This window comes from Humulus lupulus, chromosome 3 (assembly GCF_963169125.1).
Source record: "Humulus lupulus chromosome 3, drHumLupu1.1, whole genome shotgun sequence".
NCBI classification, from domain to species: domain Eukaryota; kingdom Viridiplantae; phylum Streptophyta; class Magnoliopsida; order Rosales; family Cannabaceae; genus Humulus; species Humulus lupulus.
In genome coordinates, this window is record NC_084795.1 from 205723409 (window position 1) to 205795497 (window position 72089).

Sequence of the window (72089 nt, forward strand, 5' to 3'; positions counted from 1 at the left end):
CTGTAGCTGAAAAAATATTTTAATATGAATATATATTTACACAAATTTGATTAAGTAATAAAAAAATAGTAATGATTTTTTAAAAAAAATAAAGATTATGTACTAAATATTATTATAATAATGATATTTTATAATATTAAAATTTATATATTAAGATAATTATTAAATATTTAGTTTTGTATTTTGTAAAAAAATATTATTCTTTGTATTAAATATTATCATAATAATAAAATTTTATAATATTAAAATTTATATTAATATAATTATTAAATATCTAATTTATTGTATTTTTTTAATTAATTTTTTGTTAAATATTTATAAATTAAATATATATAGGTCAGTGATATTTATTATCAAATTTCGACTTGCTAAAATTATTTCAATTTTATAAACATAATAAATTGTTTTCATAAATATATCATCAATTGTAATACAGAAAATTAATTAATCTCTGCGTACCGATAGATAAAATAAATAAAACAACAAATTATTTTAAATTAACTTTTAAATATATGTATGCAGTCGAATTCTCTTACAGGGTTTCACTTTAACCCCTACCGGTAGGGCTCTCAGTGTTTACAACCCGTGAACAGTTTTCAGTGCGATTTTTTTTATGACCGTGTATATTGTAGCTATTTAGATTATCTACAAATTTTCAGAAAATTCCGAATAGTTTACAGTAATGAAAACTAGGTTAAAACATGTTGTTCCACGCGTGACTAATTTTTTTTATGCGCGTGGAAAACAACATGTTTGAACCTAGTTTTCGGTACTGTAAACTATTTGGAATTTTCTGAAAATTTGTAGGATACTCTAAATAGCTACAATATACACAGTCATAAAAAAAAGTCGCGCCGAAAATTATTCACGGGTCAAGAAATACTGAGAGCCCTACCGATAGAGCTTAAAGTGAAGCCCGTATAGAAAAATTGTTCCATGTACACAGATTTCTATGTGCAATATAATACTGAACGTACATACATGCTTTAAAATATCTTCTGGTTACACTTTTGATCACGTGACATCATCATCCAATTATATGAGTCGACTTTCGACTTTCTTACATCATTGTTTGACTTCGCAATAAAAATCTTAGTAATAGTTTAGTACGTTCGTATTGATACATGCTGTGTTTTTTTTTTTTTTTTGAAAAACGATACATGCTCTGTTTTAACCTGAACATATATAGATTTTAATAAGGGAATATCTACCTTGGTCTCACGACTTTATACAAATACTAAATATATGTCTTTTTGGTCTTTGTAAATACCGAAATACTACCTCAGTTTAATATTCCCTAAACTTATTTTTGGTTAAAATTAAATTTTCAAATAACATTTCACCTATACTTATATATTTTGTCTATAACTAAAATTATTTTTAAAAACATATTAACTTTCAGAAATAATAATAAAATAAAAAGATGAAAATAAAATAAATAAATAATGAAAAATAATTTATTATTATTTAATATTTGATTTTAACGTAAATAAACTTATTGAGTTATTATTTATTTAAGTACATACATACTTAAAATTAAATATTAAATAATAATAAATTATTTCTTATTATTTATTTATTTATTTTATTCTCATTTTTTATTTTATTATGATTTCCTTAAGTTTATAGGTTTTTAAAAATAAAGTTTAAGTATTATTAATTTATTAAAAGAATTAAAAATAATTTTAATTATAGACAAAATATATAAGTAGCGGTAAAATTATATTTGAAAAAAATAATTTTGACAAAAATAGATTCAGGGTACCGTTTTGGTAGGAACAACAAAATAAGGGTAACATTTCGGTATTTATGAAGATTGTAAAGCATATATGATATTTTGTATAAACTCTGGGGCCCAAAATTATATGTTCCCTTTTAATAATAATAATAATAATTGTTTACTCCGTTTGTCGTCAACTTAAATCGTAGAGCAATTAAACAATGAAGAGAATGAATGATGAAGAAAAACAAGAGAATTTTTATGTGGTTCAGCAGTTAATTCTGACTAGTTCACGAGTCTATGTTATTAAGACTTGGAGCTTTCTGTAAATTTTTCAGAGATGAATTACCCAGAGCTTTTTCTCAAGAAATCAGAAATCGGTCATTTATAAGTGGTGATTCCTTCTCTATTTACAGAGAATGTTGCAGAATTCATTCCCACATATTTCGGGAAGATATTCTGTATATCAATTGAAATAATGATATTAAATGCATTATATCTCCTATATACACAGAAACGTCCTATGAAGATTGGGAACGGATAACAGATTAAATGACATCCCTTAAATATTGGGATTACACAACAATAAATATGTTTACACGTAATGGGCTATCCCAGGTGATTCATCAGGTCTTCGAGATCAACAATCGGCATTGAGTCTGTCAAGACTTATGGGTCAATCACGAACTTGTCACCCAACTTAACGCTACGCTCGAGATAGGTAGGTACTGTCGAGGCTGTCACACCCGAACTTGAACTTCCTGAGCTCGAACTACCTCTCCTAAGGACAATCGATAAAAGATATATTCAAGTGTCGTGCCATTGCCCATAGCGAGCTTAGAGAATATTCGAGGTTACACATCCTCGAGGTCGTTGTTTTACTTTAGAGGTTTAACGGCTGGACCATATGATGTTTTCATACATTTCGAGCTCACACATGACGAGCCCATTTTTCGGGATCATAACCTCTTATCTCGAAATCTGGGTGTAACATTTTGCCCCCTCAAAAGTATCAGTTCAAATCCTATGAGAAGGAAATTTTTGAACTGCCCCTCTTGGAAACTGTACCATCAATTGTACTCGAGTGTGGACACACGTCAGCCAGGTATTGACTAATAAGAGTACTTGAGTGCCTTTGAACCATGCCCACGTTCGTTCGCTTGCCAACTTTATTGAACCATCATCTCATTTGCCCTTGACCGTCGGATCGGATACCAAATCTGGCCAATGGCTCAGATCAGCTCGGCCTTTGAGATTCCCAGGGGCCTATAAATACATCCCCATTGTCTTCCCCATTTCACTTTCGCCTTGTGTTTTTAGAGGAAAAAAAGAAAACTAGAAATTGTATTTGCCAAGTTCTTGCATGTTCTCCATGCCAAGAAAACAGAGCAACGTTGGCTTCTTCAACTCCGTGAGATCATCTTTGCAACCACTCCTTCGGTCATCAATTTCTCTGTACCCGCCAGCTACATTGTGTAAGTTTCTGTTCTTAGCTTCGTATGCCCGCGTACATACTTTATTTTTCCATGCACGTTTATGCTTCTGTTGCATCTTGGCACTAGTTTAGCACTAGGATACTTTAGCCAATATCGTGTAGTTCATAAGCTTATTTGACGTTATGGACTTTTAAGCCCAGATTTTGCATAAAAGATGCAAATATGACTCTTGTGTTGTGTTTTTTTTTAAATTTCGGATGACATATCGTGTACACTAAGAAACTGGGTACAAGATTAGGGTTTTCAAATTTCACGTTTCCCAAAAATATCACTTTTTGAGTAACTGCCAACTTTTTTCCCTGAAAATCCGGGATCTTCGAAAATAAAACCACCTTCCTCCCTTTCCGTGGAATACACGCTCCGTGCTTGGCCTCGTTCTTTGGATCGAGCTTGCTCCATAGTCTCGATCATTCGAGCTTAGGCCGTCCTGATTTTTATTCTTAATTTCTTGTTCGTCTGGCCCTCACCTTTTTGCACTCTTGCTAGATGCTGCAGAACTCAGAAAAGCGGTGGGGGTCAAAGCTTGCAATTCCTTACTCATCGAAAACTCCGAGCCCGGAGTCACCTTTTACCCAGAATCAGCGTTTGATTTGGGAACACCAAATAAGGCATGAGCAAGAAGATACTCGAGCTCACTTTCGACGTCAAATCGACGAGGTTGAGGAGAGGAAAATGAAGAGACTTAGGGTCGCCATCTACCCAGATCCAGACCCTGAGCCTAGACCAATCCCCATCGATACCACTCTTAAAGTGACAATCGCCTTCAAGCCAGGCGATCTCCAATTTTCACTGATGGGAGAACCATCAAATCCCCCTTTTACCTAACAACCAACCTCCATTCCCACCTTGAAGGGAGAATTTTTCGAGGCCGAGCACTACTGGAGCTCGATTTCTTCATTGGGGAAGATCTCTGACATCTTGGCCCTCCACGGAATTGGACTATCGGGCTCGCTGAGGTGTCGAGCTCCAACCTCCCACGAGCGAAGCTAACACACCCCGGGAGATGCTAATCCTAACAACAAGTTAAAATATGCGGCTTGGAGCCAGGAGCACATGAAGGCAGGGGCCTTATTACCCTTAAACTCCTTTTTCAAGGACTTCTTGGATTTTTTTCAGGCTCGCTCCTTTCCAGCTCAACACCAACTCATATAGGGTTTTTTTAGCCTTGAGGTCGCTTTACCACGAGCTAATATGGGAAGGACCTTCACCAAAGGAGATTGTGTATCTCTTTTGCTTGAAAAGAAATCCCTCCCGAGCTCGGGGAGGGGATGAATTCTATTACCTTTCGAGCTATCCCAAGGAGAAGAAAATATTTGAGGATTTACCCAACCATCCCCCCAATTTCAAGACGACTTTCTTTTGGACAGATGGCCGGGCTCCTTCCAGATACTATTTGTTCAGACGAATCCGTAAGTATAAAAAATATCTTCTTTTTGTGCTCGAATTTTTTGCTTAGGCTCGAATCACTCATGATATGTTTATTTCTTCAGCTAATTATCATTGACCTACTCCCATCGATAAGATGAAGGAGCACAAGGAGACCTTGCTCCAATCCCCTTACGGTAGGCGTTCCCTTTCCTATCTTCTTCATGAAGATAGGCTTCGATCTTGTGGTCTCCTGGAAAAGGATCAGTCCACAAACGACTGGTCCAAAAAGAAATACGCCAAGTGGGAGTTTGTGCCTCTCCCAACCGGCAGCCTTCCTCTGAGGTGCAGTTCTAAGCCACAATCCCCAGCTCGACATCGCAGGAGTCCACAATCAGGGAACGAGGCTAATGATGAGGCCACGAGCTCAAGCGACAGAGGTACGATCATCTTTAGCTCGGACTTATGGTCTCCCTCTCTACTTAAGCATAAGTCTGATAGATTAGTCTTGTATGAAGATGATAGGGACCACTTTTATGTATGGTCCTGGGTAGATGAGAGGGTTCATAGGTTTGATAGTTGGCTAGGGAAATACGATACTATGTAAAGTCTAAACGAGGTATGGGACGGAATAGCCGTTCAATACGGGAGAAATGATTATAAGGACCTTTCGAGGTTGGCTTCCACATATAGGGAAGGGACTCCCCCTGCCTCTTCTGAAGATGGGGGAATTACGTGGTCACTGAGCACGAGCTCGGGGGAGAGTTCTAGTTAGGTTCCTCTTTACTTGTCCTTTATTCCTTGCTTGTCTGCGTTGTGCTAACTTTTTGTGTCTTGGAATTTCTTATAATGTGGTGTAATTGTGTTGGTGCTATGGACTCTGATCTCGACATCGTGCTCGCCAGTGGCGAGAGGGCTCAGAGGAGTAAGCGCCCTAGAGGCTCGCGAAGTCAGATCGGCCCGCTAAGGTCCTTAAGAGGACTGAGAAGACTCCTCCTCCTCCAGCTCCCACTGTTACGAGCCTGGCCGTAAGTCCTGTTTCCCAGGTCGAAGCTTCCACCACAGATGTGCCCCCTGTGCCTCCTACTATCATGGTCTGCCTAACGCTCGACCCTCCTCCGAAGAAACCAGTGTCCAAAGGGCGCCTGTTGTCGATTTCTACTCATGTTGATGAGTATGCCGTCGACAACGCTCCCGGGACTCATGGAGCTACACTTGGCTCGGACATCCTGTCTCGGGTAGGCCAGAGCATCAGCAGCTTCGAGGCTCCCCAGTGGAAGTTTTTGAACAATGCTTGGGACTACAACACCCTTTATGACAAGAGTGTCGAGCTCGCTGCTGCGGTAACTTCTCTCACTTTACCATTTGTTTTAATTATGCTTAGCATGTTTTCTAACTGGATTTGTTTGTGTTTTAGTCTCTTGCTGCCGTTGCTTAGCTTAACTATAAGTTGAACAACGAGGTCACTCGAGCATGTCCTATGCCCAAGAGTCGAAGAATCTTCAACTTAAGCTCACTGACGAGTTTGAGGCCGCAAAGGCAAAGATGGAGGCTGAAGCTGAGCAGATGAAGGCCAGGATGGCCGAGCTTGAGAAGGTGAACGCCAGGCTTGAGGAGCTTGAGAAGATCAATGCCAAGCTTGAGGAGGAGAAAAAGGCCACCTTCGAGATAATGGAGGGCAAAAAGGCTTGTCTTTTTGCAGTGTTCAAGGAGAAGAAGGATCGGGCGGTCGACCTGGCCATGTATAGGATCTGGGCTAGTAATTCCGAGATTGATACCAGCTTCCTAGGCTCTTTTGAGGAAGAGCTCATGGCCAAATGGCAGGCTCGGCTCGATGCGGAGGAGGCTGCACGGGAGGAGGCAGAGAGGGCCAAGGAGGATGCTGAGAAGGCTAAGGAGGGCGCTCCTTCCTCCTAAATCTCGACCCGGGGTTACATCTCTTTGAACCTCTTGTAATAGTTTTTTATGCCCCTCGGGCTAAGACAATTTATAGCTCGTGAAAGAGTTATTTTCTTATGATATCTATAATACCGTATTTGACTTTACTTTAATATTTTTGCTTTACATTTCTTAAGTCGAAATATTTCAAGCAATTTATATTAAAGTGTCCTTATGTCTGTTTATTCATACAAACACGTGGAAGATTTTAAGCTCGAGCTTCAATGCATTCATGCACAGTTTACTTGATGTATCTGTGTCTAATCCCGTTACTTGTCAAGGTCGGAACTTACTTTTACCATGCACTCGAAATTACTTATATGGCGTGTAATATAGGTGGTTTAGTTATATCCTACTTTTCTATTTACTTTTCCTTGTCCTCGGGTAGCTCCCCAATGTTATGAGGTCGAAACTATGTTTTTGCAAGATACTCCAGCCTCGATCTCGTCTTAACTTGAAGTAGGTTTATTTATATTCCAACTTTCTGTCGATTAGTTTTAGCTCATTTGTTCCAAACCTATTTAGGTCGTGTTTTTGGTTTGTAATCCACACACAAATATTTTTGATCTAGTTATGTCTAGATCGCGCATTTGGTTTTATCCAAATTACTTTGCCTCGCGCATTTGGTTATATCCAAACATTCTTAGCTCGCGTATTTAGTTATATACAAACACTTTTATTCTTAATAACTTGGTTATGTCCAAACTATCTTAGCTCACGTATTGGGTTATATCCAAACACTTTATTGACGCCGCTTTTCGTCAACTTAAAATGTAGAGCACGTAAACAGTAAAGAATTATGGCCAGAATAACACAGTAAAATAATGAGAGTATTTTACGTGGTTTGGCAGTTAACTCTGCCTAGTCCACGAGTCTTTGTTATTAGAACTTAGGAAATTTCTGGAAATCCTTCAGGGATGAATTCTCTAGAGTTTCTCTCAAGATCACAAAATTTCGGTCCTTTACAAAGGTACATGACTCCTCTATTTATAGAGAAGATCTCAGAATACTATCCCACATGTTTTGGGAAGTTATTCTGTATATTAATAATTTAATGGCTTTAAAGCCTGTAACTCCTATATACAAGGAAACATCTCCTGAAGACCAGGGGGCGTGTAACCGACTAGTAAATATCCCTTTATTGTAGGGAAGTTACAACAGTAATATCTCTTGAATGCATGGACTGTCTCTTCAAGTGACCTATTAAGCCGTTCGAGACCAGCGATTAGTATCATGCCTGTCTAAGTCTCTGAGAAGTATAAGTGGCCTTATTTTCCCGAGATCAACTTGGAAAGGGTAAATACCACCGAGGCAACCTTACCCCGAGCTCACACTCATGCCAAGCTCGGGTCACTTGATTCGAGGTCACCCGACAATGGACGAACTCCGATGTTCTGTCTTTCAAGCTTGTAAGGACTTCAAGGCTGCCCATCTTTGAGGTTGCCACCTGCTTTGAAGGTTCGGTGTCTAGATTACGAGCATGTATTTTAATTATCGCAAACTCACCCTTGACGGATCCAGCTTTCGAGGTTACAACCTCAAATCTCAAAATCTGGGTGTAACATTTTGCCCCCTCAAAAGTATTTGTTCGAATCCTATTAGAAGGAAACTTTTGAACTACTTTCTTTGGGAACCGCACCGTCACTCATACTCGAGTATGGACACGCGTCAGTTGAGTATTGCTTATTTAAGGTACTCGAGTGCCTTGGAAACCTGCCCACGATCGTTCGCCTGCCACCTTTACGGTACCTTCTTGTCTCCTATCCCTGACCGTTGGATTTGATAGGGAATTTGGCCAATGGCCCAGATTACTCCCTCTATTATGATTTCTGATAGCCTGTATATAGGACTCCAGTCATCCTCTTCCTTTCATTTTCACGTTTATCGGAAGAAAAAAGAGAAGAGAAACCCAGAGGCAAGGCCAGAAAGCGTTTGTTGTTACATGTTCTCTCAGCCAAAGAAACAGAAGACCATCGGCTTGTTCGAGACCGTGAGATTATACCTACAGCCTCTTCTTCAATCATCTGTTTCTCTGCAACCACCATCTTCAGTGTGTAAGTATCTGATCTTGGCTTTATGTATTTTTTCTTCTTTTTTACGCCAGTTTCTGCCTTTGTTGCTTTTACATTTCTAGGAATGTGCTGGTTTATTCTTTAGTTTGATGTACTAGGATACTTTGATCGATAGATATTAGTTTAGGTTCCCCATTACTGGTTTTAAATCCAATTCAAATGTAGGAAGACCCAAATATCGTCTTTTTTTTTTTTTTTTGGGTTTTCAAATTTCGGAAGACATATCTTGCACACCAAGATATCGGGTACAAAATCTTGATTTTAAAGAATGCACGATACTCAAAAATACCATTTTTGAATAACCGCCACCTTTTTTCCCTGATATTTCGGGATTCTAAAAAATTAAATCCGCTTCCCTCCCTTTTTCGTGAAGTACACGTCGTGACACTTAACCGGGTCTCCAGGATCGAACTCATCTTGTATCCAAGCATTTTCGAGCTTGACCCACCAAGATCGTTATTCTTGATTCCTTGCATGCATGACCCTCACCATTTTTTCTTTCTTGCTAGATGTCACAGAATCTGGAAAGATGGTGGGGGTCGTTACTTGCCATCCCATATTCACAAAAAACTCCAAGCTCGGAGTCGTTGTTTACCCGGAATCAGCGTCTGATTCGTGAGCACGAGCTAGCTCATGAACAAGAAGAAACCCGAGCTCATTATCGTCGTCAAATCGTTGAGGTTATAGAGAAGAAGAGAAAAATTCTTCGAGAGGCTCTTTATTCGGAATCTGACTCAGGGCCCAGACCGATCCCCCTTGATCCCAGGCTGAAAGTGACAGTCGCGTACAACCCGGGAGATCTTCGATTCTCACTGATGGGGGAACCCTCTACCTCACAGCCGAGGAGGGAATTTTTCGAGGCCGAGCATTATTGGAGCTCGGTTACATCGCTAGGCCAGATAACCGATATCCTGGCCTTTCATGGTATAGGACTATCATGCTCGCTAAGGTGTCGAGCCCCTACCTCTCACGAGCGAAGTTGCCGCGCTCCAGGAGATGGAAATCCTGACAACAAGCTGAGATACGCGGCTTGGAGCCAGGAGCACATGAAGGCAGGAGCGATACTGCCTTTGAAGTATTTCTTCAAGGACTTCACATACTTCATTGAGTTGGCTCCATTCCAGCTCAACACCAATTCTTACAGGGTTCTGTCTGCCTTGAGGTCGCTATACCATGAGCTGAAGTGGGAAGGACCACCGCCAGAGGAGATCCTGTGTCTTTTCTGCTTTCGAGAGGCTCTTTATCCAGAATCTGACTCAGGGCCCAGATCGATCCCCCTTGATCCCAGGTTGAAAGTGACAGTCGCGTACAACCCGGGAGATCTTCGATTCTCACTGATGGGGGAACCCTCTACCTCACAGCCGAGGAGGGAATTTTTTGAGGCCGAGCATTATTGGAGCTCGGTTACATCGCTAGGCCAGATAACCGATATCCTGGCCTTTCATGGTATAGGACTATCAGGATCGCTAAGGTTTCGAGCCCCTACCTCTCACGAGCGAAGTTGCCGCGCTCCAGGAGATGGAAATCCTGACAACAAGCTGAGATACGCGGCTTGGAGCCAGGAGCACATGAAGACAGGAGCGATACTGCCTTTGAAGTCTTTCTTCAAGGACTTCACATACTTCATTGAGTTGGCTCCATTCCAGCTCAACACCAATTCTTACAGGGTTCTGTCTGCCTTGAGGTCGCTATACCATGAGCTGAAGTGGGAAGGACCACCGCCAGAGGAGATCCTGTATCTTTTCTGTTTGAAAAGTAATCCCTCCCGAGCTCGGGGAGGAGATGGCTTCTATTATCTCTTAAGCTACCCCAAGGAGAAAAAGATGTTTAAGGATCTTTCCAACCATCCTCCTGACTTCAAGAAGGCCTTCTTCTGGACAGATGGCCTAGCTCCGTCTCAATACTACTCGTTCAGACAGATTCGTAAGTATCCCAACCTCCTTCTTTTTTGTGCTCGGACTTTTGTCTATAGGCCCGTACTTAGTTGAAATGTATTTTATTTTCCAGCCAACTACCATCGTCCTACTCCTACTGACGAGATGAAGGAGCATAGAGAGACTCTGCTCTAACTCCCTTATGGCAGGAGATCCCTCTCATACCTTTTGCATGAAGGTAAGCTCCAAGCTTGCGGGCTCTTGGGAAATGGCCAGTCCTCCTCGGATTGCTCCAATAAAAAATATGACCGATGGGAGCTCGTGCCTTTGCCAACAGGCATCCTCCCCCCAAGGAGAGAGGTGAGGCCCCCGCCTCCAATTCGCTGAAGGAGCCCGCAATTAGGGAACGAGGCCAACGATGAAGCCTCGAGCTCGGGCTCAGATGATCAAGGTACAATCATCCTAAGCTCGAAAATGTGGTCCCCCTCCCTATTAAAACACAAACCCGATAGGTTAGTATTGTGCGAGGACGATAGAGACCATTTTTATGTATGGACTTGGGTAGATGAACGGGTTCATAGGTTCGATAGCTGGCTCGGGAAATACGACACCATGTATAGCCTGAACGAGGTATGGAACAGAATAACCGTCCAATATGGGACCAACGACTATAGGGACCTTTCGAGGTTGATGTCCACCTATAGGGAAGGTACTCCCCCCGCCTTTTCTGAAGATGGGGGAATTTCATGGTCTCCGAGCTCAAGCTCGGAGGAGTGTTCCAGTTAGGTTTTTCTCCACTTGTTTTTTTTTATATCTTCTACGCTTGTTAGCACCATGCTAAATCTTGATTGCAACTGTGTAGGTGTCATGGATTCTGACCTTGATGTCGTGCTCGCCAGTGGCGAGGGGGCTCAAAAGAGTAAGCACCCAAGAGGCTTGCGGAGGTCGGACCGACCCTCCAAAATCCTCAAGCGCACTGAGAATACTCCACCAGCTCCAACTACTGCGAGCACAGTCGAGGACCCGACTGCCCAGGTCGATGCATCCGTCTCGGCCGCATCTGCCGTGCTTCCTCCAGCTAAAATTCCTCCAGCACTCGGCCCACCCCCGAAAAAACCCTCAACCTCCAAGTCCTGCCATCGGCCCGACCTCATGTTGATGAGTTCGTGCTTGATAGTGCCGCTGGGGCCCACAAAGCTGTAATTGGCTCGGATATCCTCTCTCGGGTGGGTCAGAGTCTTATGGGATTCGACGCTGAGCACTGGGAGTTTGTGAATAAGGCTCGAGACTGCAATACTCTTTATGATAAGAGTATTGAACTTACTGCCGCGGTAATTTTCGCAACTTACTTTTAATTGCTTATGTACCTTGGCTTATGTTCTAATTCAATCTCTTTGTGTTTCAGGCTCTTGTTGTCTCGGCTCAGCTTAATTATAAGCTGACCAATGAGGTGCACTCGAGCATGTCTTTGGCCCAAGAGTCGAGGAATCTTCAGCTTAAGATGGCTGATGAGCTCAAGGACTCGAAGACAGAGCTTGAAAAGGCGAATACTCGGCTTGTGGAGCTGGAGAAGGCTAATGCTAAGCTTGAGGAGGAGAAGGCTGCCACTTTCGAGATAATCGAGAGTGAAAAGGCTCGCCTCCTTGCCGAGTACAAAGAGAAGAAGGACAAGGCGGTTGATCAATCCATGTACAGGATCTGGGCTAGCAACGCTGGCCTTGATACCAGCTTCCTGGGCTCTTTCAAGGAAGGATTTGTGGCCAAATGGCAAGCTCGGCTTGACACGGAGGAGGCTGCTCAGAAGGATAGTCATGCTATTCATCCTGGAGAGTCTAGTGCTGCTGGTGCTGAGAAGGCCAAGGAGACTGGTCCTTCATAAATTTCACTTCGGGGCTGCGTCCCTTTATTTTTGTAATTGTTTTAATTTATGCCCGTAGGGCTAATACAATTTATTTTTCTTTTTGGCTTTCTTTTAATATATATGCTTTACATTTCTTGGTTTGAGATATTTTGCACATTTTATATTAAAGAATCGTGTATGCTTGTTTATTCGCACAAACATAGTTTGGATTTAGGCTCGAGGTTCAATGCATTCATGCACAGTTTGCTCGAATTATCCGCTTTTGATCTCGTTATTTGTCAAGGTCAGATATTACTTTAACCATGAACTCGAAAGTACTTGTATGGTTTGTAATGCAAACGGTTTAGTTATATCTTATTTTTTAGTTACTTTTTCTCATCCTCGGTTATCTCTCCGAGGTTATGAGTTCGAAACTATTGTTTTATAAGATACTCCAGCCTCGATCTCGACTTAACTCGAAGTGGGTTTATGTTCCAACTTACTGTCGATTAGTTTTAGCTGGTTTGCTCCAAACCTATTAAGGTCGTGTTTGGTTTGTAATCCATACACTTATATTTTTAATCTAGTTCGCATATTTGGTTACATCCAAACATTTTTATCTTTTGATAATTTGGTTACGTCCAAACTATCTAAGCTCGCGCATCTGGTTACATCCAAACACTTGTATGTTTTTGATAATTCGGTTATATCCAAACTATCTTAGCTCGCGCATTTGGTTATATCCAAACACTTGTATGTTTTTGATAATTCGGTTATATCCAAACTATCTTAGCTCGCGCATTTGGTTATCTCCAAACACTTGCATGTATTTCATATATGTTACTTTGTTTTTCAAGCTGGAGGTATTTATATATACCAATGATGCCCCCTTAATATCCTATGAATGTGACCATAGGTTATTAGATTAATAGATATTGCAAAAATAAACCATATTAGACGAAATAAATCTTTATTTGACAAAATCCAAAAGTAGACAAAATAGTACAAATAAACAAGCATGGTTACAGGCAACATCCTTCCTACACTATTGATAGTAAGGTCGTAGGTGTTTTCCATTCCATGCTCGCGGTACTAGGCTCCCATCCAATCTTGCCAACTTGTAAACACCGGGTCGGATGAATGACTCAATCTGGTAGGGTCCTTCCCAATTTGGCCCGAGCACGCCGGCTGCTGGATCTCGCGTTGCCAAAAATACACGCCTTAGCACCAAATCTCCCACACCGAATTTTCGATCTCGAACCCTCTTGTTGAAGTACCTGGTAGCTCGTTGTTGGTATGCAGCATTTCTTAGCTGAGCTTCGTTCCTTCTTTCTTCGATCAGGTCTAGGGTTTCTTCGAGCTTAGTGTGGTTCGAGGCTTGATCATAAGCGTGGGCTCGAATTGTAGGAATTTCGACCTCAACTGGCAGCATAGCCTCGCAACCGTACGCCAGAGAGAACGGGGTATGTCTTGTCGATGTTCGGGCCGTAGTCCTATATCCCCATAGGACTTGGGGCAATTCTTCGGCCCATCGTCCTTTTGCTTCTTCCAACTTTTTCTTTAGCAAACTTTTGAGATTTTTGTTTACAGCTTCGACCTGGCCATTTTCCTGGGGATGAGCTACTGACGAAAAACTCTTTATTATTCCATTTTTTTCGCAAAAGTTGGTGAACAGGTCGCTATTGAACTGGGTTCCGTTGTCAGATACAATTTTCCTCGGCATCCTATATCGACATATAATGTTCTTCACTACAAAGTCAAGGACTTTTTTGGAAGTTATAGTTGCTAACGATTATGCTTCTGTCCACTTCGTGAAGTAGTCTACGGCAACCACCGCATACTTCACTCCGCCCTTGCCAGTTGGGAGAGAGTCTATGAGGTCGATTCCCAATACCGAAAATGGCCATGGGGAGGTCATCATGGTCAGCTCGGATGGTGGAGCTCGAGGAATCGTGGTGAATCGTTGGCACTTATCACACTTCTTTACGTACTCGAAAGAATCTGACTTGATGGTAGGCTAGAAATAACCTTGGCGTATGATTTTCTTGGACAGGCTATGCCCCCCGGTATGGTCTCCACAGAACCCTTCGTGAATTTCTTCAATGATTTTCTTGGCTTCGGGTGGAGTCACACACTGAAGTAATGGTATGGAATATCCCCTTCTATACAGCCTTCCATCCAAAATGGTATAACGGGGGACTTGATACATCAATTTTCGATCCTGGTTCCGATCTTTCGAAAGGACGCCGGTCTCGAGATATTCGACTATCGGAGTCATCCAGGTAGAGTCGGAATCAATCATACATACGTCTTCCTGCTCTGGCTCGTTAATACTAGGTGCCGAGAGATGTTCAATTGGCACAACATTCAGCTCATCATTCTCGGTGGAAGTAGCGAGCTGAGCTAAGGCATCTGCATTCTAGTTTTGTTCTCGGGGGACCTGTTTGATTGCGTAAAACTCGAAATGTTCCAACGTTGACCTTGCCTTTTATAAGTAAGCTGCCATTTTCATGCCATGAGCCTGGTATTCTCCCAAACTTTGGTTAACTACTAGCTGGGAGTCGCTGTAACAATGTATTATTTTAGCATTGAGCTCCTTAGCTATACGAAGTCCCGCCAGTAAAGCCTCGTATTCGGCCCCATTATTTGATGCGTTGAAGTCGAATCTTAAGGCAGAATGAAATCTGCTTCCTGCGGGAGTGATCAAAATGACTCCTGCCCCCAATCCATTTTCATTAGATGACCCATCAACGTAAAGTTTCCATAGCTCATGGGCCGGGGTTATAACTTCATCGTTGGTCATGACAGTACATTCCACTATAAAGTCTGCCAAGGCTTGTGCCCTAATGGTCGTCCTTGGATGGTAGGTGATCTCGAATTGCCCAAATTCAACCGCCCATTTAAGAAGTCGACCTGAAGCTTCTGGCTTAGACAAGACTTGTCTTAGTGGTTGATCAGTTAATACATGGATGGGGTGCGCCTGAAAGTAGGGTCGAAGTTTTCGAGATGAATGAATTAAGGTTAGAGCTAGCTTTTCGATCAAGGGGTATTTTGACTCTGCCCCCAGTAATCTTTTACTGACGTAATATACGAGTCTTTGCACCTTTTCTTCCTCTCGTACGAGCACTGCACTTATGGCGTGCTTAGTAGTGGCTAGATATAAATATAACACTTCTCCCGTAATAAGTTTTGATAAGATAGGGGGTTCTGCGAGGTGTTTTTTGAGCTCCTGGAAGGCCAACTCACATTCTTCCGTCCATTCAAATTTCTTGCCTCCCCTCTGCAGGTTAAAAAACGGAAGACAACGGTCTGTAGATTTCGAGATAAACCTACTTAGTGCCGCCATTCTACCGGTCAAACTCTGGACATCTTTGTGTTTTCGAGGTGAGGGGATATCGATCAGGGCCTAGATCTTGTCTAGGTTAGCCTCTATTCCTCGAGCGTTTACAATGAAACGCAGGAATTTTCTTGAAGATACCCCAAAGGAGCATTTCTGAGGGTTAAGCTTCATGTTATACTTCCGGAGCACGGCAAAGCATTCTTCGAGATCATCAACATGGTTATCATTAAGTTGGGACTTGACTAAATGTCATCAACATAAACTTCCATGTTGTTCCCTATTTTCTCTGAAAACATCATGTTCACGAGCCGCTGGTATGTGGCCCCAGCATTTTTGATCCCGAATGGCATGACGTTATAACAATATAACCCCTTGTCATTTATGAAGCTCGTGTGTTCCTGGTCAGGGCATCCATGAATGACATCAATCCATGCCCTGCCATGGCATCCACGAGCTGGTCAATCCGCGGTAAGGGAAAGCAGACCTTTGGACAAGCTTTGTTGAGGTCTGAATAGTCAATGCAGGTTTGCCATGTCCCATTAGGCTTCGGGACCAATACCGGATTGGCTACCCAATCGGGGTAAAAAGCATCCCTAATGAATTAGTATGCTTTTAACCTGTCGACTTCCTCTTTCAGTGCCTTCTTTTTATCGTCGTCCAACTGTCTTCACTTTTGTTTCTTCGGTGGGAAGCTTTTATCAATATTTAGCGCGTGGCTCACAATATTAGGACTTATTCCCACCATGTCTGAATGCGACCACGCGAAGACATCCTGGTTTCTCTTTAAAAAGCAAATTAATTGCTATTTAGTTTCTTCGCGTAGATGTTTCCCGACCTTTACCATTCTCGAGGGATCTGATTCTTCGAGCCTGACACTCTCGAGCTCTTCTAATGGCTCGAGGTCAGCTCTTTCCTCCACTCTTGGGTCGATCTCTTCATCTATCTCCAAGACCGTCCCATCGTTATTCTGGATAATGACGAGTGCTTGCTCGCGCCTGTTTCTTTCCTCTTATGGAAATGCTATAGCATTTCCTTCCGGCTAATTGATCTCCCTTTAGCATCCCGATGCCACTAGAAGTCGGGAACTTGATGGCCAGATGCCTTACAGACGAGACTGCCCCCAGCCCTACTAGGGCGGGTCTTCCGAGCAGCACGTTGTAGGCTGATGGCAGGTCGACTACTACAAACTCCATCATCTTGGTTACCGAGACTGGGTAGTCTCCCAAGGTTACTGGGATTTTGATGGATCCCATACAGGCAATCCCCTCTTCTGAAAAGCCGTACAAAGTTGTTGCACACGCTTTTAGGTCTCGAAGCGCGAGTCCTATCTTTTCTAGGGTGGCCTTATAAAGGATGTTCATGGAGCTCCCATTATCAATGAGAACTCGGTGAACTCTCTTATTCGCGAGCTGGAGAGTGATGACCAGTGGGTCATTGTGGGGGAACTGAACATGGGACACATCATCCTCAGTAAAGGTTATTGGTTGAGATTCAACCTTCTGGCATTTTGGAGCTCTAGGTTCGGGTTCATAAGGAGACCCATCCCCAGTTTTCAGCTCGTTCACATATCGTTTTTGGGCATTCCTGCGAGATGAGGCCGACCCGAGATGGTTATCACGTCTTCTCCATCAATTGAAGGGGGCCTATCTTCTTCCCTGGCTCAGGAATTGTTGTTTTGGGCAGGTTATGGCGCAGCTGCCCTTTGGCTTGTAGATGCCTGATTGTTATTTTGGTTTTTGACATACTGTCTAAAATAACCTCTCGAGATCAATCCTTCGATCTCGTCCTTCAACTGACGGCACTCATCAGTAGTGTGCCCGGTGTCTCGGTGAAAACGACAGTACTTGCTGGAGTCCCTCTTGGACTTATGATTTCTCATGGGGTCTGGACGCCTGAAAGGGGCCTGGTTTTCATTAGTCAGGTATATACTCTCCCGAGACTCGTTGAGCTCGGTTTACACTTTGTACACGGAGAAATATCTTTCCCCCTTCGGCCTCGGGGTTACTCCCTTCGTTCTTCTTTCTCTTGGAAGGGTTTTTTGCAATAGGCTTTGAGGCTAGTGGGTCCGCCGAGGTTGAGGCAGAGTTTATGTTTATCGTTGCAGTTATGGGCTGAGAGGTCATATTCAGTGTCGACCTCGCCTCCTCTACATTGACAAACCTCTGAGCTCGCTTATTAAACTTGGTTAAGGACCTCACCGGTTTTCTCTGCATATCGTCCCAAAGAGGACTTCCTGGCATTACTCCAGCTTGTACAGCCATTAGATGACCGCTGTCATCCACATTTTGAGCTCGGGCAACTTCCAAATTAAACCTCGTAAGGTAGCTCTTCAACGTTTCGCCTGGCTGCGGCTGAACGTTAGTCAGAGTTGATGCCTCAGGTCTCACCCCCATCATGGATTTGAACTGCTTCTTGAAATCCTTTGATAGCTGATCCCAAGAAGTGATCGAATGTCTTTTATATTTCTCGAACCAGCTTTTGGCTGGTCCCGTAAGCGATGCTGGAAATAACATGCATCTGAGCTCGTAACCCACGTTACTTGCTCTCATTATGGTATTGAATGTACTCAGATGGTTGTATGGGTTGGACTTCCCCTCAAAAGTTAGGACATGAGGGATCCGAAATCCTTGAGGAAACAGAGTGTTGGAAATATGGGGAGCGAACGGTTCGAGCTCCTCGTCAGAATCCTCATTCCGACTCCGACCTCGCTCATTTTGCAAAAGTCTGAAGGCCTTTTCCAACTGATCAATTCTTTCTTGAACCGGGTCCGCAAGGGGTCTTGCCTAAAATTGGCTATCATTGATCACAATTCCAGGCTCGTGCCTTCGTAAGGGATCTTTACGCCCATTTAGGCGATCTCTTAGGTTTGGGTTTGACGGGTTACCATTACCCCGATTTTGATTGAAGTGTTCCCGCAGGTCGGAGCAGTTCCTGTGGTTCCCAGTATCTTTTCGACCTCGATCATACATACTGACTGATCTGGTATCTCCTGAGTCGTCACTAGCAAGGCTTGTCGCATGATTATTCCGAGATGGGTTCCTTTCATGCTGCCTCGCCTCTACGGTGTGAGACCGGGACATTTGAATTCTTGTAGATTGTGCGCCTCTCTGCTCCCTGAAGGCTTCTCTGCTACTTTGACTCCTTCCCGCTCATCTTTCCTCATCATCTCGAACAGGTTGAGCATTCCTATGAGGTGGTGAAGGGTATCTTATAGGCGATGGAGGGAATCGTATGGGTGACGGTGGCTGCCACCCATTTCGAGGCCTAGACGGTCCTGAGTTTGCCCGGGTTAGGTCGGTAACATTTTGCATGTTACCAGGGATTTGAGTCCGAGCCTCTGTAGGGGCTCGATTATTCCCAGTTCCCACTGGTACCTCCACAGTTGAATTAACCGAAGCCTTGGCTCGGGTACTTCTTCGGGGTCTTGAGGGAGCGGATTGCTCTGTTGGTGCCGGAGGTTGCTCTGGCCTCCTTGTGGCAGCATTTTTTCGAGGACGTCCACAAGGCCTGCGGGGAGGAACATGCACGTCCCTCGGAGGAGGGGCTTGGTTCTCACGCGGAGGTGGGGGCTAAGCCGCCTGGGCCTTTGCGGCTAACCTAGCCAACTCCTCATTCCGCTTATTGGCTTCGGCCAATTGTTTTTTCAACTGTCGGTTTTCAAGTTCCACAATGGGGACGTACTGTTCAGGATTATAGTACATGTCCTCATCCCTTGGGGCTGGAGGTGCTGGAGGTCCCCGAGAATCGGAGGGCTTCTCTCCTCAGTATCTGGGTTTACCATTGGCTGTTTCCCAGGGCGTCTTGGATAGTTTTCTTCAAGAATGTTTTGATCGTTTGCGGCCATAACTGTTCAGGGATCGTACTGCTTAAGGCTCTCAATGAAAGCACCAAACTGTTGACGCCGCTTTTCGTCAACTTAAAATGTAGAGCACGTAAACAGTAAAGAATTATGGCCAGAATAACACAGTAAAACAAGGAGAGTATTTTACGTGGTTCGGCAGTTAACTCTGCCTAGTCTACGAGTTTTTGTTATTAGAACTTAGGAAATTTCTGGAAATCTTTCAAGGATGAATTCTCCAGAGTTTCTCTCAAGATCACAAAATTTCGGTCCTTTACAAAGGTACATGGCTCCTCTATTTATAGAGAAGATCTCAGAATACTATGCCACACGTTTTGGGAAGTTATTATGTATATTAATAAATTTAATGGCTTTAAAGTCTATAACTCCTATATACAAGGAAACGTCCCCTGAAGACCAGGGGTCGTGTAACTGACTAGTAAATATCCCTTTATTGTAGGGAAGTTACAACAATAATATCTCTTGAATGCATGGACTGTCTCTTCAAGTGACCTATTAAGCCGTTCGAGCCCATCGATTAGTATCATGCCTGTCTAAGTCTCTGAGAAGTATAAGTGGCCTTATTTTCCCAAGATCAACTCGGAAAGGGTAAATACCACCGAGGCCGCCTTACCCCGAGCTCACACTCATGCCAAGCTCGGGTCACTTGATTCGAGGTCACCCGACAATGGACGTACTCCGATGTTCTGTCTTTCGAGCTTGTAAGGACTTCGAGGCTGCCCATCTTCGAGGTTGCCACCTGCTTTGAAGGTTCAGTGTCTAGATTACGAGCATTTATTTTAATTATCGTGAACTCACCCCTGACGGATCCATATTTTGAGGTTACAACCTCAAATCTCGAAATCTGGGTGTAACACACTTTTATTCTTTAATAATTTGGTTATGTCAAAACTATCTTAGCTCGCGTATTTGGTTATATCCAAACAATTTTTTTCTTTAATAATTTGGTTATGTCCAAACTATCTTAGCTCGCGTATTTGGTTATATTCAAATGATTTTTATTCTTTTCGTATATGCTATTTTATTTTTTCAAGCTGACGCTATATATACCACTAATGCCCCCTTAATATCCTATGAGTGTGACCATAGGTTATTAAATTAAGAGTGTTTGAAAAAAATACAGCATATTGAAACGAAAAAAAACTTTATTCGGAATTGAACAATTTATTAACAGTAGCAAAGTAAAGATAAACAAGCATGGTTATAGGTGACTTCGTTCCTACACTATTGATAGTAAGGTCGTAGATGTTCGCCATTCCATGCTCGTGGTACCAAATCCCCATTCGATCTTGCCAATTTGTAGACGCCAGGTTAGATAACCGATTCGATCTGATAAGGTCCTTCCCAATTAGGCCCGAGCACCAAATCTCCTAAACCAAATTTTCTATCTCGAACCATTTCATTGAAATACCGGGTAGATCGCTATTGGTATGCAGTATTTTTTAGTTGAAACTCGTCCTGTCTTTCTTCAATCAGGTCCAGACTTACTTCGAGTTGGGATTGGTTCGAGGCTTGATCATATGCATGGGTACGAATGGTGGGTATTTCGACCTCGATTGGCAGCATAGCCTCGAATCCATATGCCAGAGAAAAAGAGGTATGTCCTGTTGAAGTACGAGTTGTGGTTCGATATGCCCACAAGACTTGGAGAAACTCTTCGGGCCATTTCCCCTTAGCTTCTTCCAATTTTTTCATCATAGAACTCTTCAGGGTTTTATTCACAGCCTCGACTTGGCCATTCTCTTGGGGATGGGCCACAGAGAAGAAGAATTTTATTATCCCATTTTTCTCACAAAAGTTGGTAAACAAGTCGCTATCGAATTGAGTACCGTTATCGGACACTATCTTCCTTGGCATCCCATATCGGCAGATGATGTTTTTTACCATGAAGTCCAAGACTTTCTTCGAGGTAATTTTTGCCAAAGGTTCGGCCTCGGTCCACTTCGTAAAGTAATCTACCACGACTACTGCATACTTAACTCCACCTTTTCCAGTTGGCAACGAGCCTATGAGGTTAATTCCCCAGATCGCAAATGGCCATGGGGAGGTCATCATAGTTAGCTCGGAAGGTGGAGCTCGAGGGACTGTGGCGAACCGTTGACACTTATCGCACCTCTTGATGTAATCAAATGAGTTTGCTTTGATGGTGGGCCAGAAGTACCCTTGGCATATAATTTTCTTAGATAGGCTATGCCCCTAGTGTCATCCCCACAGAATCCTTCATGAATCTCTTCTATGATCTTCTTATCCTCGAGTGGAGTCACACACCGGAGTAATGGCATAGAGTATCCTCTTCGATAAAGGCTTCCTTCCACAATAGTGTACCTAGGAATCTGATACATCAGTTTCTGTGCCTTGGTTCATTCTGCTAGGAGAATGTGGTTTCAAGGTATTCAACTATCGGGGTCATCCAGGTTAGCTCAGAGTTAATCATGCAGACATCCTCCTGTTCAGGCTCGCTTATACTGGGTGTCGATAGATGTTCGATTGGCAAAACATTCAGCTCATCAACCTCGGTGGATGCGGCGAGCCCTGCTAGGGCGTCTGCATTCGAATTTTGCTCTCGGGGAACCTGCTCAATCGTGTAAAATTCGAAATGTTCGAGTGCTGCTTTTTCTTTTTCTAGATATGCAGCCATTCTTGTCCCATGAGCCTGGTATTCCCCTAAGATTTGGTTGACCACCAACTGAGAGTCACTGTAGCAATGTATCTCCTTAGCCTTGAGTTCCTTGGCTATTCGAAGTCCTGCCAGTAAAGCTTTGTATTCAGCCTCGTTATTTGACGCTCCGAAGTCAAATCTCAAAGCGGAGTGAAATCGACTCCCAGTTGGGGTGATCAGTATTAAACCTGCCCTTGATCCATTTTCGTTGGAAGACCCATCGATATAAAGTTTCCACAGCTCATGGGCTGGGGTTATAACTTTGTCGTCAGTCACTCCAGCGCATTCCACTATGAAGTCTGCCAGGGCCTGTCCTCTTATGGTTGTCCTCGGATGATAAGTGATCTCGAATTGCCTAAGCTCAATAGCCCATTTTAGTGATCGGCCCGAGGCTTCTGGCTTGGATAGGACTTGTCGTAATGGTTGGTCGGTCAGCACGTGGATGGGGTGCGCTTGGAAGTAAGGTCAGAGCTTTCGAGATGAATGGATTAGGCTGAGAGCCAACTTCTCCATTAAAGGTTATCTCGATTCTGCCCCCAGTAACCTTTTGCTAACATATTATACTGGATTTTGCACCTTCTATTCTTCTCAGACTAGCACGACGCTAATGGCGTGCTCGATTGTAGTGAGATATAGGTACAAAATTTCTCCTGTGACAGGTTTCGACAAGATAGAAGGTTCCCCGAAGTGCTTTTTAAGTTCCTGAAATGCTAACTCGCATTCCTCTGTCCATTCAAATTTTTTTCCCACTCTCAAAAGGTTGAAAAATGGAAGACATATTGGTCCGTAGATTTCGAGATAAACCTACTTAATGCCGCCATCCATCCACTCAAACTCTGGACATCCTTATGCTTTCGAGGTGAGGGCATGTCTATTAATGCTTGGATCTTGTCAGGATTATCCTCTATTCCCCGGGCATTCACAATGAAACCTAGGAACTTCCCCAATGATACTCCAAAAGAGCATTTCTGGGGGTTGAGCTTCATGTTGTACTTCTGTAACACGGCAAAGCACTCTTCAAGGTCGTCCACATGGTTATTGTTATGTTTAGATTTAACTAATATATCATCAACATAAACTTCCATGTTATTACCTATCTGTTCGAAGAACATCATGTTTACGAGCCGTTGGTATGTGGCTCCAACATTCTTGAGCCCGAACAGCATAACATTGTAGCAATATAGTCCTTTATCTGTCACAAAACTTGTATGCTCTTGGTCTGGGGCATGCATGGCAATCTGGTTATATCCAGAATAAGTGTCCATGAACGTCATAAGTCCATGCCCATGTAATGACCCAACTTATTCTAGACTTTGGACCATTAAAACTACTTATACATAGACATTATTTTAAAGAAAACTTACATACAAAATAGTCATAACTTTATTAAAAATTGTAAAGCAAAAGTTAAATACATAAAAAATTGGTTATGATATGGGATCCCATTGTTTTGAAAATAAAAATTAACATAACTTAAATCTTAAATAAATTGGTTCCAAAATCATGTGCGGAAATACATAGAAATCATAATTTTAAAAGACTTAAACAACTTCATCCTCGAATCGTTCACGCAGTCCACCGAATCCATTCTCCCTCAATACATAATCCCAAGCCGCCAAGAATCTTCCCGCCGCCATAACTATTTTCCTGCACATATAAAACAAAGGAATGAGCCTAATGCCCAGCAAGGAAAATTAGATGCCTATGAATGAAAACAACGAGTTAGGAATTGAGTAGAGAAAAACTATAAAAACTAATGAAACAATACATAAAGGAACTAGAATTAGGAATACCTTGAATGCCCTATAACTGAACTATCCCTCGATATCAAAATACACACTATTATCCTTACTTCCCAAGTGTTTAATAAGCTTAGAATGATAAAGCTTATAACCCCAACCCAAGTGTTTAACACTCTAAAGTAAACCTAGCAGCTTGAAGGCTCTGAACTCAGCTTGAAGAATGAAAGAAATGGCTGGGTACTAGGTCCTATTTATAGAGTTCAAGAATGAAAAGATCTTCTTTTAGCTTGAATAAAATAATGACTATTTAATTGAAAATCATTTGAATATTCATTCAGTAGAGGCTTAAGACTTGGTCAAAAAGATTCTGGACTTATCAAGAGGTTAAGGATTAAAAAGGAGCTCGATTTAAAAATTATTCAAAATTCATGCCCATGAGGTGATATATCACCTGGGCTGATATTCCCGAGGTTCGTCGAAGTGGTCGTCCGAAGTTACGTGTTTTTCGTATCCCCGTGTGGCGATATATCACCCCATAGAGCTGCGATATATCAGCATATGCTGAAATATTATACACGTAATTACACTTTTTCAGCCTAATTTGAATTGAGTAAACAACTTTGACTGAGTCCTATAACGATTTCAAAGCTGCTGGCAGACTTTGGGGTTTTCAAACATTACTCTTAATAAACTATTCCTCAAAAATACTTAATTTCTTATTAAACATGCACATGACAAATGTCATTATCTTATTGGGTCTATCTAAACCTTATAGTATAATAAATATCATCTTCATAATCAGTCATATTAATCAAACCTTAGGCTATAATTAATATTCTTAAACTATAGGTTAAACTTATAAAATCTACAAGTGTTGCTACGAGTGTCCAACTAAGTCCCGACTTGAACCAAAATCCACAGACATAAACATACTATAACTACTACTAGCTATCACTACTACTACTACTATCTAACTAGCTAAGTAAAGTTCTTGGACTTTACAGCCCAACTGTGGCATCTACGAGCTAGTCGATATGAGGTAGGGAAAAACAGACCTTAGGACATGCTTTATTGAGGTCTGAGTAATCAATACAGGTTCGCCATGTTCCGTTAGGTTTCGAAACTAGCACCAGGTTAGCGACCCAATTTGGGTAGAAGGCATCTCGTATGAATTGATTTTCCTTTAACCTGTCGACCTCTTCCTTCAGGGCCTTCTTCCTGTCGTCGTCTAGGAGTCTTCGCTTTTGTTGCTTCGGGGGGAAGCTTTTGTCAATATTAAGAGCGTGGCTTATCACATCCGGGCTTATCCCTACCATGTCTGAATATGACCACGTGAAAACATCCTGGTTCTTTTTCAAAAAGCAAATTAATTGCTATTTTGTTTCTTCTGAAAGGTTTTTCCCTACCTTCACTGTTTTCGGGGGGTCTACTTCTTCGAGCTCTTCTAACGGCTTGAGATCAGCTCTTTCCTCTATTCTTGGATAATTTTTTCGTCTATCTTGAAGACTGTCCCATCCTTATTCTGAATTATGACAAGTGTTTGTGCACTTGCCTGTTTCTTTCCTCTAACAGAAATGCTATAGCATTCCCTTCCTGCAAGCTGGTCTCCTTTCAGTGTCCCGATGCCACTAGAAGTCGGGAACTTGATGGCCAAATGCCTTACAGACAAAACTGCCCTCAGCCCTACTAGGGCAGGTCTCCCGAGTAGTATGTTGTAGGCCGATGGCAGATCCACTACTATGAATTCCATCATCTTGGTTGTCGAGACCGGGAAGTCTCCCAAGGTTACGGGGAGTTTGATGGATCCCTTCTCCTGAAAATCCATACAACGTCGTTGCATAGGCCTTTAGGTCACGAAGCGTGACTCCCATCTTTTCTAAGGTGGCCTTGTAGAGAATATTTACTGAGCTCCCGTTATCAACCAGGACTCGGTGTACCTTGTTATTCGCGAGCTGAAGGGTGACGACCAGCGGGTCATTGTGAGGGAATTATACATGAGATGCATCATCCTCAGTAAAAGTTATGGGTTGAGATTCAACCCTTTGCTATTTTGGAGCTTTGGGTTCGGGTTGTAAGGAGGCCTATCACCAGTTTTTAGCTCATTCACATATCGTTTCTGGGCGTTCCTGCCCAATCCTGCAATATGTGGTCCCCTCGAGATGGTTATGACATTTTCTCCATCAATCGGAGGGGGTCATTCATCCTCCCTTGCTCAGGAGTTGCTATTCTGGGCAGGTGGTGCTACTGCCCTCTGGCTGGTAGAAGCCTGATTGGGGTTTTGATTCTTAACGTATTGCCTGAAATATCCTCTCGAGATCAGGCCTTCGATTTAATCTTTTAATTGCCTGCATTCATCAGTTGTATGTCCGATATCTCTATGGAATCTGCAGTACTTGTTGGAGTCTCTTTTCGCTTTCTGGTTTCTCATGGGGTCCAGACGTCTGAAAGGGACCTGGTTTTTAGCCAGGTAGATATTCTCCTGAGACTCATTAAGCTCGGTATACACCTTGTACATGTAGAAATATCTTTCCCCTTTCTTCTTCTTTCCCCTTTCTGCCTCAGGATTATTCCCTTCATTCTTCTTCCTTTTAGAAGGGTTGTCCCCAGGGGGTTTTGAGGTCGTAGGATTCGCCGAGGTCAAGGCAGAGTTAGCATTTGTTGTTGTAGTTATGGGCCAAGAGGTCATATTCAATGCTGACCTCGCCTCTTCTACATTAACAAACCTATGAGCTCGTCGATTGAACTCGGTTAAGGACCTTACAGGCTTCCTCTGCATGTCCTCCCAGAGAGGACTTCCAGGCATTACACCCGCTCGGACAGCCATTAAATGGCCACTGTTGTCCACGTCACGGGCTCGGACAACTTCCAAATTAAACCTTGTGAGGTAACTTTTCAATGTTTCATTTGGCTGCTGTCGGACATTGGTCAAGGCAGACGCCTCGGGCCTACTTCCGACCATTGCTTTGAATTGCTTCTTGAAATCTCTAGACAATTGATCCCAAGAAGCGATCGAATGTCTCTTATACTTCTCAAACCAGTTTTTTGTTGGTCCTGTGAGCGAGGCTGGAAACAGCATGCATCTGAGCTCGTAGCCCACATTACTCACTCGCATAATTGTGTTGAACGTACTCAAATGATTGTATGGATCGGAATTCCTATCAAATGGTGGGACATGAGGAATTCAGATTCCTTGAGGAAATGGGGTGCTGGAAATATGAGGGGCAAAGGGTTTGAGTTCTTCGTCGAACTCTTCGTCCCGATCCCGACCTCGTTCATTTTGTAAGAGCCTGAATGCTCTTTCCAGTTGTTCAATCCTTTCTTGGACTAGATCCATGGGGGGTATGACTTGAAGCAGTGGGAACTGGTTATCGTTGATCACAACCCTAGTTTCGTGCCTCAGCACAGGGTTCTTGCGTCCATTGAGATGATCCCTCAGATCTGGATTCAAGAGATTATCATTCCCCCGATTATGGTTCAGGTGTTCTCATAAATCTGGGTGATCCCTTCGATTACCAGTATTTCTGCGTCCCTGGTCATACATACTGACCGAGCTAGTGTCTCCCGAGCCTTCACTGACATGGCTCGTTGCATGGTTGTTTCGAGATGGGTTCCTTGCTGGTTGCCTCTTCTCAATAGTGTGAGACCAAGACATTTGCCTGCTCGTGGGTTGGGTACCTCTATGCTCCTTAGCAATCTCCACATTTCCACGTCTTTGCCCAACTCGCCTTTCCCTATCACCCTAAGTCAGTTGTATGTGTTCTCTGAGTTGGTGAGGGATACCTTATTGGCGATGGTGGGTGCCTTATGGGTGATGGTGGATGCCATCCATTACGAGGCCTAGAAGGCCCTAAGTTTGCTCGAACTGGTTTGGGAACGCTTTGCGCGTTACCAGGATTTTGGGTCCGAGCCTCCGTGGGGCCCAGTTATTCCCTAGCCCGACCGGTACCTTCGCAGTTGAGTTGGCATGAGCACTAGCCCGGTTACTTCTTCATGGCCTTTACACAGCAGGCTGTTCTGCTGGCGGTGGAGGTTTCTCCGTTCTCTGGGTGGCAGCTTTTTTGCGTGGTTGCCCACGAGGCCTACGTGGTGGAACATGAACGTCCCACAGAGGGGGGGGGTGGGTCCTGAGCCGCCTGTGCCTCAGCAGCCAATTTGGACAGCTCCTCGTTATGTTTCTTGGCCTCTGCCAACTGCTTTCGCAATTGACGATTTTCGAGTTCCACTATCGGGACATATCATTTAGGATTATAATACATGTCGTCGTCGTCCCTGGGGGCTGGTGGTCCCTGAGAGTCAGATGAACCACTCCTCTCATTGGGTTCCGAATTCACCATAGGCTGCTTTCCAGGGCGTCGAGGGTAGTCAGCTTCGTCTAAAATTTCCTCCTTTGGAACATTGGGATCATTCGCGGCCATTGTTGATTCAGGGAGGATTTTTTTACTAGACTTACACACGTACTGCTTAATGCTCTCAATGAAAGCACCAAATTGTTGACGCCATTTTTCGTCAACTTAAATCGTAGAGCAAATAAACAATTAAACAATGAAGTGAATGAATGATGAAGAAAAACAAGAGAATTTTTACGTGGTTTAGCAGTTAATTCTGCCTAGTCCACGAGTCTATGTTATTAAGACTTGGAGCTTTCAGGAAATTCTTCAGAGATGAATTACCCAGAGCTTTTTCTCAAGAAATCAGAAATCAGTCCTTTACAAGTGGTGATTCCTTCTCTATTTATAGAGAAGGTTGCAAAATTCATTCCCACATATTTCGTGAAGATATTCTGTATATCAATTGAAATAATGATATTAAATGCATTATCTCCTATATACACGGAAACGTACCATGAAGATCAGGAACAGATAAAAGATTAAATGACATCCCTTAAATATTGGGATTGCACAACAATAAATATGTTCACATGTAATGGGCTATCCTAGGTGATTCATCAGGTCTTCGAGATAAACAATTAGCATTGAGTCTGTCAAGACTTATGGGTCAATCACGAACTTGTCACCCAACTTCACGCTACCCTCGGGATAGGTAGGTATTGTTGAGGCTATCACACCCGAGCTTGCACTTCCCGAGCTCGAACTACCTCGCCTGAGGATGATCGGTAAAAGATATATTCAAGTGTCATGCCATTGCCCATCGTGAGCTTAGAGAATATCCGAGGTTACACATCCTCGAGGTCGTTGTTTTACTTTAGAGGTTTTATGGCTGGACCATATGATGTTTTCATACATTTCGAGCTCACACATGACGAGCCCAATTTTCAGGGTCATAACCTCTTATCTCGAAATCTGGGTGTAATATTAATAATTCACAATGAATACTGTATGTGATTCGGAAAATAAATTTTATGAATATAAAAATTTGTAGTTATACTAATTAAACTTTCGTTCTTTGAATAATTACTAGAGTAATTAGTGAGCATGATTATCCTTTTTAATGGAATTTTGTACAATGGTATTCGATCGTTTGATAATATTTACAAAACGATCTTCAAAAAAGATGCCAAGAGTTAAAATATACATATTTTGCCGAGCTAGAATTAATGTAATCAATTATGTAGAGGGAACCACATAAATGTAGAATGTATAGTGTGGCATATCTTCACATAATTAAATTAATCGAAGGAAACAATGTCTAGACATACGTATAAACAAGGATTATCAAAGGAAAAAGATAAAAAACTTGTAGAAATTAAAGGGTTAAAAATTCTAAATAATAAAAAATCGAGTTTTTGTTTTGGAGGAAAAGAACAAGAAGAGTATAGTTTTACCTAAAGTTGTACCAAGGATGTGTCACCGAAAGTATAAGATCAAGATCAAACTTAAAGAGTTATGCAATCGCCAATTTGTCCCTCGTCCAACCTACGAGAACCAACAAAAATCAAAGAAAGACCGAATAGATCATGACTTGTGACGTAAGCAAGACAGATATCACCCCAAAGATACAAAACATGAAGTCAAGAGAGAACCAGTTCCCACGAGGAAGGTCTAATCACATAAAATTACCTCATGGCATGGTAATTCATCGGGAGGAACTGCGAGCATCCTTGCAAAGAGAAGAGAACAACAAGATCCTTGTGATCCCATTGACACTCTGCCAAAACCCAGAACAAGAGAATTATTGATATTTTATGTATTGTTGTACCCAAAAAACTTTAGAAAAAATAAGATGTTAACTGGGTACACATCAGGGACAAGCAAGGAATCCTAATTCCCCTTAAGAAGTCATTGAAACCCAAGTCAAGCTCAAGCACAACAAGTGCCTGTGCCAAACAAAGAACTTGGAGGATATATGACTAGTTTTCATATAGAATGGAGAATCACCTTGTAGAGTGCGAATGCGCACACCGAGAAGCTCAAATCGAAGCTCACCTAAAGAAAGGGAGATCAATGAAATGGGCCAAAAGCAATCTTGATCTTCCGTTTTAGAAGAAGGAAGACAGTCTAGCAAAGAGTAATTCACAAGAAGAACATAGGTCGCCAATCTATTCCCCCATCCATCCTGCTAGAACCAATAGTCAAAGAAAAGCTTGATAGATCCTCACTTGTGACATAAGCGAGAAAGATATCGCCCCAAGAAGCCACAAAATAGGAAGTTCGGTGAGAACTAAGGTCTCGACACAGAAAATTACCTTATGGCACGAGAAGTCCTCGGGAGGAACTGCGATCATCCTTACGAAGAGAAGAGAACAACAAGATCCTAGTGTTCTTGCTGACACTCAGCCAAAACCCAGGAAAATGTCACTGATATATGCTTCCCTGCAGAAGCCAGTGCCTGACACACAACTTGCCCAAAAGTATGCTCTAGTTTGCAACTCTTCCCAAGGAGTATGCCTCTGACCTGGCGCACTACTCAAGGCATGTGTTACTCCTAGGAAATAGTTGAGTGAATGTACTTCCTATTTGTCTCATTAGTTGTACACAGTAATGACATTAAAAGTAATCAAAGTCTTCTCCCCTATAAATAGAAGGAAAGGAAATGGTCTGAAACTAGAACAAAAATTCTGGAGAGACCAAAGGCTTGTAACTTAAAATAACGGTCTCCAATAAATAAATTATGGAGTTTTCCACTATTACAGAACTAGGCTTTCCTGACAGTTTTTAACTGTCATTATTGAGAAACGGCAACAGTCGACTAACTGTTGCCATTGCCTATGCCGTTGTAGGGGGTAGGCTACACCGATTGTTAAAAGCTGTCTTTTGTGCTGGCTACACCGACAGTAAAAAACTGTCGATATTGCTATCATTGTTGACAATTAGCAGTCTACGCCGACAGTTAATAACTGTCACTGTTGCTCTTGACGCCAATAATTAATAATTGTCTCTAAAAAAGGAGTATAAAAAAATTGCAGAAAATGTTGTCAGCTGTATTATATATTTTGTAAAATTTACATAAATATTGAACCAAATAAAAGAATACCAAAACATCACATTCCAACCACAATATAATTCCAAACCAAATCTTCATATCAAAATTATTACTCTAAGAATACATCTTTATTAATTATCAAAATCAAACTCACATATACAAATCATATTCAAAATTACACAACAAATTATACTAAGTTTCATTTTTGATCTAACATCTAATACTAAAGTTACCCCAGAACTCATACGCTCAAGAAATTTTCCCATTTCTCCCACAAACAACCAACACATAAAAACACACAGTTGGAAAAAATCAATCGTCAACATGCACTATAATGTATACATCACTAATGGTAACATATAATGAATTTCAAAAGAAAAATAAAAACAGTGATGGGAGTATAGCTTATGATCACAGAATTAGTATGATAATTCAAAAGAATTAAACACAAGATAATATCATAAACAATGGAAGAATTGTTGGGAAACTTATACAAGATCTTTATTTATTTTCATGTAGATCTAACATTAAACAAATTAATATGAGATAACCTAGAACATATCTCTAAAATTGAATTCAAAGAGAAATAATGATAAAAATAGTTACACTATACGCAGCGGAATGAGTGTGTCCTTCCTTCAGTTTCTCTAACCCTTGTATCCTTTATGTCGCAGAGTATTACCAAGAACCTGAACCAATCTTCATTTCTTCATAGCCTTCCAAGGTATTCTTAGGATAACCTAGACTAGAGTGGGCAATTCTCAACACATGAGATAAATAAAAAGAGAAGGAAAGAAAAGAACAATAAGGCTTAGAAAATAACTTATGTTTAGAGAGAATTTAAAACCTATCAGAAAACTAGTGTCTGTCATCTAATTTCAACTCACTTAACATTCTTTTATAGACTCATTTAGGTCATTTATTTAATTAAAAAATAAATAAAATAATAGTCAATTAACATCCTTAGGTTGAAATTATCATGGAATTTAGGCCCGTGAAATTTCCCATTTGATTATAAGCCCGTTGGACTTAAAAGCAAGACCTGTATTATTTTCTATTGATTTAATTAATTAAATAATTATTCAAATCCTGTATCAAATTAATTATTTATAATTTGAACCTTAATTTAAACTTATATATTAATTTAGATACCAATTTATCTTAATTAATAAATCTGCCCTAATTTATCTTTTCTTCTCTAAATAACATAACTCTGTGAAACTATCCAAAATTGACCTCATCAACTTTGATAATTCTAATTGACAATTAAATCAATTATTTTATTGGCTCCAATAAGTTATCATAAATCTAATAAATAAATTTACTAACTTATTAATTCACCGTGACTCCACTAAAGAGTCATTATTGCACTCTTGAATTCATAGAACGCTCTATAACAAATATAGATACGTTATTAATTATCCATTGTTACAACCATAATTATCACTCAATCCTCTATAGACAGTCTACAATGAGATGAGACTAAAATACCGTTTTACCCCTTATTATATTTTATCCTTAAAACACTTAGTTCCTTGTAAATGATATTTCAGTAAACTAATTTAATTACTGAAATGAGATCTCTATCATTTAACACCTCGAACCAAACTAAAAGGAAACCATCATTTCACTTCTTCATCAAAAGCTATAGATGTTCATATCTATGATTAACACCCCCACTCAATTATACTACTGAGTTCCCAAGATGTAAGTATGGGCTAGTCCATAGGGAAGATGGTAACGAACAAGTCAAAGAACTTAAACGATACAATCAGTTAGAATACTAACCACTCAGAATTGAGATTGAATTGACCTATGGTCAACTATATGATATGACTAGAATAGATAATAACAATATATTTACTTATCCTATTAATTGTCAATATTGGTCCAGTCCGATGTAACAAATACATCCGATCTTATCTACTTTGCTAATGTTCTAGAAAGAACATAACACTACAATGTGTAAATAGATTGGCCCTATCACCCTTTGCAGAGAATGGACGCTTGGTTAGTTTGCCTTCTTTCACAGACAGGTAATTCACCTAAGGTGAGTTGCCTCAAAGGCCCGTCCTTTGTAGGTCTTTGAATCCTATCATAGCCAATGTGACCTAGTCTAAAGTGCCATATATACGTCATATTATCGTTATCTGTCTTTTGACATTTATTGGTCCTAGGTTTAGCTACTTTGAATAAATCATTGTTAAGAGCGAGGGGTTCGTTAGTTCGCATAATATAAAGCCCATTTTCCAAACATGCAATACACAATTGTGATCCATTGAAGGAAATAGATATATTAGAACTTTTGAAAGTCATTACAAATCGTTCTATTTGCCACATGGAAATTGAAATTAAATTTCTACTAAAATCCAGAATAAAAAATACATCATTTAAAATTATAAATTTATTTCCGAACTTTAGATGAGTTCTTCCTCTAGCTTGGACTGCAACGAACGCTCCGTTCCAAACTCTAAGCTTTAAGCTGCCTTCGTCCACTTCCTCCTATGATTCAAGAAGCTGTAAAGAGTTACAAACATGGTTAGTAGATCCAAAATCAATAATCCAAACAGATTTATCATTCTCTAAAACACATGTTTCTAAAATAAATGAACTATAATCATTACCTTTGTTTTTAGCTGCTAGAAAATTGAGGCAATCCTATTTCCAATGCCCCTTCTCTTTTCAGTGAAAACACTTACCTTTACCTTTCTTGTTTTTCTTGTTCTTCCCCTTAGGCATCTGTGCATTTGGTTGTGCACTCGTCTTTGTAGCCTATGCAGGCTTGGGGTTGTTGTTTTGTCCACATTTCCTCTTGTTTCCAGCTTTCGAAGACAAAGCTTGGTTAGCTTCAGCCTTAGCTGGATCAGCAGCAGTAGTAGTAGTTGTCTTCTTTTCTCCTCCCTTACTTGGTCCACCCATGATAGACTCAAAAGTCTGAAGTTCGTTCATGAGCTGTATCAGACCATAGTTGAGTTTATTCAACAGATAGTAGGTGGTGAACGATAGGAAAGTTGGAGAGAGACTATTGAGGAATAAGCCAACTTGAGTTTCCTCATCTATTGTTGCTCCATGCAGTTCAGGTTCTTGAAAGTAGTTTGTCATTTTGATCAGATGATCGCGAACATGTTGAGAAGGTGCCATTCGAGTATTGGCATATTTCTTGGTGGCCTCAAAGCAAGTCTGCACTGACTTGGCACCAAACATGTCTTGGAGCTGATCCATGATTTCGTAGGCTGTCTCGACATTATCCATCTTTATCTTGAGAGTGTCCACCATACTAGTCAACATGTAGTACCGCGCCTTGTTGTTAACCACCTGCCAATGCTCATACTTATCCCTCACAGACTTGGTAGCTCCTTCAGTTGGAACTTCCAGGGATTCCTCAGTCATGACGAACTTGGAGTTGTCACCAATCAACACATTGTTGATGTTTTGCTTCCATTTAAGGAAGTTTTCTCCAGTGAGTTTCTCCATCAAAAGTTGAGAAAGGATGGGAGTAGACACAGCCATACTTAAAACTACTTATTATCAAAAAAAATATAAATCAATCACATTTGCTCAATAAAACTCCTATTCACACAAAATTTAAGAAATAGCACAACATATATAAAAAATATATAAGATATGAGAAAAAATATCAAAATAATCATATCTCTATTTCTTTAGGTTTTTAACAAATCTATGATATCCTTGTCCCGGTTGGCGAGAGTCAAAAATACCACTAGTTAAATAATGTTGTAAACTTATTTAATAATGGACACCATTATTAACAACCTACTATTCGATCAAAATAAGAAAACAAAATCTCTTATTTTATGAGCTAGACCCACGGTTTCGATAATCACAGATTTAGCTCTAGTAGTCACCGTAGGGGTGAGTCTAGTAGAATTTGACCTATAATTATCTATCTTTCGAAATCTAACCTTGTCAAAATAACTAATGAACACCTTCCGCAGGGGGACGAATCAAAGCGTCTCGAGGCCCCATTAAGCTATTGACTTTGTTAAACCAACGGAGGAGATCAAATATAATTATTCAAATAAGCTCATTATAAAATTTAAAAAAAGTGTTTTTATTATTTATTTTTAGAAAATTAATGACTATGGTTCTCCAAAAAATTGAAAAGATTAAATTTTTAAAACCAAAGTCCTATAATTTCCTATTAATTCTAAAGTGTCACATTGAAACAAATTCAATTAATTTATAATTAATTTGTTGCTAATCAGTATATAAGTTTAACTAATATAATGAACCTATACAATTAAGTCCAACTCAGGTAAATGTGCCTTAACAATTGGGCTTGTATGGAGGAGGACTGAGTTCAGTATGTCGTTCCCACCACTAAGGTCCCCAAACTTCCATACAAGGTCCAAAAGACAAGAATTTAAACCTTTATTTTATTAATTGTTATTAATTGATTATGCACACTATAGTCATGCAAAGCAAATGAGTCTTCACAAGTGGAATCACCTATAAGAGAGGAATTTAAACTTTACATTTTCTACTGGGCCCAAACAAAACCTATCATTTTATGAATATTTTATTTGGCAAAAAACCATATATCTAACAAACATATGTGCCACTATATGCATCTAAGCCCAATTGCAAAAATACCACATATAGTGCAAACAAACATGTTATAATTAGATGGGCCTAATCATGTTACTATATGAGCAAGTCTATGAATTTATGCAAACATACCACAATTTATTTCATTTGCCAAAATATCACAGTTAATTATCTAGAATTTATCAAAAATTTGAATTAAATAAATTTTTACAAAAATAAGTCAATTTAAATGAAATTTATCAACAACTAACAACAGTTAATTAAAATTTCATTTATCAACAATCAACTTAGTTTAGGTTAATTTGAAAAACATATAAATTTAATTTAAATAGAATGTATCAACAATTAACCAAAGTTAATTTAAATCCCATTTATTAAATTTTTTTTTTATTAATTGGTTGAAAAAATTGATATTTTTCAAAATTTAACCAATTTTAAACTTTAAAATCAATATCTTAACTGTTTTTCAAAAAATATCTTGTGTTGTTACAATTATAAGCTAATATTTTAACCGCTAAAAAAATATATTAATAGTTATAACAACCCTAAAATATCTCAAAACAGATAAACAAATTCAAATATCCATGAAAATATCTAACTAACAAATTTCAAATTTAAATATTATAAACTATAGAATAAATAGATATTTATATTTTCAAATAAAGATTTAATAAAAATAACAAGTATTTAAAATAAAATATCTTAAATATCCGATATTTTAATATTAACAATATTTAAAATTAAGTTGTTAGTCTATTTTTAAATTTGAATTTGAATCTATGTAAGAATATCTAATTATTTAAATCTCAACCAACAAAAATATCTTAGTTTAAAAAATATTTTTAAATTATAAAACAAATCCAATATTTTTAGCTTTGATTATAAATAATAAATTTTCACATTTTAATTTCTTTAATTTAAAAAAAAAATTAAATTTTTTTTGGGATGAACAGTACCACGGGTACTGTTCACTGTGTGGTTGCTGCCTGCTGAGGAGATGCACGCAAGCGGCAGGTGGGCGTGTGGGTGCGCGTGCTGGTGATGCACACGCAATGGCTGGGTGACGCGCGCGCTGGTACGCCTGTAGGTGGTGCTGCGCGCAGGTGTGCGCACGCTTGTGGGGTAGCAAGGAAATTAATTTTTGAATTTTTTTTTTGTTCAATTTTTCAAACAAAAACACTTTTCTAATTAATTTTTAACATGTTTTATACAAAATAAAGCATATATAAAAATTAATGGCATATAAAATATAACAAAATAACCTAAAATTGCTAATAATCACATAAAATTCAACATGCTTCGTAAAATCATGAAATCCATCCAATTATTCAAACACATCAAATAGTTCAATTTTTAACATGTTCATGTATGAAAATAAAGATTACCAAAGGCTCTGAGGCCAGCTATTGGGAATCTTATACATGATCTTTATTTCTTTTCATGTAGATGTAATATAAACAAATTAATATGAGATAACCTAGAACATATTTCTAAAATTGAATTCAAAGAGAAATAGTGATAAAAATACTTACATTATACGCAGCGGAATGAATGAGTCTTTCCTTCAATTTCTCTAACCCTTGTATCCTTTTTATCGCAGAGTATTACCAAGAAACTGAACTGCTCTTCAATTTTCTTCACAACCTTCCAAAGTATCCTTAGGATCACCTAGACTAGAGTGGGAAATTCTCAACACATGAGATAGATACAAAGAGAAGAAAAGAAAAGAACAATAAGGCTTAGACAATGACTTATGTTTAGAGAGAATCTAAAACCTATCAGAAAACTAGTGTTTGTCATCTAATTTCAACTCTCACGTAACATTCCTTTTATAGACTCATTTATGTCATTTATTTAATTAAAAAATCAATAAAATAATATCCAAATAATAACCCTAGGTCAAAATTATCACAGGCTTTAGTCCCGTGAAATTTCCCATTTGAGTATATGACCATTGGACTTAAAATCAAGGCCTGTATTATTTTCTATTGATTTAATTAATTAAATAATTATTGAAATCCGTTATCAAATTAATTATCTATAATTTGAACCTTGATTTAAACTTATTTATTAATTTGGATACCAATTTATCTTAATTAATAAATCTTCCATAATTTCTCTTTTCTTCTCTAAATAACATAGCTCTGTGAAACTATCCAAAATTGACGTGGTCAACTTTGATAATTCTAATTGATAATTAAATCAATTAATTGAGACAATCTAGGTGATTTTATCCAAGGTACAATGGGGACCATGGGCCTATGAAATCAAGCTCCAATAAGTTATCATAAATCTAACAAATAAATTTACTAACTTATTAATTCCTCGTGACACCACTAAAGACTTGGAATTTCACTCTTGAATTCATAGAACGCTCTATAACAAACATAGAAACATTATTAATTATCCATTGTTACAACCATAATTGTCACTCAATCCTCTATAGACGGTCTACAATGAGATGAGACTAAAATATCGTTTTACCCCTTATTGTATTTTATCCTTAAAACACTTAGTTCCTTGTAAATGATATTTCAGTAAACTAATTTAATTACTGAAATGAGATCTCTATCATTTAACACCTCGAACCAAACTAAAAGGAAACCATCATTTCACTTCTTCATCAAAAGCTATAGATGTTCATATCTATGATTAACACTCCCACTCAATTATACTACCGAGTTCTCAAGATGTAAGTATGGGCTAGTCCGTAGGGTAAGCTGGTAACGAACAAGTCAAATAACTCAAATAATACAATCAGTTAGAATACTAACCACTCAAAATTGAGATTGAATTGACCTATGGTCAACTATATGATATGACTAGAATATATAATAATGGTATGTTTACTTATCCTATCAACTGTCAATATCGGTCAAGTCCAATGTAACAAATACATCAGATCTTATCTACTTTGCTAATGTTCTGGAAAGAACATAACACTACAATGTGTAAGTAGATCATATCGTAGATTGGCAAGTCAACGTAAATCTTGTACACTGACTAATCTTTGGACTAACTTATTTTGAACATATAATCATATTTATATTCCACTGTGATTACGTCACTATAAATATGATTAGCTATATGCTCGGGATTTAATAGAAGTTTATATTAAACAAATAATCATGAAAATAAAACATGTGAGCATGGTGATTGACCAGGTCAAAAAATGATTTCTATTATTTTATTGATAATAAATGAGATTATAAAGAAATTGAGTTTTAATTAGCGCATAAAACCCTAACAAGAATAGCACAAATTAAGTCAAGGGAAAGAGAGAATCTTTATTGAGAGAAACCCTAGTTACATAAAATCATAAAGTTATGATTTTATGTGATCAACCAATGGATAAACATGAAGGCTTGAAACAATACTATTTTTGTCTAAAAAATTATAGTCCTAGCCTCTCATAAGAGATTGCTTGAAGCTACTACAATGGTGGAATGAGTCTTGGGATTAACAAGCCTTGGTTTTCAAACAAGTCAAGCTTTCTTAATGAAGATCTTGGAGAAAATCTTTGTGAGTTAGAGAATGGGGGGGGGGGGGGGGGGGGGGGGGGGGTTCAAAGAGAGAGAGAGAGTGGAGAGTGATCAATTCACAAAAATCTCAATTGAACCCTTTAAATAGTGCAGGAACCGTCATTAGTGTTAACCAATGAGATTAGAACATTTCAAAATAATTTTTGAAGCAAAAAACATGTAATTGTACAGGTTTCTATGGACGGCCCACCCGACGCGTTGCTGGTAGGTGATGCATCGTCCTAATGCATGCAATGCATCGCATGTCTGGCTATCTTAAGCAAGGCAATGGAATGCTTGCTGCACAAACTTTTGACCCTGTACATCGACCCAAAACACCTCCAAATTCCTGCAAACGTTTTAGGTGCTCTTATATTCTCCAAAGAAACACTATGGACCCAAAAAGATAATTTTTAAGTGCCTAGAACAAAAGTCAACCCGCTCATGTTGTCTTTAGTAAAACCATTATGATTTTGTAGCTCTTTGTGCATAACTAATTTCACTATGTATTTAATCAATCCTAACATAAGCCATATTTATTAGTTAAACTTGAAACTAATTTTGTATAAACATAGAAATTCCATATATTGTGGGGAACTACAGGGGGACTACTAGTGCACTCCTTATGTTTTCAGTACCTAGATAGTTATAATCTCAATTGTTTTTATATAATAGTGTATATTATAGTTATAGAAATAATCCCACCAATTTTCAAGAAATTATGAATAATTTACATTGCCAAAATTAGGGTTCAAACAATATGTTGTACAAGCGTGTAACAAACCGTTTGAACTCTCATTTTAGCACCGTACATTATTTTGAATTTCCAAAAATTTGATGGGATGCCTCCTAAAACTAAAATGTTAAAAAAATTAGAATATAATTTTTTAGGTGCTGAAGATATAAAGAGGTGCAATGGTAGACTACCAAAGAATTTTCCATAAATTGTGTATGAATAGTATAAAGTTTTAATTCTTGAACGTTATGGTACTAATATTTCATACAAGAAGTAATAATAATAACTCTTTTTTTTACTTTCTCTTTCATTTTTATGTCTCAAATATCTTACATTTTAATTATATTATAAGTTTTTGATATAATCTATCAATTAATTAAATCGTAAAATGTGAAAGAAGATAAAAGTGATATATTTATATATGTTAATACTTAATTGTAACTGTTAGTAGTTACTTAAGTATTTTATTAATTCTAATTTAGATTTGTTAATTAGTTTTAGGGTAAGTTAGTTCTACAACTATATTATCTTCTCTTTTATTTTTCTCTATAAATAAAAAGGGTCTTGCCAAAAGCATAGACACATTCGTTTATGTACTTTCATTTTCTTACTTGTGCTTAACCATTCTTGGTATCTAAGCCATTCCTGTTTTCTTTCCTAACCCTAATTTTGTACTCCTCTCAGAACATATCATCCTATCATATGTCCAATGGAGAATAGAGACCTTCTTGCCAACTTTGTGGGAAACAGGGTCATTTAGCTTATCAATGCTACCGTCGATTTGATCCTACTCTTCAAGGTCCTCCGCCTCATCCTTAAGCCATGGTAGCAACTTAGTCTTCATCCCACAATGATCCTTGGATGCTTGATTCGGACGCAACTCATCATTTTACAAATCAATTGGACAATCTTGAAGCTTCAACAACCTATATTGGAGATGACAAAGTGACTGTTGGTAATTGTAGCAATATACCTATTCTTAATTCTTGTTCTTGTTCTTTATTCAATAAAAATACTACTTTTAAACTTAACATTGTCTTCCATGTTCCTACCAATTAAGTCTAAACTCATTAGTCTTTCAAAATATTGCTAAGATAATAATGTTAGTATTGAATTTTTTTACTAACACTTTTCTTATTAAGGATCTACAATCAAGGAAGCTCCTCCACCAAGGGACACTTGATCATGTTCTTTATACAGTATAAGATGCTAAAGCTCATCGTTGTACTTCCAATTCTAATTCTGCTGCATCTTCTTTGCTGAATCATTCTGCTCATTCTAATATTTATGCCTTTTCAACCCATTGTACTAAAAACAATAAAGAAAATTTTAATATCTAGCATGCTCGCTTGGGTCATGCTAATTCCAATGTTTTTTTTCCTAGAGTTTTAAACTCTTGTAACATAGCTCATTCATACAATAAAACCACCATTTGTTCTTCTTTCCAATTTGGTAAAAAGTCACAAATTTTCCTTTTCTAATTTCTACTTTTAGAGCTACAAATCCTCTAGATTTAATTTATTCTGACATTTGGGGTCTTAGCCCTGAATTGTCTACTGATTGCACTAGATATATATATATTTTTTTTGTTGATGATTTTTCATGATTTTCTTGGATATATCCTTTACAACTTAAAAGTCAAGCTTTATCTACCTTTCAAATGTTTAAGAAACTTATTGAAAATCAATTTTCCACTTCAATAAAAAGTTTTCAAAGTGATGAAATCGGGGAGTACAAATATTTTACTCATTTTCTTCAACAAAATGGAGTTGAAATTAGAAAATCTTGTCCCTACGCATCAGCCCAAAATGGACGAGTTGAACACAAGCATAGAAAAATTGTTGAATATGGTCTTCCAATACTTGCTCACTCCAAACTTCATCTACAATTAAGGTAGTAGGCTTTTAGAATAGTTGTTTATACAAACTTCCTTCTTTACCATTAAGTTTTAAATCCCCATACCAAGTCTTATACAATAAAATTAAACTTTTGGATGTTTATGTTACCCTTATCTTAGACCTTACAATAGGCATAAAATGGAATTTAGATATGTTTCTTGTGTATTTTTATGGTAACACACTTTAGACAAATGGTATATTTGTCTAAATCTTAGTTCAAATAGAGTTTATGTCAATAGACGTGTTGTTTTTTATGAAACCATATTTGTAACGCCCTGGATAGCCAAGACCGTTACACTGTGTGTTTATAAAGTGCTAGACTTGCTAATCAAGTCGTTTAATTAAAAATGTGCTATTGAAACTATAAAGGAACTAGGGTTAAAATGTTTTGGTCTCAAAAGTCACATTATTCATAAAGAGACGTTTCTTGTTTACACGGGATCCCAAAAACATTAAGATTAAAGACCGTTTACAAAAGACATAAGGTTTAAATACAATATCAAGCCACATTAAGGCAAAACAGACAGTTAGGTAATCCATGTCCTGATCCACTCCTCGACCATGGCGATCGAACAGCTGGCTATGTACATTCAACCCCGCAGCTCTCCATCTCAGGATTGGTCCAGCTTGCCTTTGCCTTTACCTGCACCAAGTAGCACCCGTGAGCCAAGGCCCAGCAAGAAAACACAACAAATGAGCATAAGCAAACAATAGACAAATCAATATCTCATATTGCATCACATATTCTCAACCATATAAGCATTCAATATAATCAAGTATTCCACATACTAAACATATCAACTCAAATCATATATCAGTTCACAAATGATAACTAGGGCTAGCTCAGTGAATATAAAGCTGTCCTCGGCTACTAGTGGCCAAGCCGCGCCCTGCATGCAAATATTGTTTACGGCACCCTTAGGCCGCTATCACATGTCCCATGGCATGATACCATCATTGACACAATACAAATATCGGGAGCACTTAGTCCCATCACAAACATATAACCGGGTGCAATTTTCTTACCTTTCAATTCGCTAGCTTTGATCACTTGACTCCTTGAGCACGACCCCTCCCGAGCCCTAGCTCACCTAAACAAAACCATAGGTCAAAGTCATCACCAAACCTCAAGTCCAAAACCTAGCCTCGGGACCAATCCCGAGCCCCAGGGAAGTTCTAGTTCCACCAAACAAGGTGGTGGAACCAAACCCCAAACCCTTGGTCAAAAACCCTTGAAAATAACCCTAAAATCCTTTTCTGAAGACAGGGTAGCGCTATAGCGCTCATTGGAGGGTGCTACAGCGCTACAAGCAGAATCAAAACACCCTCAGCATGCATGGCCTAGCGCTACAGCGCTAAAGGCTAGCGCTGTAGCGCTAGTCACAGACAGGCAACCTCCAAATTTTCCCTCCTGCGATTTCCTCGAACCAAACTCAACCAAAACTTCTCCAAACCTTCACCAAACTCAAAAACAACCTTATTAACACACTCCACTCATCCCAAGCACCCCAGATACTCAAAACCCAATTACATGCATCCCTAATCCCAAAATTCACCATAGCTGACCCTAAACTCAAAACTCAGCAGAAACCAGTCAAAACATCAAAGTTAAAGCTCAGAACTTCATACCTTTAATGGGAATTCAATTTCAAGACAACCTCTACACCTCCTTAGCTTGCTCTTTCTCACCCTTTGGCCTAAATTCCCTAAATTTCCCATCAAACTCAGCTTATACACATAGTTCAAAAACCAAAACCAGCAATTGAAGAAACTACAAAGCCTTACCTCAATTGTTAGGGTGTTCTTGCTAAACCTCTGCCAATTCTCCAAGCCTAGCTTAGAATTCTTGATGCTCAGCCTAACTTAGCTCCTCTCTGAGCTTTGCCCAAAAAATACTCAAAAAACTGATGAAGAAAGCATAAACCGACCTTAGGAAACTCTCTGTTTTCTCCCTTTCCTTTTTCTTCCTTTTCCTTCTTTTCTTTCTTTCCTCAGCCTTCTACCATTTTCTACAATCCTCACTACGTATAAAACCTCAGAATATCTATCCCTTGCAAGCCAAATGACCTTACTGCCCTCCCCTTTAATTTCAAGTCCTTTAATCCACTTAAGGGCATTTTAGTCATTTCACCCCAATTCCCGCTAACTCCTCGAGTGTCTCTAATATTTACCGCTGAATTCCCAATACCTAATTAATCTCTAGTTATATTCCTCGATGTCAAAATAGACTCCAATATACTCACCAAATTCCCATTTATACCCCTAGGCTCACCCCGAGCCGAGTATAAATCCCCGCCATGACTTTTTCGCTACTTTGCTCACTAGGATTGTCTCGAGTCACAGATCACAAATATATCCACATAATAATGTGGTCTCGACAATTATCACATATACCAATACAGTTATGCCCATAACGGCCAAAATTACAATTACGCCCTACTAACCTAATCAGGGCCTACATGCATACTAATACACAAAGTCATGCATCTCGAATATTCTAATAGTCATATAACATGCTTTAAATCACAATCATGCATTTTACTCATTAAAGTCACACATAATTCCCATTATGCCCTCCAGGCACACTAATCAAGGCCCTTAAGCCTTATTAGCGAATTTGGGTCGTTACAATATTTCCTTACAATACTTTACTTAATTCTACTTCTACTCATACACAAATTAATACTATTGTTACCCATGCTTTGTTTCCTAATTTTTGTACTAATCTGCATACTCCCACTACAACAACTATTCTTATATTTTACCTATTGTTAGTGCAGATCAAGAAACTCTATCAGCTTCGGTTCAAGCATCAACTCAACAACAGCCATCTTCTCCAACTTTGTCAGGCCAGAATATGACTCAAGTCAATCTATCTGACTCTCCACCACAATCTGTTGGTGTTCCCTCAACACCTATTCCAACATCCACAAATATCCATCCTATGCAGACTAGATTAAAGAGTGGCATTTCCAAAAAGAAAGCATTCCCTGAATTCAAATCTTTGGACCTGCTCAACAATGAACCACATTACAAGCAAGCTTTGACATTACAAGAATGGAAAACAACAATGGTTGCTGAATTAGAAGCTCTAAATAGAAACAACATCTGATTTCTCACTCCAAAACCTCCTCATGTCAACATTGTTGGATCCAAGTGGTTATTCAGAATCAAAAGAAAACCATATGGTGCAATCGATAGATATAAAACACGATTGGTTGCCCAAGGATACACACAATCTCAGGGATTGGATTACACTAAAACTTCTAGTCCAGTAGTTAAAATAACAACTATTCGAATAATTCTAACTAATATTGTTTCCAATGGTTGGCAGGTCACTCATTTGGGTATACAAAATGCTTTTCTCAATGGTCAACTACAAGAATGTGTATACATAGCCCAATCTCCTGGTTACATCAACTCCATAGCTCCAACACATGTTTTTCATTTAAATAAAGCCTTTTATAGTCTTAAACTAGATCCTAAAGCTTGGTTTCATATGCTAAGTTCCTCTATTCTAAGCTGGGATTTCATTTGCTCCAAATCCGATACATCATTATTATTTTACTATAAACATGCTACAAAAATATTTCTTTTAGTCTATGTTCATGGCTTACTTATAACAGAAAATGATTCCAATAAAATCCACTGCTTGATTAATAGTCTACATAATAAATTCCTTTTGCACGACTTAGGTTCAATCTCATATTTTCTAGAAGGGAAATCTCCATCTATCCCAAACCAGATATATCATTAATCTTCTACAAAAACTGGACCTATTTGACACAAAACTAGCACCCAACACCAGGAGCATTGGGTGGACTTGACTTTCAATATAATGGCCAGCCTCTTAAAGACCTCATAGCCTATAAATCAACATTTGGTGCACTACAATGTGCTACACTTACTAGACCTGAAATTATTTTTGCAGTGAATATAGCTTGGCAATTCATGCATAAACCATCTACTACACATTGGAACTCAGTAAAGAAAAGACTGAGATATCTTCATGGCACACTTCAACATTGCCTCTTATTCTTACCAGCAAAACAACTTCACTTAACTGCCTACACAAATGCAAATTGGGCTACTAATCCTGACGAAAAGAGAAGTACATATGGCTATAGTGTTTTCCTAGGTCCAAATCTCATCTCATGGTGTTCCACAAATAAAAGGTGGTTTCAAGGAGCATATCTGAGTTAGAATACAAGGCTTTAGCAACTGTGGTAGTTGAATGATCGTGAAAATATGTGATACACAAGTATACGTAATCGATTCAAGTAATATAGATAGTAAATAAGAATTGTTCCCATAGAGACTATAATCCAATTACCAATAATTGCTCTTTACTTTCTATTTGGCAAGCAAAATTTAGATGAATAAATCTAATTACAAAATTTAAATAACTGTAAAAAAATAATTAATCAATAATAAAAAGACCTAGGGTATTTACTTCATCAACTTTTCATTCTATTAATTTTATTAATCATTTCTAAATTTTTTTCTTCCTATTCTAGTAGCAGGTTAATATAAATCAATTCCTATTCTTTTTCAAGATATAAGATCTCAACCTATATGCAGGATTTCTACATCTCTGTAATAAAATTAAACATATAGAAGGCATTAAGCATAGAAACCTAATTTCTACACAAGCCATACAGGTACTTTCATCCAATATGTAACCTATATCTATATAACGATAACATATTCAATTCTCATCTTTCGAATTTTGAATCAAAATCATAACTCAAGAAAATATTGATCAAATATTTACTAGCATTAAGCAAACATTATATAGATTAGAATAAAGAAGAAGAATAAAGAGAATATCATAATAACATTAAATAGAAATCCAAGCGACTACATTAACTCCTAGATAGAGGTGTTTAGTTCATATCATACATGACTAAAACAACAATATAATTATTCAGAAACATAAAATTAAAAAGCTTGAGAAGAAATAAAAATATGAAAGTGCAGAAAAAATTGTCTCAGAATCAAATTTACTCTCTGAATTCGTAATTAAAATCTTACCTAACCTTAATTAAACCTGAAAGTCTGAATTTATAGTAAAAAAAACACAACTTCCTCTTTTTTTCATAGGCGGGCCACGACTTGGCCTCTCCTAGGTCGTGGCCTGTGTCTTTGTAAAGCACTTCAAAATCTTGTTAGCCCTCTAAGCACCATGACCCTCTAAATCCAGGTCACGACCTTCCTCTCCATGGACCTCCTCAGTTTTGCCTCTGTTTCTTCTAGCGCCGCTACTCTATTGTCCAAGTTGTGACTCTAATTCCTTTCAGCAAACCTTCAACCTCTGACTTTGCTAGAGTTGCGACCGTTAAGCCCATGCCGCGACTCTAATTCTATTTTTTCTTTCTTTCAGATTTTAACCTTTTGACATCCTTCCTTCATCAAAAACTTATTATAATTCATCTTTAGCGCCAATTTGAGACGAACAACCACCAAAAGCTCCATTTTCTACCATTTTTTCTTCTTTTCACGTTTAGCTCGTGATCCAAAGTACCGACCTACAACGAAGACAAACACAAGCATAATCTTGCACAAAACAAACATAATGACTCAAGATTACCACAAAAACACATTCTAAAACGACATTAAAATAAAGTTATCAAACTCCCCCAAACTTACTCTTTACTCGCCCTCTAGTAAAGAACACAACAATAAATAGACTCGACTAAAAACCTAAACAACAAGCACACTTGAATCAAGTCGACAACAATAATTCACGTCTCAAGCTATGATGACTAACACACTTATATAATCTTCAGGAAAATCAACTTAGAATCCAGAATTTCAGTCAAAACATTCTTCCAATTCACTTAAGTCCAAACAAAAAATAAATGCTCTCAAAATCATGATTAATAAATAAAATGTATTCGAATCAATTCATCCTCACCATTTTTTTTCCTTACAATAAATTAATATCATTATCCCATAAACTTGCTATACTTACTAATCTCCACTAATGTAGAAAACACATGCTCATAAATCAATAGGACATTCACAACTTATAATTGAAAGGGCTTAGGTAAAGGTAGATGAAAAAGTCATTTAGGCTCAAAATATACTATAAGCACACAAACCAAACAAACCAATATTCTATCAACTTGCAAACCCCAAAAACAATCCCAAATTTCCAAATTTTCTTACTTTGAGAGCAAATTCAATTAATGTTTTTTTTTTTTTTCTAATGATACTACACTCCCCCAAACTTATTTCTTTGTATTTTCAATTGGACTGTAGTTCATTTTTAATATACTTTTTATTTTTTTCTCAATTTTTCTTCTCTTGACACAAATTTATAAATATAAACCTCATTACAAACCATCTCACAATCACTTTTCATATGCTCATGGTATATCAAAGGGAAGGAAAAATAACAAAGTTTCAAATAATCTCAAAATAAGTGTCAAACAAAAAGAACCAAATTAAGCTCAAAATTTGGCAACTAAGGATTTAATAAATCAAGGTTGGCTTGAAAGGCTCAAACGTTCCAAAGAATTTCCTAAATCATCTTCCTAAGCATGCATAATCTAGGATTTCGTCTCAAATAGCAAGCAAACAATTTCTAGAATAACAACATTTTCATAATTTATTTTCATTTTCAAAATTTAACAAGCATAAAAATTGTTCAATTACACAAAATTTATTAAAAACCATGATTAAGCTCTCAATTATTTAAGTAGACCCATGTAAACATGGTAAGAAATATTCAACCAAGCACATAGATTTTTATAGCTTCATTCCCTTTCAATTTATACAACATGTCATTCAATCATACTATCATTGACTAATCATTGTCAACTTGATTCAACTAACACCCTAAACAACCTAGACAAAACATAGCAAACACAAATAACATGACTAACAAAATAACATAATATATACAAAACAATAAATCCCTTCCCCCAAACTTAACATAAACATTATCCCCAATGTTTAAATAAAAGCTAAGGAAAAAAAAAACTTACTTCAACACCTTAGAGTGCTTAAAATGATACGAATTTAGATGGTGAATTGAAAATGGGGAAAGAAAAATTTCGGGTTAGCCTATAATTCATTATATTGGAGCCCGAAGTAGCGCTGCAACTCAAATTAGTCTCATATTTAATAAAAATTAAAATCAATTAAAAATAAATAAACAAAATACTAAAATTGAAGTGTTCATAATCAAAAACTTAAATAAAATTAATAAAAAATGCAAATAAAAGATTGGAATGCCTCCAAATGCGCTGTCGTTAATGTCATTTAGCCGGACGCTTGTTTTCTTTCTTATTCAACTTGGATCAAGTCCTCCCCTCACATCCTTGAGAGCCATAGTATCATGAGTTGGCCCTCGTTTCTTGTTATTATAGATTGGTGGAACTTTACCCCGCTCATGTAACATTTGAATCCTCTCACTAAAGAACCTTTTTAACCGACGGCGCACTTTTCGCATTCCATTATAAGCCATGGATCTTTTCTTAGAGACTTCCAACTTGTTCTCTCCTCGTTTTACCACTTCAACTCTACAACAAGTTGGAATTTTCTTTGCTGCAAAAACATTAAATATTACCCCCTCTTTCTGCACTCGCAGCTTTAACTCACCCTTTTGTACATCGATTAAATCCCTACCAGTAGCCAAGAATGTCCTTCCAAGTATTATTGGAATATTGTCATCTTCCTCCATATCTTGAATAATAAAGTCCACAAGAAAGATGAATTTACCCACCTTCACCAATACATCCTCAATCACTCCACGAGGATGTTTGACTAATCAATCTGCCATCTGCAAAGACACGGTAGTAGGCCAAGCTTATCCCAAATTCAACTTCCGAAAGATTTATAGAGGCATTAAATTCACATTGGCCCCTAAATCACATAAAGCCTTTGTCACCACTGAACCCCCTATAGAACTTGGGATATTGAAACTACCGGGATCTTTAAGCTTGGGAGGTAGCTTCTTTTGAAGTTTCACACTGCACTCCTCAGTAATTGACATTGTTTCATAATCCTCTAGCATCCTTTTCTTTGACAAAATCTCTTTCATAAACTTCACATAACTTGGCATTTGTTCCAGTGCATCAGCAAATGAGATATTAATGTGTAGCTTTCGAAAGATATCCAAAAATTTAGAAAATTGTTTATCAAGCTTATTCTTTTGAAGCATCTAAGGATATGGGATATTTATATGGTGATCTATACTTATTTATGGCTGCTTTTCTAAGTTCTCAGTAACATTTGACCCACTCACTTCCTTCTCCTTATCAACCACTTTTGACTCTTTTAACTCCTTGCCACTCCTCAAGGATATTGCATTGCATTTCTCTTTTGGGTTTACCTTAGTAGTGCTTGGTAAGTTCCCTTGAGCATTTTTTGTCATCAAAGTAGCCAACTACCCCATTTGAGTCTCCAAACTCCTGATAGATGCCCTAGTTTTTGTCATGAACTGGTTCAATACATCAGGCTGTACTTCAGGTTGTTTCATATGTGTTGGCTGATGTGGTTGTGGCTGTGGAGGTGGAAATTATTGCTGACGTCGAGGGAAAGGATCTTGTGCAGCTTGATTATTTGTCCATGGGAACTTAGGATGATTCCTCCACCCTTGGTTATATGACATCGAAAAGGGGTTGTTGGTTGGTCTTTGAAAATTTCCTATAGCTCGGACTTGTTCCATAGGTCTATTATTCATATCCATGACAGGACACTGATTTAATGCATGAGCATTCCCACACGCCCCACATAAACTCTGAACTTGCATGGTTTGGGCTGACAGGTTGCTCTGTCGTAACTGCTTCGTTAAAGCTGCCACTTGCACTGTAAGCACGAAAATAACATCCAATTCAATCATACCAGAAACCTTCTTGGTTTGTCCCCTTTCAGTTGGCCACTGGTAGTTATTCATTTCCATCTCCTCTATCAATTCATACGCCTCAATAGCACTCTTGCTCATGAACACACCCTCCTGCTACAGCATCTATTATGGTACGAGTAGTACAATTCAACCCATTATAAAAATTATGGACCAACACCCACTTATCTATACCATGATGTGGGCACTTCCTTAACAATTCTATAAATCTTTCCCATGCATCATACAACAATTCCCCTTCTATTTGGTAGAAATTATTTATTTCCCCTCTCAACTTTGCAGCTTTTGCTGGAGGGAAGAACTTTGCTAAGAACTTTTGGGTTAATTCCTCCCATGTTGTGATAGAATTAGCTTGCAATGAAATTAGCCAACTCTTCACCCGGTCTCGTAGAGAGAATGCAAATAATCTAAGTCTAGTCGCATCATCACTCACCCCATTCATCTTAAATGTTGCACATAGCTCCAAGAATTTTGCTATGTGCAAATTTGGATCTTTCGTAGGCAATCCCCCAAACTGAGCAGTACACTACACCATTTGTAATATTGCTGGCTTAATTTTGAAATTATTTGCAGCAATAGTGGGATGACAGTAGGAAGTACATAGTCTCTAAGCGTCCTTGGTCCTCTTTCCACTGGGATTTCTGCAATACTTGGGATATTATTAACATTAGCAGCAGTTTTTGTTGCATTTCCTTGATTCTTAGTCATGGAAAAATCCAACATTTTCTTTATCTTTCGGTTTTTTCTGCACGTTCATTCAATTTCAAGATCTACTTGTATGAGTTTCTTTTGTCTACTTCCCCCCATATACCAATAATTCCTAAAACACAATACAACCTCGATCAAAATGAGTGTAAAATATAAAAACCAAATTAGAACAAAAACAATTAATTTTGATATTGGATATTAAGTCCTTGACAACGGCGCCAAAAAGTTAATCGAGAAAATATGTGATACACAAGTATACGTAATCGATTAAAGTAATACTAAATAAGAATCGTTCCCACAGAGACTATAATCCAATTACTAATAATTTCTCTACTTTCTATTTGGCAAGCAAAATTTAGATGAATAAATCTAATTACAAAATTTAAATAACTGTAAAAAAAATAATTAATCTAAAGATGAAAATCAATAATAAAAAGACCTAGGGATTAACTTCATCCAATTTTCATTCTATTAATTTTATTAATCAGTTCTAAATTTCTTTCTGCCTATTCTAATAGTAGGTTAACATAAATCGATTCCTATTATTTTTCAAGATATAATATCTCAACCTATATGCATGTTTTCTACATCTCTGCGATAAACTTAAACATATAGCAGGCATTGAGCATAGAAACCTAATTGCTAAACAAGCCATACACGTACTATCGTCCAATATGTAACCTATGTCTATATAACGATAGCATATTTAATTCTCATCTTTCAAATTTTGAATAAAAATCATAAATCAAGCAAATATTGATCAGATATTTACTAGCATCAAGAAAACATTATATAGATTAGAATAAAGAAGAAGAATCAATAGAACATTATAATAACTTTAAATAGAAATCCAAGCGACTACATTAATCCCTTGATAGAGGTGTTTAGTTCATATCAGACATGTCTAAAATAACAATATAATTATTCAAAAACATAAAATTCAAAAGCTTGAAGAAGAAATAGAAATATGAAAGTGCAAAAAACTTGTCTATGAATTAAATTTGGTCTCTAAATTCGTAATTAAAATCTAACCTAACCCTAATTAAACCTTAAAGTCTAAATTTATACTAAAAAAACATGAATTCCTCTTTTTTTTCATAGGCGGGCAGTGACTTGGCCTTTGCTAGGTCGCGGCCCGTGTCTTTTTAAAGCACTTCAAAATCTGGTTAGCCCTCTAAGCGCCATGACCCTCTAAACCCAGGTCACGACCTGCCTCTCCATGGACCTCCTGAGTTTTGCCTCTGCTTCTTCTAGCGCCGCGACTCTATTGACCAAGTCGTGACTCTAATTCCTTTCAGCAAACCTTCATCCTCTGACTCTGCTAGAGTCGCGACCCTTATGCCCATGATGCGACTCTAATTCTATTTTTTTTTCCAGATTTTAACCTTTTTGACATCCCTCCTTCATCAAAAACTTATTATAATTCATCCTTAGCGCCAATTTGAGTCGAACAACCACCAAAAGCTCCATTTCCACCATTTTTTCTTCTTTTCATGCTTAGCACATGATCCAAAGTACCGACCTACAACAAAGACAAACACAAGCGTAATCTTGTACAAAACAAACATAAAGACTCAAGATTACCACAAAAACACATTCTAAAACGACACTAAAATAGAGGTATCATTGAAATAACTTGGATTGGTTCTGTTGGCACGGTTTTTCGCCAACAGTAGATTAAGAAATCAAATAGGTAGATTAGTGCTAAATCATAGACCGTAATGAAATAATAAAAACTCTCTCGAACACACACAACTTTTAAGTGGTTCAGTGGTTAAAATCCACCTAGTCCACGAGACAATGTTATTGCTTTTCTCTCTCAATTTTTGTAGAGTTTCAATAATACAAAAATGGTCGTCCCCTTTCCTGTCCATTATTCCTGATATTTGTATAGGAATTTCCTAGACAGGTTTGGGTAACCGCGTGAATTAATAAGGTATACAATTAATACAGATTATTCCCATTTACATTGAGATATGATTTGATAACAGAATATAATATACTCCTGCTTTCTCGGATAATAAATGATAGATATGCGATAAAGCCTGGGCATTAATGAGCGTATAAGGAGCCTCCGAATCTCTTGGGATCCTTTAGCATGCATTCTATCCAGGTTTCCACGAGTTGAATATCTCACCCGAGCTCGTGTTCAAAGTCTATCTAAGCCCTAGCTCGCAGTAAACTGAGAGTGCCTAAAGTTGGATCTGGTCATTATAAGTATTGAACTCAATTGTTATCCTTAGAGGCGATCTGATAATAACCTGTGTATTATGTACGAACTAGACTGAGTCTTGAGCTACTGACATCATCGTTAATCAAATATCCTACTTTGCTATTTTTTTCACATATTCTTTTGCCAGCTGTACCCCAGCTGAGTAATTGAACTCATGCTTGTTTTAGGGTACAACATTTGCTCCCCAAGCTCCTGCTCGTGCTTGATGTTGTCACTTTCTGACATGCACAGTAGGGGCTTTTAGGCTTCTGCCATGTAAAATCGTGCCTACCTACAACTCAAGTATTGGACATGTGGCTGCCTACAATTGGCCTCCGTTCGAGTTTTAAGGATTGTGACAACTATCCGGTCAACTTTTTGCTGCTCTATGGTTCATCTAATCTTGGCCTTTGGATCTCGAGCTAACCCAATCAGATGGCCTGAATTAATTCCCATAGCTTACGTATAAATAGGGTGATCAGACCAGAACCCTCACCACCTTTGCATTCAAAATATTTCCTTTTCAAATACAAAGCATCCCTCTTTTTTTCCAACTTCTCCCAAAAACCCTATGTCGCCTTTCAGATTCTCGATGGATTTCAAGAAATTCCTTTGGATGCATCGACTCTTCTCTGAATCGATCATATCAACTGTAAGTGTTTCCTCATCTGGTTTTAATTTTTCAACTCCTTGTTTACCAGTGAGTTTTTTTTTTCTACTGTGAAAAACATCCTTTGCCCAATGTCATTTAGGATACGTCCGCTTATAAATAGGTGATAGGATTCAGTTTAGGCTAAATGAATGATATTAAGCTTATTTAGAAACAAGGTTTTCATTAAATTGGAACAACTTTCTGGGTTTTTTCAAATAAAATTCTAATGGTAAATTGACTTGAATAACTGTTTGGGGTGTAGAAGCCGAAGGGTTTTATGTTTGGTTCTAGGTAGCTTAAAGGTTATGATTCCTTAGGGAGTTTTGCATTAATTTGCTGTCAAAAGGAAAGTAGTGGGCTTGACAAATCTGCATTAAGCCGCTATCAGGGAATTTTAAGAAATTGAATCGTGTGGCCTAAGACCACGCGTGTGACCATGTGTTGAGGCTAGGACACAGCTGAGCTCGTATAATTTTTCAAATCCTGAAAGTAAACCACTAAAACCTTTGGGCTTTCGTATCTCCACAACCGTAGTTAATAATCATCCTAGGTCGCCTACTAATAGGCCACTTTGTCGTCAAGCGATTTGAATTATGGCACCCACAAAGAAGAACACTGCGAGCTCCTCTACTCAGAACATACACAAGGGCAAGAAAGTCCCCTCTGACTCTCCCATCCCCCATTTCAGTCCTGTGGTGGAGAGAGAAATTGTGGTTAACCTCGATGCATTCTTCGAGGTCGGGCACATAGTCTTCTGGATAACGACTCAGGGGAAAGTTAACAAGATCTTGCTGAGTCATAGGATAGAGATGGGAGCTGATGGCCTTCTTTCCCGACCTGCGCTAGAGGGAGAGCAGAACTACGCCCCCTCCAATACGACTATGGGCTTGGAGTGATGAGCACTTGAAGGCTGGTGCCATCCTCCCATTGGACCAGTATTTCGTAGATTTTCTACACTACGTCAAACTAGCTCTATTCCAGCTCCCCCCAAACTCGTATAGGCTTTTGGCGGGGTTAAAGTATTTGTTCTTGAGGCACGAGTAGGAGGTCCCCACTCTGATAGACATCATGTACTTTTTCTGACTCAAAGCTAGCCCCGATCAGAAAGGGCGAGGTGATGGTTTCTATTACCTCACTTGTTTTCCCAACTCCGCCTCTGTCATCGACCTCCCCAACCAACCAAATGACTATAAAGATTTGTTCTTTATGTCAAACGGGTTCAAGAACTGCGAACATCGATATTCAACTGCAGCTATATCTTTATGAATAATTATACCACATATGCACTATATATTTTTTTTGTTTAAGGATTATGATTGAGTTCGTTCTTTGTGCAGCTATATTCACGAGGACAGAGCGGTCTGTGACCCTTGGGGGTCAGTATGAGACCTTGTCTAGTCTTCCTCCCAGGGAGAAAGACAATCATCAGATTGTGAATGACGCTACCATGGTGGCTTGAAAATCGATCAATAAGGTCCAGACGCTAGTTCTGAGGACCCGAGCTCCTCTTCCTGTCATCCCTGAGCTCCATCCTCCTCAAGAGGACATCGAGGAGGAAGATGACGTGGCACTGCTGGTGCACAAAAGATGAGCTCCTAAAGATAATCAGGGGCCTGATCCCGAGTGAGCTGCGTTCGGGGTAGCAGCTAGTCCCTCTGGCCAAGGTAACCCATACCCCTACAGAGAGTTAGATCGGGTTGCTGCTAGTTATAGGCTAATTCGGTTCAACCCTAACCAGCTCGTTAGTGGTCACCCCACTAACCTGGACCAAAACACAACCCTCCTCCAGTGTGTGGACCATTTGGTGGTACGCTATGACCACAACTACCCCAAAGGTACCAACGTCGTTTACAACACTCTTCATTTTAGGTCCTGGCCTTCCCTGCATCGTGGTGCGTAAGCAGTACGTAGATGAGTCTAGCCCCGAGCAAGGACCTGACCCCCTAGGATCCTAGAGGTCATAATTTTAAATTCTCCCCTACCTTTGTTAATCCAAGAGTTAGAGGATGTGCCTAGCCTGGTCAATAACCCCGAGATGATCGTAATAGATTCCCCCTAGCCTGGAGGATAGGATTCGTACTCTTCTTCTTTTGTTTATAATACTTTTGAACAATTACTTTTGTAAACTGAATCCTCTATTCGCTCTTTTTTAGGTGAAGAGATGGGGCTACGAGGAGCCCCGGATTTGAGGGGTGCTTTTAAAGCTGTTGGGACCGAAGCTGGTCTCATGGTAAAGAGACCTAGGGTGACGAAGAAAATAGCTCCGGTGTCTGGGGATGCCTCTGAGTCTCCGGATAAAGATAAGGGTGCCAGCTCCACTTGGGAGCAGCCACAAAAGAAACTTCCCCCAGCTCCAGTAACCACAGTCATAGTTCAATAAGCTCCTCCTCCTCCTCCTTGACACATACCTCCCTCGAATCCTCAAGTGATCCAAGGCGAGGCTCCTACTGTCTAAATCCCGGTCAAGCCACTCGACCTGGAAAATATCCCAGAGGCTTTTTGGGGTATTGCATACGAGATGACAAGCCACATGGTTGGCCACGCCAGAGACTTAAGGGTTATAGAGGACCGGTTTCCTGAGGACGTCCTCCAATTTTCCATGGGGATGAACCTCACTATGAGTTCCTCTCATTCTCCTCACTTTTTCTTTTACTTTACTTATTTTTTTTTATAAACTATTCTTAACCTGCTTCATTCTTCTGCAGTCTATCCTGGCCCAATTTCGAGGAATTTCTCAAGTTAAAGCTAGGGACGAGGAGCTCCAACAGCCCTGGGTGCAGCTCAAGAGGGCGAACAGGCCGTCAAAGCCGTCGTGGTTTCTTCCCTGGAGGGCGAGTGGTCTACAAAAGCCACCCTGTTTACTTCCCAAGATCAGGTCGTGGAGGTGAGTCATCGCGTGGAACAGCTCCAGGCCAAAAATGAATAACTCAAGAAGAAGCTGATCGAGGTCGAGGCTAAGGCCAAAGAGGAAGCTGCGGAGTCATCGACTTAAATGGAGGAAATGCTTTATCATTGATGGGATTTCAACTAAGATGGCAACTTCTCTTTCATGCAGCCCGAGTTGTGTGACCCATATCTTTCTCGGTTCAAGAATCGGTTATCACAGGAACCATCTGAGACCAGCGAAGCCTCTGGAGCTACTGAGGGGGATGACGAGGAGGTGAGTTCTGTGGAGTGAGTTGACGAACCTCAATGATTTTTTATTTTCACTTTTTTTAATTTAACTTTTGTAATTAAGTCCCTTGGGACCAAAACAATTGCCTTCGGGCTTAGGTCGAGGTTTTTCCTCCATGAGATGACAATATACTTTTGAATATACATCTAACTTGTGATATATTTGGGTTTCCCTCAGTCTATTATTGTCTCATGTTTATGAGTCCTTAGATTCTTGTACATTCCAAATTCTTAGGGGTTGACTTTTAGATCGAGATAGATTTTATCGAAATCTTAGTTGTTTCCAAGATTTTGCTGGCTTATTTGCGCCATACCTATTAAGAATCATTCCTCAGACCTGGTTATGTCCAGGGTTTTTATAAGCTTAAAAGCATTGTACCTGTTAGGAATCAGGCCTCGGACCTGGTTATATCCAGGGTTTTAATGATTTCTCAAACTTAGTTCGTGTTTGGTTTTTAGAAAATTCGATCTTTAAAAAGCTGTTGAATAATCAATTTTTCCAAACTCTAAGTTTTTAATCCTTATCTGAATAAGCTAAACTCTCTTAAGAAATCTCCTCAGTTATGTGCCCCCCAAGCAACTAGAAATATAAGTGTTCTTGTTCACTTTTACAAATCGAGCTCATGATAACAAAACAATAAACTTGGTTATGCAATAATCCAACTTTTATTAAACTAAAATGGCTTTTATAAATAAGCCTTCAACAATTGGTACCTCTGAAAACATTAAAGACAACCAAACTATTGATAATACTTTTTTAAGTGTAGGGCATTCCAGGTCCGTGGGACTATTTCCCCATTTAGCCGGGCTAGCTTGAAAGTTCCTTTGCATAGGACCTCTATGATCTGATATGGTCCTTCCCAGTTCAGCTCTAACGCCTTGTCTTTGGGATCTTTATTTGCTATAAATACCCTTCGAAGAACCAGATCGCCTAATCTGAGTCTGTGTCCCTTAACTTTTGAATTGAAAAATTGAGTGATCTTCTGTTGATAATGGGAGAGCTATAATTGCGATGCCTCTCATTTTTCTTCGATTAGATCGGGGGACGCACTACGTAGCTCGTGGTTATGATCTTGCTCAAATGTCTTTTGTCTGTGGGCTGTTACCATTGCCTCAATTGGGAGCATAGCCTCGCTTCCAAAGGTTAGGGAAAAAATTGTATGTCCTGTAGAAGTTCTATGTGAGCTCCATAGGCCCAGAGTACTTTTGGGAGCTACTGGGGCCACAATCCCTTGGCTTCATCTAGTCTTTTCTTCAAGCTTGCCTTTAGGGTCTTATTTACAGCCTCGACATGCCCATTGGCTTGTGGGTATGCTACCGACGAGAAACTCTTGGTTATGCCATATTTTCACAAAAGTTTGTGAAGATATCACTATCGAATTGAGTTTGATTATTTGACACGATCTTTTTAGGGAGTCCAAATTGACAGATGATATTTTTCACAATAAAATACAGGACTTTCTTCGAGGTGATGGTTTCCAAAGGTTTAGCCTCTGCACACATCGTGAAATAATTGATCGCCACTACTGCATAACGAACCCCTCCTTTTCCCATTGCCAGGGAACCTATCAAGTCAATTCCCCATGCTGCAAATGGCCAAGGGGATTAGATCATGGTTAGCTCGATTGAGCAGTTCAGGCAACTATTGAGAAACGCTGGCATTTTTCGCACTTTTGCACAGATGAGATCAAGTCCTTTGTTAAAGTGGGCCAAAAATAGCCCTATCTCAGTACCTTAGAGCTAGGTTTTTCCCCCCAGCATGATCTCCGCAGAAGCCTTTGTGTATTTCTTGTAAAATAGTTTTTTCTTCCTCAGGCAGAACACATCGTAGGAGGGGCAATGAATGTCCTCGGCGATATAGGATTCCTTCAAGAATTACATACCATGGAGCTTGATACAGTAGATTTCTTGCGTCTTTCCTGTGATCAGGCAACCTTCCGGTCATGAGGTACTCCATTATAGGAGTCATCCAGGTTAGTTTTATGTCAATCTTTCTGACCTCCACCATTTCTGCCGTTATACTCTAGATTTCCTCGGGGGCATTTTTGGGACCCCGAGCATTGGGATTTGAGGTTAGTTAAGCTCAAAGTAACTTGTTAGAAACATAAAAGAACGTTCAGAACATTCTTTCTCTCTCTCTCCCGTTCTCATTTTCACTCCCGTTGGCATTTTCGAAGGAAACTCGAGTTTCAGGACTCAAATTCAAGCAATGATCGAGTCATAGAGATTCTAGGAAAGATTAGAAGCTTATTAGCCAAGCGATTTAGCGAGAAATGACATAATCAGAGGTAATTTAAACTTTGCATTTTTGAGTTTTTATTTCCTAAAGTTTCTTAAATTTTGAAATTGGATTTTTTGTTTTGAGGAGTTTTTGAATGAGTTGAAGCATGGATTTTGATAGTTTTCGGCCATTGAGATGATTGGAAATTTTATTTTTGAGATTTGGGTATGTTTTGATAGGTTTTCAGAAGGATTGGAAATGGGAAAAACGGATTTCTTGGCAATGTTCGGGGTTGGGCCGCGACCCTTTTATTGTGTGTCGCGACCAAGGCTTAAAAGAAAGAGGTTTTTGGCTGTTGGGGGCACTTTGGGCTGCTGCTCCTTTTTGGCAAGCTGCAGCCCACGACGCAGACAGAGAGAGGTTTAGCCCCTATTCTTGATCAGCCCGTGGCCTAGGTTTGTGGGGCTGCAGTCCAAAAGGGCAGAAATGGCTGAAATGGGTTTCTAGTCATGGGAACTTAAACCTAAGGGCTCGGGATCGATCTTACTACCCAGTTTGGTAGGATTCTATGTCTCGAAGGCTAGGACTCGGTCCGGAAGCCTATGTTTACTTGTTATTGACGGGATTCTATATCATGGTTGTGACTAGGTTATCGCTAGGGGCTAGGAAACGGGATCGTGCTCAAGGGTCGTTTATTGGTAACCTATGCTTGGACTACAGTTAAGAAAATTGCACCCAATATGTGATACATGTGATTATGGCATGGCCTGAATGTTGAATATAGAATTGAATAGAGCTTGAGTCTCTGTAAATGTGCATGATTATTATTATGCTTGTGATTCTGATTTGTTGAATAGGAACATGAATAGGGCATCAACGCCTAAGTATGCGCATGATTCTGATTATGCTTATGATTGTTGATTAAGCATGCTGAATGCTTTATACATGGATAATTGACATATGAATGCATGTTTGCATTATAATATTGAGAAAGGCTTGACTTATTAGTCAAGGGTGGCAATAGCGCATTGCATGCTGGTGATTATGGTTATGCTTGACCAGGAGCGCATCATAGGCTTGACCGATCTATCGGTTGGGGAAAACTTAACGCCAGGTACATTGGATTAGCTCCAAAGCTGTTATACAGACAATAGGGTAATGGGGCCCAGGGTGACTTATTAGTCCCATATCCTAGCATTGACTTACTAGTAAAGGACGACATTAGCATGGTGAGTGCTGGTCGTAAAGCATTGGCTTATTAGTCAACGACGACATTAACATGTGCAGTGCTGGTCAGTGCCAAGTACACTTATACAGAGGATACGGCTAAGGGACCCGTGGTGACTTATTAGTCCCATATCCTAGCATTGACATATTAGTCAAGGACGACATTAGCACAGTGAGAGCTAGTCGTAATGTATTGACTTATTAGTCAAGGACGACATTAGCGCGATGGAGTGCTGGTCATAAGGCGTTGACTTATTAGTCAAGCATGGCAGTAGCGTGGAGCGCTGGTCCATATGGTTTAGTTTAACCAGGAGAACATCATACGCTTGACCGACCTATGGGTCGAAGAAAACTAAAGTGTCAGGTACGCTGGTCCAGTTCCAAGGTTGGTCATGTAGAGGACAAGGCTAAGGGCCCCAGGGTGACTCATTTGTCCCATATCCTAGGGCGTTGAGCAAGTATGATTCCATAATCATGTATTTTGGGCATTGAGCCCGATATGATTCATTGATCAAATATATAGGGCAATTGGTCCCATATGACACTATAGTCATTTATATGATTGGTATGCATGCATGAGTAGGGTTATTACTGCTAGGAATGCTTGTTATGATTTGGATATATGTTGTTAACTGCTTATGAGCATGTTTAAGTTTTCTTGCTGAACCTCAGCTCACGGGTGCTATGTGGTGCAGGTAAAGGTAAGAGAAAGCAACACCACCCTTAAGTTGGAGAGCTTAGGTGACGATGTGTACATATGCGGCTGCTTGACCACCACGGCTGAGGGGTTAAATAGGAACTAGGGTCAAACCCTAGTTTGCCGCTTAGGTCGGCAGGTTGTAACTTGTTTATTGTAGTTAACCTTTTAAATGTATTTTGGGATCCCATGTATACAATAAACATTTTGGTGAAACGTTTGTATCTTTGACCAAATTTTTTAATCCTAAACCGTTAATCACGTTTAGTTACACGATTATGGCCAAATGACTCGTTTAGCGAGTTTAGCACCATTTAAAATACATAGTGTAATGGTCCCTGGGTAGTAGGGCGTTACAGAAAACACGTGTGTTGTTTGATTTATTTTAATTGTTTGTGTTGATTGTGACAGATGGCTAGGCTAGTATATTAGGGGATATGTTCTTCAATTTTGTGAATTTTTTTATGCTTAGCTTTGTTTTGTATGTTTATTTTATTTTCTTAATTTGTATTTTTTTATTAAAACAAACAAGGACAATATGGAAAAGGAATGGATGTTAGCTAATAAGTTGTCCATGGAATATATAAAAGGAGTTGATTTGTTTCTGAAATATAGTTTGGATCATGCCAAAGATCCAAACTATATTTGTTGTCCTTGTAGTAAGTGTGGAAATATGAAAAAGATGACTGTTACAATGGTAAAAGAGCACTTATATTTCCATGGGATAGACAAAAGTTATAAAATATAGTATTGGCATGGTGAAGAGCTTCATGTTACTCCGGACCCTCCTAGGATTAATGAAGTCTGAAATTATAGGCAAATTGATCTTGAGAATAATTTAGATGAAATGATTGATGATGCATATTATGAATCAGAAGTAGTTCCCATTAAGTTAAAAAATCTTCTAAATGATGCTGAAAAGCCGATTTACCCTGGTTGCACTAAATTTACAAAGTTGTCAGCCCTTCTTAGATTGTATAATACGAAAGCCAAAAATAGATGGAGTGATAAGAGTTTCACATAATTGTTAGTTTTTTTTTAAAGATTTATTGCCTGAGGAAAATGAGATGCTCGTGTCATTTTATGAGGCTAAGAAAACTATGTGCTCATTAGGCTTGCAATATGAAAAATTACATGCTTGTCCTAATGCTTGCGTATTATATCAAAATAGCCTTGTAGATGCGAATTATGTGGTATATTTCGCCAATTCCTCGTTTGATTAGGTTTTATCAAAATATTGATCATGCTAAGAATTTGACTTGACATGCGAATGAGAGAATAAATGACACTAGACTTAGACATTCTGTTGACTGACCAGCGTGGAAGACAGTGGATTTTGAATGGCCTATAGTTTCCAGTGAACTTAGAAATATTCGTCTAGCTCTTTCTACCCACAGAATTAATCATCATACTTTTCTCAGTAGTAAGTATAGTTGTTGGCCTGTTATGCTAGTCATATATAATTTATAGGTACGGCTATGTATGAAGAGGAAGTTTACCTTATTGACCTTGCTAATATCATAACCTAAATAACTCGATAACGATATTGATGTCTACTTAGCTCCCCTAATTGATGACTTTAAATCTTTATGGTATGAAGGGGTTAGGGCTTATGACGAATACCGAAAAGAATAGTTTACTCTTCGAGTGGTGTTGTTATGGAAAATTAACGACTTCCCCTCTTATGGAAATTTATCTGGTTACAGTGTGAAAGGATACAAAGCTTGTCCTATTTGTGATTTGAAGACTTTTTCTCAATATTTGAAACATTTCCACAAAGTGTGCTATATGGGACATTAAAAATTCTATACCTAGAGACATTATTTTATAACTTAGAAAAATGCATTCAATGGTGAACAAGAGTTTGGTTTGGCTCCATAACCTTTGACTAGGAATCAAGTACTTAATAAAGTATCTACAATCCAATTTAAGGAAGGAAAGCCTATTGTCTCTCCAATTAAGAAGAGGAAGGGTCGTGGAAAGGGTGTTGGCAAGGATAAGACTGAAGTTAGTATGACTAGTGCAGATGAGTCTACAAGCCCTTGGAAGAAATTTTTTATTTTTTATTTTTATTTATGCTTGAATATTGGGAACACTTACTTTTGCGACATAATTTAGATGTTATGCACATCGAGAAAAATGTATGTGATAGTCTAATAGGAACTTTGTTAAATATTCCTAGTAAAAGTAAGGATGGTATTAAAGCTCAGAAAGACTTGGCTACAATGGGCTTGCGAAAAAATCCACATCCAAAAGCTGGCCCTAAGAGAATATTTTTACCTGCAGTTTGTTACACACTCACTAAGGATGAGAAAAGAGAAATTTGTGGTTGTTTATACAATATTAATGTTCCAGAAGGGTATTCTTCAAACATAAGAACGTTGGTGGATATGGAGAATTTGAATTTGGTCGACATGAAATCTCATGATTGTCATGTCCTAATCCAACACATTCTACCAATGGCTATTCGTGGTGTGCTACTTAAAACGGTTTGAGAGATAATCACATGGTTGTGTTTGTTTTTCAAACTTTTTTCTTATAAGACGATTGACTTGTCAATGTTGGACAACTTACAAGTGGAGATCGCTATAATCATGTGTTACTTTGAGCGATTCTTCCCATAATGGTGCATCATACAGTCCATTTGGTTAGAGGGATTAAACTATGCGGACCTGTTTACCTAAGATGGATGTATCCCTTTGAGCGATACATGAAGATTCTTAAGAGTTATGTTAGAAATAGAAGTAGACCACATTGATGTATTGTTGAATGTTATATTGAAGAAGAAGCCATTGAATTTTGTTCAAAATACTTGCATTGTGTGACAAGCGTGGGAAATCAATCTACATTACAGATAAAAGTAATGGTTGTTATGGTAGAAAAGGTGGTGTTTTATGCTCAATAAGTCAAGATGAAAGGCACAAAGCACATTGTCTTGTATTACAAAACATTGATGACATTTAACCTCACATCGAATAAGTTATCTTTGATAGTAAGATATGATAAAACATTGTTGTGATATTTGTATTGATTCATACTAATTTTGTATACATTAATGAAAGGATCATTTCGTTTGGATTCGAAAAAAGTATCTATCTAAGTCAAATAACCAGAAAAGGAACCAAGATGAACACTGTCATACATTTAGCTTGGTTAGAGAACAAGGTATTGGTTTGGGTATATAATTTTATTTCTTTTGTTTTGATTACATGATATATCATTAATTTTTTTTTGTTTTTTTGTTTTTAATAAAGGTTGCAATTTAAGTGACAAAAACATCATGTCATGTGTTAGACATTGTCAAGTGGATTTCCCGTGGTCCTTCTCTGAATGATTTTAAGTATCCATCATACATCGTCAATGGTACTCAATTCAATACTTTAGAAGGAGATAATGTAAGAACCACATAGAATAGTGGAGTTTGTATTGCAGCAAAAACTGTGTAAATCTTTAGTTCAAAGGACAAAAATACTATAGAGTGTGATATGACATTTTATGGAGTAATCCAAGACATTTGAGAATTAGATTATATTATAACTAGACTACCTGTCTTCTTGTTTGATTGGGTGAAAAGTGACAAGGGAGTAAAGGTTGATGATTTAGGTTTTACATCAGTTGATTTAAATCAAATTGGGTACAAAAATGATCGTTTCATAATGGCAACACATGCCAAACTTTTTTTTTTTATGTGAATGATCCATGAGACAAGCAATGGTCAGTCGTGGTTACTACTCAACCGATAGATTGGCGGGACAAAGAGAGTGATGTACATGACCTACCACTCTTTCAGCAACCTTTCACGATTCCCAAACCACGGCTTACCGAATACCCTATTGATGATGGTGTAGATGACGATGATATTTGTGTGCATTTTGATGGTGATGGTGTATAAATTGATTATATAAGTTGATAAATGTTGACTTATTTTTTTTCTTCTTAAGGTCGAATATTTTAAACATGATCATAGTTGTTTGTGTTCATTCCATTAATTTTTCCTATTATGATGATTATTTTCTATTAACATTGTTAATCATTGTTTTCTTTTCTTATATTTCCTTGGCTGATCTAGGAGATTTTGATGATGATTATCCACAACCTGGACATGAAGATGATTGATTACTTCCTGGACTTGATGATGTTGGTCAGGATGAGAATGATGATGATGGTGATGAGGAGCTGGAATCTGGTAGAGGACTATGTACCATGCCCGACATAGCCAAGATGCGAAGTAAAGGTGTTAAGGTACCGCTCAAGTTCAACGAATACATACAAGTGATCAGTACAACGAGATCAAAATTATGATCAATCATCAGATAAACTATAAAGAGGTATACTTCATTCACACACGTGAGACAAGATAAAGTCCCAGAATCAAACAAAAAAATATTTTGGAATATCATTAAGGTATTTTCTCTATCACTATAATATGTTGTTTTTAATATAGACTAATGATATGTATTGTTTTCAGCTATAGGCTATGTTTGACATAGACTATAAAGCAAAAAGAAAAATTATGTCAAGGTTGGTAAAACAATGGAGAGCATTCAAATCCTATTTGACTAAAGTATGCATCCAAGATAAGCTAGATGTAAGTTCGACCATCATGACGTTCAAAATGCCAAGAGGTTACTCACAACTGATCCCTAAAACAGAATGGGATGAGTTTCTGTGCTTCATGTATGACCGATGATTGGAAGAAAAAAAAATTACATCAAGATATTCGAAATTCTTGCACTTGTATAACATATTTATACATAAAAATTTACATATATATGCATGATAAAATGATTGAATGCAAATTTGCATTAGGGTCTATCACCAACATCGTTGGTAGGTGATACATTCTAGTTACTAGTAGCATAGACATCCATGGAGAAGACATAGGAGAAAACTACCGAGGTGCAATTGAGTATGCTGACCAACATGATGCTCTAATTGTTAACCCGATCCCTACCAGTGAGATTTATAAGGTCAAACAAGCTATTGAGACTTTGATACGTTGGCTCAAGTCGCTTGTCATCTTCAATGGAGCGACACATGTAATTATTTTATTTAAGACTACTAAATTTTTTATACACTTATACGATTGTTAATAATTTTTTATGGGTTTATTAGCAAGCTAGAAAAAAAAAAACTTCTATACCATTAGCACCTCGAACACAAACGCTAGTTCCAAAACGAGCACCTAAGGAGTCATTGGCACAATAGGTGCAACAACCATCTCTATTGCTGCCTAAGTTTAGACAAGTATATGAAATCGTCAAAGGTTGGCCTAGATATGATTCTATCGTTGAAGTGTCCATTGACTTTGATGTGTTTGGCCATGCTTATGAATATTCTCCTCTATTTCGGGAAGACATACTTGAATTTTTTAGAAAGGAGATGATTGTACAATCATGCATTGTCTTCTATATGAGGTAAGCTTTATATGAAGTTAATACTATTTATTATAAAGATTTTGTATCATCAACTATTTAGCTTTCTTTAAAATAAAGATATTAGTTGGTAGGATTTTATACCAGGAACTATTATTAGACGAGGAAAAGAGATGATCGTTGTTGATTATTAATCTGAACAAGGATTCTACTTCCATGAATCGCGCAGATAGTCGTGCTCAAGCTTTGTGTGATAGAATGCTATATTGCATGTCAAAAAAGCATGATTTGATAGTTATGTCTGATAGCCATGAGTAAGTTTAATTAATGTGTTTTTCATTGATACAAAAATATAGAATCTAAAGTTAAAATCTTTGTAATACTTATTCTTTCAACAGGAAGCATTGGGTGTTATTTTTATTATATCCCAATTGACATTATTGTTGTTTTCTCGATCCTCTCAATGCTAAATTAGATACCAAAACAGCTATTAAGGAGACCATCCACGGTGCATTTGAGTTGTATTTCACGGAAAGAATTAAAGCATGTAAACAGATCAACAAACACCTAGCGAGGGTATTGTATTTCCAACCTATGGTATGCATCTATTTGTATATGGGTTTATGTGTATATAAAGATGTTTCAGATATTTAATACTAAGATTTGTACATGTATTTTCAATATTTTTAGTGTTGTAAACAATCAAACAATATCGACTGTGAATATTACATTATGAGGATGATTAAGAATGTATTTATAAATGTCCCTCATATCAAACATTTCTTGTCGAAACATGTAACAATAAATATACAACTACATAGTTTATATATAGCATAATTTTTCTATATTTTTGAATTTATAATTACTAATATAATTCCCATTAATGTTTTGTTTCTTTATTTTTTTAAGTTCACCTCTGACAAACCATATAAAATTCAAGAAATTGACAAAGTTCGAGAAGAATGGGCGATGTCATTATTACAATTCGTTAGAGCAAAATAAAATATGTTATAAGCTAGCCTACACATGTTAATGAAAAATTTAAATTTATTTTGATTTTTTTTTCTTATTTTGCAGTATTTTCTTTTGAAATTTTAGATATCTAACATATATAATACATGTTGGACACTCATTGAGATAAATTTTTTTAAAGCAAAATGAAAGGCGTAGCAGCCTTTTTTTTTAAAAAAAAAAATTAACTTTTAAGGGAACTCAATGCGTGTCCTAATAATATTGAACACCTTCTTGTTGGACACATTCGTTTATGCACTTTCATTTTCTTATTTGTGCTTAAGCTTTTTATATATAAAAAGTATGTGTATAACATATTCTTGGTTTAACTGTTCTGTCAACACTAATGAAATTTTATAAATATTTAACAGAATATACTCTTAAAATAAATAAAAAAATATTGTAGACTAGATATTTAATAATTATGTGAATATAGATTTAACTATTTTGAAAATATTATTATAATAATAATATTTAATACAAGACCAGATATTAGTAATTATATTTAATATAAATTTAAATATTATAAAATGTAATTATTATAATAACATTTATTATTTTTTTTATCATTTATACATTTTTTTTAGAAAACACGTTACTCTTTTTTTATTTTTACTTAATCTAACTTATATTACTATATATATATATATTCATATAATTAAATAATAACAAACATTATAAATACATTATATATAAGTATCATGTGTGTACACTACAAGAAAAAAGTTTTTGTCGGCGTGTTTCGGAAAGGCACCGGCAATAGTTGAGCCCTTCACTGGTGTGTTTTCTTGCTAGCACTTACTGTAACGACCCGACTAACTTAAAGACCTCGGACCTTTAAAACTATTAAGACATAACTACTATCTTTTGGATACATACATAAAATAATAAAACTTTATTATATAAAATCCAAAAATACAGGATCCCATTGTTCATACATAAAATCATAAAGAAAACAAAACCTTTATTTAAATATTAAAATACTAAATGCGAAAATCATAAATACATGATTAAAAGACTCAAATGTCAACGTCATCCTCGTTTGATCCCATCGGTCCATTCCTTTAGTCCTCACCCAATACACATGCCAAAGCCACCTAGGATCTGTCCCGACTTCCCTGATCATTTACCTGCACAATCTAAATAAAAATGAATGAGCCCAATGCTCAGTAAGGAAAAGCTACAAAAGCATAAACATAAAACATAAGACATAATACATAAAACGTAAAACATAAAAATGGACTACAATATAAATGACCATTAATTCATTACCGTAGTATGTGATAGAAACTGCTATAGTCCTCTTCCTACTATTTAGAGGTAGGTTTAGACACAACTATAGTCTATGATAATGATAAAAATCTTGGGATTTTCTATCTAAGCAACCATATTTCCCAAGCGACTAAAATACAAATAAAACATACATACACATGGCACATAAATCTAACTCATTTTCCTTACCAAAAACTAGGGTATTGGAGATCATTGCTGGATTGGAAACTCCTAAAACCTAACAGTAAAACCATAAGTTTCCTAAAGAAAAGAAGATCTAAACCATCAAGATAAGAACTTACCAAAAACCTTAAGTTTCAAAGAAATCAAGCACCTAACCAAAAGCCATTATAACGAGTTAGGATTTGAAGTAAAAGAAAAGAATAATAGGAATAACAATGAACTAAACCTGAGAATTAAGAATACCTTAGATAGCTTAGAGCTTCGATCTATACCTCAATACAAAAATCACACTATAGCTTACTTCCCAAGTGTTTAGAAAAGCTTAGATTTGAAAGCTTTTAATTCCAAAACCCTAGTGTTTCTATCTAGAACGAAATTGACAGCTTGGAGGCTCTGAGAAGTGTTTGAAAGATGATGCAAACGGCTGAGTGAAGGGTCCTATTTATAGAGTTCAAGGAGTGAAGCTAACTTCCTTGAAAGTGAATAAATAAATGAATAAAAATCGGATTTTCTGCTCAACAAACACCCAGAACTCGGTAAAAATTGTTCAAGAGAAAGTACAAGTTGTTGAGGGTGTTTCTATCTTCGGATTCTACGAAGTTTCAGACTAGGCCACTGGAGGCGATATATCGCCCCCTATAGGTGATATATCGCCTGCCCCATTTTCCCGAGGCTCCGTGGTTTCGTTCATGCGAAGTCGACGTGTTTTCTGTATTAGCATAGGCAATATATTGGCCCTTATAGCTGCGATATATCGGCTTACACTGATATACTAACCCACGTTTTTACACATCTTAAGCACATTTAAAGTTGTTTAAACTAGAAATACGAGATCCTAACATCTGAGGGAAGGTTCTAGACTTCCTAGGTTTATCCTTGATTTTTTTATTCATCTAAAATCCTTAAATCCTTAATAAACATATATGTGACAAATCTCACGTTCTTACTTATTTTATCTAAACCTTAGGTTATAATAATTAATATTTCTAGGACCATCTTCAATAATTAAACCTTATGATAAAATTAATATTTCTAAACTATAGACGAAACTTATAAAATTCATAACTATCTCTATGAGTTTTTAACTAATTCCCAGCTCGAACCAATATTCACGAAAACTAAAATACTACAACATAAGATACTACTATCTAACTAAGTAAAATTATGAGGCATTACAATTCTCCCCTACTTATAAGAATTTCGTACTCAAAATTTACTCACCATACAATTCCGGATACCGTGCTAGGATGTCTTCCTCCAATTCCCACATTGCCTCCCGTTCTGTGTTATTCAACCATAAGACTTTGACTATCGGAATACTTTTCGATCGTAATTCCTTCACCCCCTTCTCCAGGATGAAAACTGGTCATTCCTCATAACTTAGGTATTTCTGGAGTAATAACGTACCGTACTTGAGAACGTGGGATGGGTATGGCACATATCTACGCAAAATCGAGATGTGAAACACATTGTGGTTGTCTACTAGAGCAGACGGTAGGGCTAATATGTAACGCCCTGGACAGCCAAGACCGCTACACTGTGTGTTTATAAGGTGTTAGAGTTGCTAATCAAGTCATTTAATTGAAAGTGTGTTACTGAAACTATAAAGGAACTAGGGTTAAAATGTTTTGGTCTCAAAAGTCGCATTTTAATTAAGAAACGTTATCTGTTTACACGAGATCCCAAAAATATAAGTTTAAAGATCGTTTACAAAAGTTATAAAGTTTAGATACAATAACAAGCCATATTAAGGCAAAACGAACAGTTAGGCAATCCCTGTCCTATCCACTCCTCGACCGTGGTGATCGAGCAGCTGGCTATGTACATTCCACCCCGAAGCTCTCCATCTCAGGCTTGGTCCAACCTGCCCTTGCCTTTACCTGCACCACGTAGCACCCGTGAGCCAAGGCCCAGCAAGAAAACACAACAACATAGCATAAGCAATCAACAGACAAGTCAACATCTCATACTACATCACATAATCTCAGCCATATAATCATTCTGTATCATCAAGTAGTCAACATACTAAACATATCAACTCATATCATATATCAGATCACAAGTGATAACTAGGGCTAGCGCTCTCAGGCTGCTCCCTCCGTTATCCCACTGACTCCGGTCCGCTTAAACTGAGCTCAGTGAATATTAAGCTGTCCTTGGCTACCAGTGGCCAAGCCGCGCCCTGTGCGCAAATATTATATACGGCACTCTTAGGCCGCTTTTACATGTCCCATGGCATAATACCATCATTGACCCGATACAAATATCGGGAGCACTTAGCCCCATCTTAAACATATAACTGGGTGCAGTTTTCTTACCTTTCAATTCACTAGCTTTGACCCCTCGACTCCTTGATCACGATCCCCCTCGAGCCTTAGCACTTAACTAAACACAGCCATAGGCCAAAGTCATCATCAATCCTCAAGTCCAAAACCTAGCCTCGGGGCCAATCCCGAGCCCCCGGGAAGTCCTAGTT

At 38.3% G+C, this 72089-nt stretch overlaps 1 non-coding gene across 1 annotated transcript; it reads left to right on the forward strand.

Moving 5' to 3' along the window:
• Window positions 1-51051: 51051 nt before the first annotated feature.
• Window positions 51052-51158, forward strand: LOC133828297 (small nucleolar RNA R71). The gene has a single exon (XR_009890925.1). It is a non-coding gene; the product is annotated as a small nucleolar RNA R71 (small nucleolar RNA).
• The last annotated feature ends 20931 nt before the right edge of the window (window positions 51159-72089 follow it).